Genomic DNA, 72,089 nt, shown 5'->3' on the forward strand with positions numbered 1-72,089 from the left:
CGGCCTGTTGGTTTAGGTTAGCTCTTTCTCTAGCTCAGACCTCTCCCTGGCTGGCCAAGCCTAGCCCTCATCTCGAGTCAGCCCCAGGTGTGCTCTTTGATTTATCCAGTTCAATTGTCACTGTTATTCTTTTGTTCATTATTATCCCTGGTTAAATCTTGCTGGTTTTGCGTTCTGTTCTGCCCTGCTTATTTACTAATAAACGCTCTTGCTTTGGTCCATCCCCTACGAGTGTTCACCCTCTTTGAGTCAGTCCCAGCGGATCATGGCAGGTACCAACAATTCTGTCCACGTGTGTAAGTGTCTTGAATTGCCACTTGTGGCTATGTTTGGGCACTATACCACTTTACAGCGCAACAAAATGTTCTCTTCGCATTTTCCAATTTAGAAGGCTGGGTCCAGAGCACAGGGTCGACCATGCTACAGCACCCCTTCGAGGAGAGGGATAAGGGCCCAAAAGCAGCCCTGGTTACTAAACCCATAACCACAGTCCCCAAGTAACTTACATACATTTGTCACTTTAATAAGGACGCAGATCACTATCCACACAAGGACTAACTTTTATGAATCACAAAAAGCTACAGGAGGATCCACTTTCTCACTTGGACCTCATGGACTTTGGTGCTAAATGTGGTCAACAATATGAGTGAGTGTGTGTGTGTGTGAATAGGTGATATGTGTTAGCCAGTGTTAGTGACTAATAATAATAATAACAGTAAATGCTAGTGACTAATGACAGTAGGAATTTACTAATAGCAGCCTTCTGTGGCTTGGTGGCTAAGACAGGTGACAGTAAGTTCAATCAGTTTTAGCATCTGTTGGCCAGGTGGACTGAGGTGTGTTTGGGGTCATTGTCCTGTTGAAACACCCAGTTGTGTCTAGTTGATGGTTTGAGGTTAGGCTGAAGAATTCTGAGGTAGTCCTCCTTCTACACTTGTGCAGTGTACCAGTTCCACTGACTGCAAAACAGCCCCAAAGCTTGATGCTACCACCACCATGCTTAATAGTTGGGGTTGAAGGCCTCACTTTTACTCCTCCAAACATCTTTCAGCTTCTTGGACTGTGCCCTGTGGGTACTGTACTGTGGGTCATTCAATCCTCAGTGCTGTCAGTCAAACTCTTTTTCTGTGGCACAAAGAAGGTAAGAGAAGATACCAGCTGTAGCCAATCATGATCACTAACAGAAAGTTAAGAAAGTTGGTACATAGTTGATGCAGCAGTCTTGGGCTTGAAGTCCTCACTTTGATTCCTCCAAACATCTTTGTCTCATCTGACCATAAGACTGTACTCCAGAAGGCCTTTATTGTTGTCCAGGTGGTTCAGCTGCACACTTAGTCAAGCTTGAAGCTTCAGTTTTGGAGCAGGGGCTTCTTTCTCGACTGTAGACAAACCAATGAGGCTAACGGCTTGCAACGCTGCACTACAAATGCTGCATAACAACAAGAGATGACATCAAATGCTAGTTTTAGACTGGGATGTCCCTCTGTGGTTCTGCAATTCAGAGTATTGTGTTCTTCTGTGTTTCAGTACTCTTAACAGTGTTTCAGTACACTTTCCATTGCAGCTGCTAGTTCTATTCTCTCTCAGCATGGTATTAAAATGTACTTAACATCTTTTAAACAAGCAGAAACTAAAGAATGACCACTATTCTTAACATGGTCAACATTTATATAACAAAAAGTACATTACAGTAATTTCAAAATACATATTTCCTTATTATTTTTATTTTTATCATATATGTATTTTTTATGTGAATGTTTTTTTTTATATATTGACATGGCAGAGAATGGAGTGCGATATGCAAAATATAGGCAAACATCATACAAAATGCTCTATTTTGCTATACAAAAATTTTTATTTATTTATTTTATTGATTCGTATCTTGTGTGCTACAAACGCCTTAATGAACAAAAAAAAAACAAGCATATTTTTCAAAATATGTGGACAGAGGTCAGGTCTATAGGGTGTTCTTCAGGGCAGGACCAGCTGTAAGCTTCAAATAAGCTTCAATGTGTTCTGACCACGATATTTCTCCAAAAATAACATCATTCTTCCCATTTATAAATGCGTGTATATATATACAGAATAGGACTCATATTCATAAGTGAATACATTCACTGTACATTTACAATCTAAGCTTCTCTTTATATTCACATCCTAATGCTTATTGTTCACTGAGCATGTGTTAATAATGCAATGCAATGTTTTGAAGAAGGGATGAGGAATCGAAATCTGGACCTGCCAGCAGGTCTGAGACTGGTACTGTCACGGTATGGTGGAGCTTGGAGGCGGAGGCGGACGTAAATTAAAAGGAGTTTATTGAAAGAAAACAAAACCCAACAAACAGGCAACAAAGGAACACAAACCAGGGAAATGATGTAAATACTGAAACTAACTAACTAAACAGAAACAGAACAAACAGGATACGCAAACATGACATACAGATATTAACAAAAGAAACAAACAGAAACCGAACAGGCCGTCCAAGGAAGGCTGAAACAAAGGGGTACTTATAACAAGGACGAATGAGGAACTCATTAGGGACTTACAAGGGGGCGTGGCTAAAGAGAAGGCACAGGTGGGATCATTGGCAAACAGGCGGGGCTAGGAATGACAAACACAAACAGAGCAAGGCAGAGACGCAACTCCCAGGGCGCATGAAGTCAACCCCTCTGGAGCTGGCAAAAGGGGAAGACCAATGAACATGGCTTACAGAAAGGGGGTCAGATAGGAAACAGAACTGGGACATGGACAGAAGACTGAGCTTGAGGCTGAGACTGAGACTGGGCACAAGACTGGACAAGGGAGATGATGGAAGACTGAACAAGAGACTGGAAAGATGGCTGCAACGGAGCAGCTGCAATCTTCAGCAGCAGGACAGATGCAGCTTTTGGAAGAGTCCTTGCATACAGTGTTTGAATGTTCCTCGGAGCGCCGAAGACGAGAAGTAGAAGATGAAGGGGTCCAGACAGGCGTTGAAGGTGCTGGTGAGCAGTGCGTACACTCTCCAGCTTGGACTGTACCATCTGATGTAACCCACCACATGGGACATGTTGAAGGGCATGAAGCAGATGATGAAGACAAGGAGGGTGCCAAGGGCGAGCCCGATTGCCCTGAACCGCCTTTTGGGATTGATGTTGGGGAGTCGAGAGAGGATGAGGATGAAGTTAATGTAGCAGAAGCAGCAGATGATGAAAGGGATGCAGAACAGTACGAAGAACAGCTCCAGGCGGACAGGCATGAGGACCTTCAGCTGTTCATGGCTGAAATCCTCATAGCAGGTGTTTCTCAAGGACGGATCGAGGACGGTGTTGTTACTGTGGTCGTAGTACTGCATGATGTAGACAATGCTGCAGTGGGCCATGGAAATCACCCAGAATATCACACTGGCTATCACAGCATTGCGGGGACGCCTCTTGAGCTTGTACTTGATGGGGAAGGCCACTCCGAGGTAGCGCTCTATGCTGATAGCTGTCAAGAGGAAGGTGCTGTTGTAGATGGTGGTGTAGAAGATGAATCCTGAAAGTGGGCAGAGGAAGTAGCTCATGGTCCATTTCATGTCAGACGCCTCTTTCATCCGGAAGGGGAGGAAGAAGAGGAAGACCAGGTCTGAGATGGTGAGGCTGAGCAAGAGCACATCGATTGGCGCAGGGTTCTGCTTCACCTTTCGGACAAAGGTGTAGAGGGCCAGGAGGTTGGCAGGAAGACCCGTGATTAGCGTGATGCTGTATACCGCCAGGACCAGGTCACTCAGTTGTCTTGTCCACTGCATGGTGCCGTTGTAGGTCAACAGAAATCTGTAGAAGAGAAGCAGATCAGAGTCAGATGTTTTGATAGGAAGTCTGATATTTGATCTCTTAGATCTGGGCTACCATAGTAGTCTCCAACCCTGCTTCTGAAGAGCTCAGAACTCAAGGTTCTCCAGCAAACTGCACCAAATCTTAGCTTGGGGTTGAAGACCAAAGTTGTCCCCAGTGGTTTGATCCTGTAGACCCAGCACACACCAACCCAAGGTTCACAGACTTCGAATCCAACCCTAATCGTCCCCTTTTGATTCAACTAATCACTTCCTTCAGATGTCCTTGATTGGCTTATTGGGGTATGTTAGATTTGGGTTGTAGTTGAAATCTGCTGGACGGTTTTCCCAACCCCTCCTCTATTGACAGCAAAATCCCAGGCTGCTTTAGTTACCGGTCCAGTGCCAAAGTAGATCCACCTTCAATATCAGGTCTCCTGCCAACTTAGCACATGTGAAAAATGTACAATAGGGGGTTGACAAAAAATATGTGAAAGAGGGTCTTAGTTGAAGTAAAAAGAGTAGAACAAGGCATTTGAACTGCTTCATGCATGGCGAAGGCAACCGTTAGGATCCATTCAGAAGGTCGCCATCTACCACTGCGTAATAGAATGAAGAATCCTCACTATTTCATCATCAACTGTGGCTACAGAGATGTGGAGTCTTCTAGGGGGCGCATTAGCCAGGTTTGGAATAACCTGGAATAACGCCGTCCGGTTCCGGTCGGCGGCGCGTTAACACGCAGCGGCCACTCTTGGTCCGAGAAATGGTGCTTTTTGTGTCATTGTTTGTGGATATTTACATCCATCTCTGCAAATATGTGCACCGGAACACCAGTGCACATATTCTACCACCGCCAGACCCTGCTTCAGTGGAGAAATCAGCCTAGAAACAATCTTCCGGACGACGTTCTGCAGACGCTACAAGAGCTCAGCCTGCTACAAGACCCAGGCCTGCAGTCCGCAGCGTTTCCTGATGGCGGAGCCCGGCGGAAGTGTCATCGCAAGCGGTGCGAGCGAAAGCGGAAGCGCGGTAAGAGAGCCGGGGTTCGCGCGAGGCTAAAGGCTAGCCCTAGCCGTCCGGCTATACCATCGCTATTCCTCGCAAACGTCTGCTCCCTCGACAATAAACTGGACTGCATTCGACTCCAGCGAGCGACCCAGCGAGAGTTCAGAGACTGCTGTGCTCTAGTCTTTGTGGAATCGTGGCTCAGCGACAGTATTCCAGAAAGCGCCATTCAGCTAGACGGGCTAGCCTCGTTCAGAGCGGATAGGAGCGCGGCTCTGTCCGGGAAGTCCAGTCAGTACTCCCTAAATTCCATCAACATGTGGACTTTGCCACGAGAGGAGCGAACGCACTGGAACTTGTTTACACAAACATCCCCAGCGCGTACCGGGCCGAGCCCCGCCCCCACCTCGCGTTCTCGGACCACATGTCTGTGTATCTGACTCCAGCTTACACACCCCTCATCAGACGCTCCAGACCAGTTCAGAAGCAGGTGAGAACCTGGCCGGCAGGAGCCATCTCTGCCCTTCAGGACTGTTTTGAGTGCACTGCATGGGACATGTTTAGGGCTGCGACAGAAGGCGACTCTGTTAACTTGGAGGAGTACACAGCATCAGTCACTGGCTACATCAGTAAGTGTATTGATGATGTCACTGTCTCCAAGACCATCACCACACGCCCAAATCAGAAGCCGTGGATGACTCCTGAGGTGCGTGCGCTACTGAGGACCCGCGACTCGGCCTTCAGAGTGGGTGACAAGGCGGCCCTAAGGAAAGCAAGAGCCAAATTGTCACGAGCCATCCGAGAGGCAAAGCGCGCACACGCCCAGAGAATCCACAACCACTTTAAGGACACCGGTGACACACGGCACATGTGGCAGGGCATCCAGGAAATCACAAACTACAGGACAATGCCACCGTCCTGTGACAGTAATGCCTTCCTCCCCGATGCCCTGAACGACTTTTATGCACGGTTTGAGGCACAGAACAACACGTTGGTGAGAAAGACCACACCCAAGCCGGATGAGCAGGTGTTGTGCCTGACTGCAGTGGACGTGAGGAAAACTCTGCGCAGAGTCAACCCACGAAAAGCTGCAGGACCAGACAACATCCCCGGCAGAGTGCTCAGAGAGTGTGCAGACCAGTTGACAGATATTCTCACGGACATCTTCAACGTCTCCCTGCGCAGCTCCACTGTCCCAACGTGCCTCAAGACCACCACCATCGTCCCCGTGCCGAAGAAGTCCACGGTGTCCTGCCTCAATGACTACCGTCCCGTAGCTCTCACGCCCATCATCATGAAGTGCTTTGAGAGGTTAGTCATGAGGAACATCAAGAACCAACTGCCCTCTTCATTGGACCCCCTGCAATTTGCATATCGTCCCAACCGCTCCACGGACGATGCCATCACCACCACCCTTCATCTCTCCCTTACCCACCTGGAGAAGAAGGACACCTACGTCAGAATGCTGTTCATAGACTTCAGTTCAGCATTCAACACCATCATCCCACAGAACCTCACGAGGAAGTTAAGCCTGCTGGGTCTCAACACCCCCCTCTGCAACTGGATCCTGGACTTCCTGACAGGAAGGCCCCAGTTAGTCCGGTTCGGGGACAGCAGCTCCAGCACCATCACCATGAACACTGGGGCACCTCAGGGCAGTGTACTGAGTCCTCTGCTGTTCACCCTGCTGACTCATGACTGTGTTGCGAAACACAGTTCTAACAGCATCATAAAGTTCGCCGATGATACAACTGTGCTTGGTCTCATCAGCAAAGGCGACGAGTCAGCATACAGAGAGGAGGTGCAGCAGCTGACAGACTGGTGTACAGTCAACAACCTTCACTGGAATGTAGAGAAGACCAAGGAAATGTTTGTTGACTTAAGGAAATCAAGACCGGACCACTCTCCGCTTAACATCAACGGCTCCTCTGTGGAGATCGTCAAGAGCACCAAGTTCCTTGGTGTCCACCTAGCGGAGAACCTCACCTGGTCCCTGAACACCAGCTCTACAGCCAAGAAAGCCCAACAGCGTCTCTACTTCCTCCGGAAGCTGAGAAAGGCCCGTCTCCCTCCACCCATCCTCACCCTCTTCTATAGGGGAACCATAGAGAGCATCCTAAGCAGCTGCATCACTGCCTGGTTTGGGACCTGCACAGCCTCTGACCGCAAGTCCCTCCAACGCATTGTGAGGACAGCTGAGAAGATCATCGGAGTCTCTCTCCCCTCCGTCATGGACATTTACACCACCCGCTGCATCCGCAAAGCAACCAGCATTGTGGATGACTCCACCCACCCTTCACACAGACTGTTCTCCCTCCTGCCATCAGGAAGAAGGTACCGCAGCATCCGGTCCAACACGACCAGACTCTGCAATAGCTTCTTCCCCCAAGCCATCAGACTCCTCAACACAACTCAACTTCTGAACTGATATCTTTCTGGTACATGTACACTCTCCCTCTCTCTCTCTTTCCAACCATTTATCCCAGATAACATGGGAAGCATTTTTTGCACAAGCATTTGCACTAATAACTTTACTACCTCACTGGACTCTATTTATCGCACATTGCACAACTTGCACACTACAGTCATTATTTATTATCCTCTGTCTGTACTGTGTTGTGTTGTCTGTCCGCACTTGTTTGTTTGTGTTGCACTTGTGTCTTGTATGCACTGTCTATGTTGCACCATGGTCCTGGAGGAACGTTGTTTCGTTTCACTGTGTACTCTGTATGTAGTTGAAATGACAATAAACCCACTTGACTTGACTTGACTTGACCTAGCACTTTAAAATCAGGTGCCTCATTCACCGCCATCACAGCAGATTCATACTGCAATTAACACACGATTCCCAATATAAACCACTGTAAGCTATCATGCTAGTTAATGCTCTACTGCAAAGTTTTAAGTAATTTTATTCAGGACAAAATTTTACCTAAATATGAAGTTTTTACCCTGAAGATCAGAATTGACGTACTACATCACTTACAAATTTTCAGTTCCTTAAGTTAACACCACATAGACATTAGATAAGTGAAGTCAGCCATACAGTTTACAGTGTAGTGACCTTGTTATGATGCTTATCACAGTTGCCTAAAAATGCTAACACTGTATTTTCAGTGTAACAGTTGGTTGTAGTGGTGGATGTTGCATAGTGGGTAGAAATACTGCATTCCCTTTGACAGACTAGTGTTTGGCAAGCCCATCATACTGCACAAATAAGAGTCCTTGGGCAAGACTTCAAACCCTACATTCTCCAGCCCCAAATGCTGTAAATGTTAATATAAAGCCTAAAACAGAAGATATGACTCACATTCGGACTGATTTGGCAATTTTGCAAAGCTAGGATATGTATCTGAAGTCAGGAAATGAAGCTGAACTAAAGAAACCTTATTTTGCAGACGCTGCTGACCCCAATTCAGTGCTAACTAAAGTTGTCATGGTGACTAAACCGATTTGAGTTAGGAGATTTCTGGAATACCGGCCCGGGAGTAAGAATCTGACCGGCAGCATTAGACTGTTGATGTCTGCTTGGTGAAAAGTCGGGGCAGTGTGCTCGGAGACCTTACACTTTCAATCCCTGTAAGCTCGTAAGTTATGCTAACTCAGACCGCACACAAAAAATGAGCAGTCTTTTAGCGAGATGCTAGCTGAGAACTAATTCTTTTGGGTTCACATTTTAAGGGCAATCCTCAGAGTAGAACATTGACTAGCATGATAGCTTCCAGTGGTTTATATTATGAATTGTGTGTTAATGGCAGTATAAACCTGCTGTGATTTTAAAGTGCCAGGTTGTTCCAAACCTGGATAATGCGCCCCCTAGAGGTTACAAATTCAGTACTACAGACTCCACAACTCTGTAGCCACAGTTGATGATGAAACAGTGAGGATCGGACTACAAAAACATTCATTCCATGCCCGTTATCTCCAGCCAAAACTGTGCAGGAATGAGCCTGTTTGCTCAAAACAGAGGGAACGGCTCACATAGCGAACGAGAGCCAATTAGCGCTAGCCCTCCAGCTCAGGAAATGCGTGTATTAAAAAGAAGAATCTCTTCTAACTCCAAAGAGGCTCGCTATTAACCACAGACAAGAGAGCGCCTATCAGCAGGAAAGGCAACTGGTTGTCGGCTCTTTCCAGAGTGAAGTTTGTAAAAAAGCCTTTGTTAATCCCTCTTCTAATACCCTGTGTCTATATAAGCCCTTTGACTCTCTTTATGCGCAGTGGAGAAATAACATTATTTCCACATCACAGCGATGGCTTTGTGGTGACTGAGCCTAATACGTAGTTGGATGATGCAGCGTTATCATGGTGGTTTGTGGTATAATAGACCACACCAGCACCTCTGAGGACTGAGCATACAAGCCGTACTGAATAGCCTGTCTGCAGCCGTGACCAGTCTGTCGTGATCGGTGCTTATCTAATTAACTATAAGATTTGCATTGGTAGGTTAAGACTGATTAAATGCATTAAACTGCCATGTTCTGCTTTTGGTTCCTCTGAGGATCATCTTTATGCATAATGCATTTAGTCATTTTAAAGCTGAATTTTTAAAAAGCTGGTGGAGTTTACCTTTAAGGTTCAAAAGCAAAGCATGTACTAAATATTTACTAGAGCACTACACTCTATACACATGTACTTTTAGTCTCAAAGAGCTGGAGTGTATTAAAAAATGCATTAGAATGATTATAGAGTAATGTACAAAAATTAGGACACCCCATGAAAACATTTCAGCAGTAATAAATGTGGGGGGTTCAAACGTTTTTCTCACTAGAAAAACATAAAAAATTTCTATGAATTACATTGTACAGGTTATTTTTAATGACATTTCTTTAGATTTATTTATTTATTTGATATACTGTGGGGGGGGCGTCCTTTGTTTTACAAGACTGTTGTATTGTCCACATCAAATGATGAAATCTACAGAAAATCATACATATGCAACACATACTATATATTCAGATGCTAATGTAGGCCTCCTCAGACACCAAACCAGCCATCTTCATCAGAATTCCCCTCATTCCACTGCGTCCACTTGGATCACACGTCCAAGTGGGCATTAAAGCCCACGTCCAGTTACTGATCTTAAGCAGGGAGCGGCATAATGCATGTTTTTGGGCTGAGGTGCTGAGTTATTTTCATGCTAAAGACCACCTACACAAGTCCAGAGACATGAAAGAGAGGGTTTCCCGTTCTCCCGCTTTACAGGACATGAGAATTAAAGAGTGCAGTGAAGCTTCAGGGCGTCTGTATTCTGTATTTGCTGTTCTGCTTCGAAAAGGAAAGAGTGAACAGCCCTTAACGCTGAGCACCAAGACAGCAAGTCTGAAATGTGAAAGCAAACACTTACCTGTGCTGGTCTGTGTGGAGAACCCAGGCTCAGATCTGACTAATGTGCTCAGGCTCTCGTGCAGCAGTTTATATAGTGATGTAGCAAATAAGTGTATTATAGTGGCTTACAGGAAAGAAGAAATGCTTACTTCCTTTTTGGCATTTATTTATTTATGTTTTCTTCACTTTCTCAAATCCAATCAACTGATACACTCCTAAAGTAAAGGTGCTTCAGATGGTTCTTTGAGGGATTCCATAGAAGAACCACTTTTGGTTCCATAAAGAAACATGTTTGTATTAGAGATGTGTGTGTAAAGAACCCCATCCCCATTTATGTGAATTCATTTATGTGAATTCACTTTCACTAGCAATAGCAATGCCCCCCAGCACTAGGACAGTGAAGAGTACAACACGTCTCCTCCAACACACTCCAACTTAAGCTAATGCATCATCGCTAGGCAGCCAACCCTCTCAGAGGAAAGCGGCAGATCTCCAGCTCCAATATAACAGCTGACAGAGGCCTGTGCTGACCAACATCACACCATGAGTGATGTGGAGCAAAAGTGCCATCAACCATGCCATCAAAAGGCCAGTTGTGCTCTCTCTGACTTCGGCTGCTGATAGCAAGCAGCATGACCCGGGATTCGAACCAGCGATCCTCCATCCCCTATTACAAACATGGTTCTTCATGGAACCAACAGTGGTTCTTTAATGGCATCTCTTATAGAACCATTTGGAAAGTGAAACGATTCCACAGCCTTTACTAAAACCCCCTGAAACCCTGTTTAATGATTGTCTTTTAAAGAATGAAAATTCTCTCACCTTTACTACATAACCCTTGAAGAACCATTTATTAGGCTGTATATTACCAGTGCAAAAGGAACAGAAGCAGACCAAACATCCAGACGGACTGTTCAACCCTAAATTCCATCAACATGTGGACTTTGCAACGAGAGGAGCGAACGTGCTGGACCTTGTTTACACAAACATCCCCAGCGCGTACCGGGCGGAGCCCCGCCCCCACCTCGCGTTCTCGGACCACATGTCTGTGTGGCTGACTCCAGCTTACACACCTCTCATCAGACGCTCCAGACCAGTTCAGAAGCAGGTGAAAAGGAAAGCGAGAGCCAAATTGTCACGAACCATCCGAGAGGCAAAGTGCACACACGCCCAGCGAATCCACAGCCACTTCCTCCCCGTTGCCCTGAACGACTTTTATGCACGGTTTGAGGCACAGAACAACACGTTGGTGAGCAAGACCACACCCAAGCCAGATAAACAGGTGTTGTGTCTGACTGCAGTGGATGTGAGGAAAACTGCACAGAGTCAACCCACGGAAAGCTGCAGGACCAGACAACATCCCGGCAGAGTGCTCAGAGAGTGTGCAGACCAGTTGACAGATGTTCTCACGGACATCTTCAACGTCTCCCTGTGCAGCTCCACTGTCCCAACATGCCTCAAGACCACCACCATCGTCCCCGTGCCGAAGGTGTCCTGCCTCAATGACTACCGTCCCGTAGCTCTCACGCCCACCATCATGAAGTGCTTTGAGAGGCTAGTCATGAGGAACATCCAAGACCCAACTGCCCTCTTCATTGGACCCCCTGCAATTTGCATATTGTCCCAACCGCTCCACGGACGATGCCATCACCACCATCCTTCATCTCTCCCTTACCCACCTGGAGAAGAAGGACACCTACGTCAGAATGCTGTTCATAGACTTCAGTTCAACACCATCATCCCACAGAATCTCACCAGGAAGTTAAGCCTGCTGGGCCTCAACACCCCCCTCTGCAACTGGATCCTGGACTTCCTGACAGGGAGGCCCCAGTTAGTCCGATTCGGGGACAGTAGCCCCAGCACCATCACAATGAACACTGGGGCACCCCAGGGCAGTGTACTGAGTCCTCTGCTGTTCACCCTGCTCATGACTGTGTTGCAAAACACAGTTCTGACAGCATCATAAAGTTCGCCGATGATACAACTGTGCAGGGTCTCATCAGCAAAGGCGATGAGTCAGCATACAGAGAGGAGGTGCAGCAGCTGACAGACTGGTGTAGAGTCAACAACCTTCACTGGAATGTAGAGAAGACCAAGGAAATGGTTGTTGACTTCAGGAAAACAAGACAAGACCACTCTCCACTCAACATCAACGGCTCCTCTGTGGAGATTGTTAAGAGCATCAAGTTCCTTGGTGTCCACCTAGCGGAGAACCTCACCTGGTCCCTGAACACCAGCTCTACAGCCAAGAAAGCCCAGCAGCGTCTCTACTTCCTCCGGAAGCTAAGAAAGGCCCGTCTCCCTCCACCCATCCTCATAGAGAGCATCCTAAACAGCTGCATCACTGCCTGGTTTGGGACCTGCACAGCCTCTGACCGCAAGACCCTCCAACGCATTGTGAGGACAGCTGAGAGGATCATCGGAGTCTCTCTCCCCTCCGTTATGGACATTTACACTGCCCGCTGCATCCGCACAGCAACCAGCATTGTGGATGACTCCACCCACCCTTCACACAGACTGTTCTCCCTCCTGCCATCAGGAAGAAGGTACCACAGCATCCGGTCCAACACGACCAGACTCTGCAATAGCTTCTTCCCCCAAGCCATCAGACTTCTCAACTCAACTCAACTTCTGACCTGATGTCTTTTCTGCTACATGCACACTCTCTCTCTCCAACCATTTACCCCAGATAAAATGGGAAGCATTTTTTGCACTAATAACTTTACTACCTCACTGGACTCAATATTTATTACACACTACAGAATTTGCACACTACCCCCAATTATTTATTATTCTCTGTCTGTACTGTGTTGTGTTGTCTGTCCGCACTTGTTTGTATTGCACTTGTGTTTTGTATGCACTGTCTATGTTGCACCATGAGCCTGGAGGAACGTTGTTTCGTTTCACTGTGTACTCTGTATGTAGTTGAAATGACAATAAAACCCACATGACTTGACTTGACTTGAGAAGCCCCGTCTCCCTCCCCATTCTCCAAGATCATTGGCAAAAAAGTGTTCACCAGATTATTATTATCTAAAGCTCCAAGTTTACCTTGTCTCATTTGTGAGCGAGTCTCAGCACAGGAAGTGAGGGGACACATCAGAGAAAACTTCCATGCACAACGTCTTCTTGGACTTTCCCATTGTACTGTGGGTTGGTCAGTCTAACTGAGTGCTGTCAGTCAAACTCTTTTTCTGTGGCACAAAGAAGGTAAGAGAAGGTACCAGCTGTAGCCAATCATGATAACTACCGGAAAGTTAAGATAGTTGGTACATAGTTGGTGCAGCGTTCTTGGGGTTGAAGTCCTCATTTTGACTCCTCCAGAAGGCTTTTTTCCTTGTCCAGGTGGTTCAGCTGCACATTTAGTCAAGCTTGAAGCTTCAGTTTTGGAGCAGGGGCTTCATTTTTCCATGGTCATATTTACTCACTTGACTGTAGACAGTGACACTGCTGTTCCAGCGGCTTCCAGTTCACGGCTGACAACTGATCTTGGACTCTGTAATCATCCTCCTCAGATCTGCTCAGAGACTTTCTAGTTATACAGTGTGTCACTCAGTCCAATGAGTGCTCTCAGTCAAACTCTTTTTATGTGGTACAGAGAAGGTTCCAGATGTAGCCAATCATGATCACTGACAGGACGTCAAGAGCTCTTGGTCTTGGCAGGTTAAATGAAGTTGCTTCCGGCCACAGCTCTGCATCAGATAACTATATCTGATGTGAACAGGCCTGCTACAGCAGTGCAGTGCGGTTTCAGTTTCCAGGTTAAGCACTATGAAGACCCACTTCTACTGATGTATCTTGAAGATGGGGGACACATCTGAAAAACTGAAGTGTTTGCAGGTGGACATGTGAGGCTGTTTGAAACGTATCACTGAATATCACACCTGTGTTTCTAAGCCTCTACATCAGAAGCTATGTTAGCAATCTATTTTTGCTTTTAGCAGTGTTCATTTATTGTTACTACTGAAATCAAGGGTATTAAAAAGAGTTGATCCTGCTTTTGTTGGAGTAAATGTCTCTGCTGGCCAGGGAAGAAGGTTTTCTACTAGATTTTGGAGAAGCATTAATGTGAGGATTTGATTGCATTCAGTGACAAAAGCACTTAAATAGTTCATGATGTTGCATGATCACTACCCACCCTCATCATCCCCAACTGATTCCCAACTCATCCAACCCAAAAGTACTTCAAGGGACATCAAGGGACATGGTCAGTGGTTGATTATTCACTTGAGTTTTGTACACTCGCTGCCAGTAGTGGATGAAATGAAGCAGCAGTGTTGGTTATTTTTCGTTTTAAAGTTTTAAACCCGAAGTATTGATAGAACTTGCGTGTAAAGAGGACGGTCTCAGTTTAAATCAATTGATCACATTGGCCATCCAGCTAGATAATGGTTGGTTGGTGTGGCGCAACAGATAACACCACTACCTGCCACTGAGCTACCACACTATGTGGGAGACTGGGGTTCAATTCCCTGTCTGGGTGACTATGCTGTGCTACACCAATAAGAGTCCTTGGGCAAGACTCCTAACACTACACTGTCTCTGTAATAGGAGTAACCTTGCAAGTCGCTCTGGATAAGAGCGTCAGCCAAATGCCGTAAATGTAAATGTAGATAATTTATTACATCAACGCAGCAAGCCCAAGACCAAGAGAAACGTTAAAAATCGGCTGGCTGGAAAAACAGGCTGAGAGGAACCTTCATGCCGAGTGACATGACGGAACCCATGCAGTGTGACTCCTCCTTGTCGTATGAGAGACTGTCTTTGCTTATATTGTGGTAATATCAGCCACTATCTGCGAGAATGCATAGCCCAACCACAAATACATAATGCCCCACCCCCTGGACAGCACATGAAGCCATAGTATTCCCACAAAGGGATCGGTTTCTAAATCTTTCATGTTGCTAGTTGTTGTATATGTTCAATCCCGCTCTGTTGTCCTTCAGCCTTAATTGATTCCAGAGCTGAAGGAAATCTTATACACACATGTCTGATGGAGCAACTACACATGAAAATCGAAGAACTCAGGACCCCGTTGAGAGTGGCAGCACTAGGTGGAGGACCAGTTGCACTAGGGACCATCTCAAAAGTGACTCAATCATCAGGTCTACAAGTCTACAAGTGCATTACATCGAGAGACACTCTCCTTTCTTATTCTAGAACAACCCAAATTTGAAATGATCTTGGGTCATCTTTACCCTGGTTAGAGAAACACAATCCATCAATTTCTTTGTCTGATCCTGCCATCAGAATTGTCCACTTCTCCATCTTTGTCGGTAGGTTTTACATCAGTTGAATACCCTGATACTATTGTAGAAGTGCAAATCCCAGCTAAATACATAACAAAATTCGAGGTTTTTAGTAAGCAGAATGTCACCAAACTACCTCCACATCGAGAAAGTGACTGTGCTATTGATTTAGTAGACAATCCCATAGTAGATAGGTCCTCCATATTGTCTAGCTTTTTCTTCATCAAGAAAAAAGACGATGGCCTCCACCCATTTATAGATTACCAAGCCCTTAATCAAATCACCAAAAACTACCCATATCCTCTTATCTATTAGTTCCTGTAGCATTAGAACAGTTCAAGGGAGCCAGTTTTCTCATGAAATTAGATTTATGGAGTGCGTATAATTATAATTTGATTAGAATTAAGGAAGAAGATGACTGAAAGACTGCGTTTGTGACCACTAGGGTGCACTATGAATATTTAGTCATGCCATTCATTCTCTCGAAATCCCCCTCTGTTTTTCAAGCTTTTATCAATGAGGTTCTCAGAGACATGTTGGGTACGTTTGTCATAGCATATTTGGATGATATTCTAGGTTATTCACCGGATAGAGAAACACATAATAGACACATGCGTGCAATCTTACTATGCCTACTCGACAACAACTTATTTCTGAAAGGAGAAAATGTGAATTATGGTAAAACAGAATGATGGCATAGGAGATTGTGAGCTGTTGACAGTGAAATTAGCCCTAATGCCAAAACTGGCTGGAAGAAGCTTATCACTCTCTTGTTGTCTTAACTAATCACTGCTCTACAGGCTCGATGGTCCCTCTTTTTCTCACACTTCCATTTTAATTTTACTTATAGACCTGGTCCCAGAAATACTAAGGCCAATGCAATATCACATATTTATCAGGATGATCAAATGGAAAGTGAACCCAAGTTACGCATACTACCCCCAGAAGTGCCAGTATCCTGCATTAGGTGGGAAATAGATGAGGTTAATACCAAAGAATTAGAAAAAGTCGTTATCCCAACTCCCAACTGGTTTATAGGACCTAGGTACCCCTGCAGTTCCATACACAGCTCATTACATGGACATTTATTTTGGACTATGTTTTTCCCTTTATTCTTTTGGTCTGTTTGCACCATGTGATGTTTGTGCGTTTGTCTTTCATGTGTCTTTTGGAACTGACCTTGGCTTGTTTATCAGCCATGGATTGTGCTTATTCCAGTAAAGCCCTCTTTATATTTTACATCTGCGAGTGTCTGGCCCTGTTTGGCTCTTTACAGTTTATTAGTCTCTACATAAATTTTTTTATTAAAAAGAATTCTAATATTTGTCATGGTGTGTACGGCCAGACACCAAGGGATGAACACTCACAGAGATGGAAATCAAAACAAGACACTTTATTAACAAAACCAAATACAAAACAAAGAGATACGAGAAGTGAAGATGAAATCAAATCAGATGGCGAACAAAACAAACCTGGGACTGGGAGAAGCAGGGAGCCGAGCAAGAGAATAACAAGAGGAAATACAAAACTGAGGACAGAGCCGCGCTCTGTAAACAAACGGGTAGCTGGGGAACCAGCCGCTAGACCAGAAAGCAAGGCCAACCTAACCTGAACATGCAGAGTACTGCCTAGAATGTAGGTCGCCTTGGAACCTGAGCAGGAAGCGAACATACCTCGCTTGCCTCTCAAGTCGGACAGAGAATCTCTCCTAAACATGGACCACAGAACTAGAGCTAGCCTGCACACGCCAGTAATGCTTAAAGAATCCCAGAGCATCACAGAGATTCAAGTAGAGTCAATTCACGGCAGTGAACAAAGGGGATAACGCTCCTTAAGTACTCCCAGTCCCAGGTGAAACATATGAACAATGAACGAGCAATGAATTAACACAAATGAACATGAATCAACTCAATTGAACAGAAACGAACAGTAAATCCTTATATGGGCCTGTGGGCGGTGGTTCGGGATCGCCCCGGAGGAGGGCCTGACAATATTCATATGTCATATTACATCATACTCTATTAAATTAAAGAACAGAGTATCATGAGATGAGTTATTTTTTACTGTGATAGATATTTATTAAATGTTACATTACAAACAGGCATTTCACAATACACATATGTTTATATATTTTGATCATATGTGTATTTTTTATGTTCATGTTTTATAAAAATCCATTGACACGGCAGAGAATGAAGTGCAAAATGCAAAACACAGGCAAACATAATACAAAATGCCCTACTTTGCTATACAAAAACACCACTTCATTGAATTGTATTTATTTTTTATTGATTCATATCTTGTATAGTACAACTGTCTTATTAAGCAACAAAAAAACAAGCATACATATAAAATATATGGATAGAGGTCGGGCCCAGAGGGCATTCTTCAGGGCAGGACCAGCTGTAAGCTTTAAATAGTCAGTATTCTGACCACGATATGTATACAAAAATAGCACCATTTTTCCATTTGAGAAATGTGTATATATACAGAATATCACTCACACTGAACATATTCATAACTAAATGAATACATTCCCTGTACATTTACCATCTAAGCTGCTTTGTATATTCACATCTTAATGCTTATGTTCACTGAGCATGTGTTTATTATGCAAAATTAATTTAGTAAAAAAAATAATTGTATAAAAAATTAAGGTTTAGAGATAGAAATCTGGACCTGCCAGCAGGTCTGCAATTGATACGGGGTTAACTAAGACCTTTTATTTACACCCAAACAAGAATATTTTCATAGAAATAAGTCATCAATAAAATCTGTAAAGAATATTATAAACAGCTTATGAATAAACTAAACCTGCAGTGCACGTAGGGCAGATTCCCTAGATAAAACCACACGCCAGAGTTAAGAGGTAAAATCATGGCTCAGCTGCAAATGGTTTAGCAGTCTAATGCACTACCACTATGGCCAGGGGGTTGCCAGCTCAAAGAGTTTGAATACCGAGCCGTGCCACTTTGCCATCAACAGCTAGAGTCTAGGAGAGCACAATTGGCTGTGCTCTCTCCAGGTGGGTAGATGGCGCTCTCTTGCCTAATCATTCTTCAAGTGATGTTGGCCGACTCAATGTTGGCCTGTTATCTTGTGTGGTGGAGCTGGGACCATGGCGCTTTCCCCCAGTTTGAAAAGATGTGGTGGCTGGCTTTGCACGTATCAGAGGAGACGTGTTAAGTCCTTACCCTCATAGTGAGGGGAGCATTGCTAGTGCTGGGGGAGCTATGAACGGGTGGGATAATTGGCAGTACCAAATCGGGAGTAAAAATAAAAAAAATAAAATTGCTCAAAAAAGAGAAAAATCTCTTCTTGCTTATATTTTTCTTTCATTTAAAGTCATGTAAAAAAGAATCAGACACCCCATTAAAACCTTTTTTGAGCAAAAACAAACAAACAGACAAACAAAAAATAAACAGCAGGACAAGACTCACAGTTTCATCTTTACAAAGCACAGCTTTTAACAGGGTGTCCTAATTTTTTTTACATAAATGTCTGTTATCTTCCAGTGTTTGAAACATATCATCTAGCATCTGTGTTTATTAGTCTCTACATGTTTTCTTTTTATCCTAAAAACTTTCACTTTCATATGTTTAAATATATATTTAATAAGCCAAGATTCTAATGGGGTGTGCTATTTTTTTCACATGTCTGTGTAAACCAGGATTATCAGTGGCTTTGCCATCTATGTGAGATCTGGAACCAGTGGTCTTCTTTGCAAGTACTGTTAGAGGTTCGGAAACCACACCATCGTGAAAAAAATATTAATGTGAATGAGCCTGAAAAAAAAGTTGACCCTGTATATCACTGGCAAGCCTTCATGTACAGACACACACTGATTTACACTGATCCACCTATACAGTTAAAAGCACATTTTGATCTGTTTGGATTAAGCATCATTACAAACATCACAGCTGAAGCCGAGATGAACTTGAGAAGGCTTTCGGATCCTGTTGCTTGTTTGGTGCTGAATTGACCAAATGTACACTCTGGTTCTCTGAGCAATGCCATAGAAAAAGCATATTTGGTTCCATAAAGAACATAATTTAACATAAAGAAAATAATTTTACAAATTTAAACGTTTTTTACACTTACACATCTCTATTACAGACATAGTTATTTAAGGAACCAAGAGTGGTTCTTCTATAGCAGCACTCAAAGCCAAAACCATTTCAAGCTACTTTTTTTATTGAGCATATCTCTGTTTCTTTTAATAGAATTTGTTGATCTGATTGAGGTTTTTAGCCCATTTGGAGACTCAAACAGGCGCTACACTCTGGTCATTAATATTAATGAGCTTGTTAATATGTCAATTTTGATTGGCCTTTACTAAGATCACTTGTACAATTACACCCCCGTAACTTCATGGATAAAACCACCCATGTTGCCTGACGTAGCGCTGTTGCCATTGCCGTTGCTGTTGCACTTGTACATGAGTTCTGGGTCTATGTGAAAGCTCTAAAATAACGCCCGCCAACACTGATAGCGAGCTTTTCATCCCGTTCTGTGGTACATGACCATGAAATACCATTTGAGCAGAATACAAGAGTCCACTTCTGAATCGCTACTCCGAGTTCATTGAATAGAGAGCACTTCCCCTCTATCAAGCTCTAAGGGCAGCCAGTAGCACAGCCAATGACATGCAAACAAGTGGCAGATCTTGACCTGTTCTTTATGGGCAGTGACACCATCAAGGGAATGCATCTGAAGAATATCAAAACTCTATTGGCCATGTCTGTGGACAGTGGACAAGGATTGGCTATACTGCTCTAATGGTCCTCCAGTCTCTGCAAGATTCCTTCAAGTGTTCCAAAATGCTGGTAAAGACATTCACGGTGATGGTCCACTGTCCAAACGTCTACACCTGCCTCATTCTCGTTTTGGATGTAGATTCTAGTGAGTACTCATTGGAGCTTTGCGTGGTCTCATCGGCCATGGAGCAGCTTAACTGGGCACAGCTGCAATCTTTGCAGCAGCAGGACAGATGCAGCTTTTGGAAGAGTCCTTGCATACAGTGTTTGAATGTTCCTCGGAGCGCCGAAGACGAGAAGTAGAAGATGAAGGGGTCCAGACAGGCGTTGAAGGTGCTGGTGAGCAGTGCGTACACTCTCCAGCTTGGACTGTACCATCCGATGTAACCCACCACATGGGACACATTGTAGGGCATGAAGCAGATGATGAAGACAAGGAGGGTGCCAAGGGCGAGCCCAATTGCCCTGAACCGCCTTTTGGGATTGATGTTGGGGAGTCGAGAGAGGATGAGGATGAAGTTAATGTAGCAGAAGCAGCAGATGATGAAAGGGATGCAGAACAGTACGAAGAACAGCTCCAGGCGGACAGGCATGAGGACCTTCAGCTGTTCATGGCTGAAATCCTCATAGCAGGTGTTTCTCAAGGACGGATCGAGGACGGTGTTGTTACTGTGGTCGTAGTACTGCATGATGTAGACAATGCTGCAGTGGGCCATGGAAATCACCCAGAATATCACACTGGCTATCACAGCATTGCGGGGACGCCTCTTGAGCTTGTACTTGATGGGGAAGGCCACTCCGAGGTAGCGCTCTACGCTGATAGCCGTCAAGAGGAAGGTGCTGTTGTAGATGGTGGTGTAGAAGATGAATCCTGAAAGTGGGCAGAGGAAGTAGCTCATGGTCCATTTCATGTCAGACGCCTCTTTCATCCGGAAGGGGAGGAAGAAGAGGAAGACCAGGTCTGAGATGGTGAGGCTAAGCAAGAGCACATCGATTGGCGCAGGGTTCTGCTTCACCTTTCGGACAAAGGTGTAGAGGGCCAGGAGGTTGGCAGGAAGACCCGTAATTAGCGTGATGCTGTATACCGCCAGGACCAGGTCACTCAGTTGTCTTGTCCACTGCATGGTGCCGTTGTAGGTCAACAGAAATCTGTAGAAGAGAAGCAGATCAGAGTCAGATGTCTTGATAGTAAGTCTGATATTTGATTGAGCTTCCCAAGCTACCATAGTAGTCTTCAACCCTGCTCCTGAAGAGCCTGCAGACTTTGAATCCAACCCCAGTGCAACCCTAATTCATGTAAAGGTAGGTCTCCAGAAGCAGGGTTGGAGACCACTGTGGTACACCAACCCCAAGCTAAGATTTTGTGTAGTTTGCTGGAGAACCTTGGGTTGACCAGTGGTTTGATCCTGTAAACCCAACACCTGCCAACCCAAGGTTCTCCAGCAATACCATAGTTTTATACCATATACCAATACCATACTACCATAGTGGTATTACCATATAACATATCCGATACCATAGTGGTAATATGGCATTACCATTAATTACCATTACCATTAATAGCATAGTTTTTAAACCATCCACTGGGGCACACCAACCCAACGTTTTTCAGCAAACTGCCACAAGTCCAAGCATTGGGTTGGTGGACCTTCTCCTGGAGATCTACATTTTTACAGACAGTTGTCCCCTTTTGATTTTTAATTGAAATCTGCATGATGGTTTTCCTAACCCCCCCCTTAATTGACAGCAAAATCCCAGGCTGCTTTAGTTGCCAGTCCAGTGCCAAAGTAGATCCACCTTCAATATCAGGTCTGCTGCCAACTCATGCCAGCACATGCGAAAAAAGTACAATAGAGGGTTGACAAACAATATGAGTAAAGTCAGCCGTACAGTTTACAGCGTAGTGACCTTGTTATGCTGCTTATCACAGTTGCCTAAAAATGCTAACACTATATTTTCAGTGTAACAGTTGGTTGTAGTGGTGGATGTTGCATAGTGGGTAGAAATACTGCATTCCCTTTGACAGACTAGTGTTTGGCAAGCCCATCATACTGCACCAATAAGAGTCCTTGGGCAAGACTTCAAACCCTACATTCTCAAGCCCCAAATGCTGTAAATGTTAATATAAAGCCTAAAACAGAAGATCTGACTCACATTCGGACTGATTTGGCAATTTTGCAAAGCTAGGATATGTATCTGAAGTCAGGAAATGAAGCTGAACTTAAGAAACCTTATTTTGCAGAAGCTGCTGACCCCAATTCAGTGCTAACTAAAGTCGTCATGGTGACTAAACCGATTTGAGTTAGAAGATTTCTGGAATACCGGCCCGGGAGTAAGAATCTGACCGGCAGCATTAGACTGTTGATGTCTGCTTGGTGAAAAGTCGGGGCAGTGTGCTCGGAGACCTTCCACTTTCAATCCCTGTAAGCTTGTAGTTTATGCTAACTCAGACCGCACACAAAAAATGAGCAGTCTTTTAGCGAGATGCTAGCTGAGAACTAATTCTTTTGGGTTCACATTTTAAGGGCAATCCTCAGAGTAGAGCATTGACTAGCATGATAGCTTCCAGTGGTTTATATTGTGAATCGTGTGTTAATGGCAGTATAAACCTGCTGTGATTTTAAAGAGCGAGGTTGTTCCAAACCTGGATAATGCGCCCCCTAGAGGTTATAAATTCAGTACTACAGACTCCACAACTCTGTAGCCACAGTTGATGATGAAACAGTGAGGATCGGACTACAAAAACATTCATTCCATGCCCGTTATCTCCAGCCAAAACTGTGCAGGAATGAGCCTGTTTGCTCAAAACAGAGGGAACGGCTCACATAGCGAACGAGAGCCAATTAGCGCTAGCCCTCCAGCTCAGGAAATGTGCGTATTAAAAAGAAGAATCTCTCCTAACTCCAAAGAGGCTCGCTATTAACCACAGACAAGAGAGCGCCTATCAGCAGGAAAGGCAACTGGTTGTCGGCTCTTTCCAGAGTGAAGTTTGTAAAAAGCCTCTGTTAATCCCTCTTCTAATACCCTGTGTCTATATAAGCCCTTTGACTCTCTTTATGTGCAGTGGAGAAATAACATTATTTCCACATCACAGTGATGGCTTTGTGATGACTGAGCCTAATACATAGTTGGATGATGCAGCGTTATCATGGTGGTTTGTGGTATAATAGACCACACCAGCACCTCTGAGGACTGAGCATACAAGCCGTACTGAATAGCCTGTCTGCAGCCGTGACCAGTCTGTCGTGATCGGTGCTTGTGTGGCCAGTGTTTGTCTAATTAACTGCTTAACACTGCAAGGCTTATCACACACTAAGGTGTATTACTCAGTAACTACAGGGACTTCTGTACAAACTGGTGGGGCCATTCTTTGGTAATAGAAGCTTGCAGTAACACTCTAGGCCCGCCGGCTTTGCAGTGTTAAGCAGTTAATTAGACAAACACTGACCTATGCCTTGCCGGCAGGCCTAAAGTGTTACTGCAAGCTAATTTATTAAACGATTCAATGATTCTGCCATCAAGAAAAGGTTGAATATCCAACCCGAATTCTGCCAGAAGCTTGATTACAGCTACCAAAAGTGTCTGGTCCAAATTTAAGGTGTGCTCTATATACATTTTTGATCCTGTGGCAATTTATAAAATGTTTTCTATTAAAAATGTGTGTTTTCACTTAAGACAAGCCGACCATATTCACCATTACATGGAATTTGGCCTCCACCTTCCCATTCCGCCACCCCGAATGTACTAATTATGAGGGTTATTTTATTTGACTGAGCACTACACCCAAAAAATACATCAGACTGATATAGAGTAACATTAAGATACCCCATAAAAGCAGTAAGGGCTTCCTCCTTGCACATCCTCTGTGTTAATCAGGCTTGTTTGGCTACTTTCTAATGCAATACTTAAACTGTGGCAAGAGCTACCTGCTACCGTGATGACATTTGACACTGCTGGACACTTCTTTACTCATCTTGTGGTCATCTGAACATGTTGGCAGTTCTTCGCGGACAGATGTAGGGCTGATTTCGAACTGTTCTGAGATATTTTTAGAACCCCTTCCCAGACTCACTCTCAGCTCTCTGGATCTGGCCATGAGGATGATCTTCTTCACCAATCATGTCAACCATCAAGAGCTGACCAGACTAAATGTCTGAGGTTTAAAGACAGACTCCTCCAGAACCCTCCATGTTCTGATCATCTGCAGCTGATTCTAATTTTTCACATTTCAATAGTAATAAATGTGGGGGGTTTAAACCTTTTCCTCAAACTGAATCTCTATGAATGACATTTAACAGGTTATTTTTAAAGATTTTTCTTCAGTTTTATGTTTTACAAGACTGTTGTATTGTCCACATCAAATGATGAAATCTACAGAAAATCATTCATATGCAACATACTAGATATTCAGATGCTAATGTAGGCCTCCTCAGACACCAAACCAGCCATCTTCATCAGAATTCCCCTCATTCCACTGCGTCCTCTCGGATCACACGTCCAAGTGGGCATTAAAGCCCACGTCCAGTTACTGATCTTAAGCAGGGAGCGGCATAATGCATGTTTTTGGGCCGAGGTGCTGAGTTATTTTCATGCTAAAGACCACCTACACAAGTCCAGAGACATGAAAGAGAGGGTTTCCCGTTCTCCCGCTTTACAGGACATGAGTTTTAAAGAGTGCAGTGAAGCTTCAGGGCGTCTGTATTCTGTATTTGCTGTTCTGCTTCGAAAGGGAAAGAGTGAACAGCCCTTAACGCCGAGCACAAAGACAGCAAGTCTGAAATGTGAAAGCAAACACTTACCTGCGCTGGTCTGTGTGGAGAACCCAGGCTCAGATCTGACTAATGTGCTCAGGCTCTCGTGCAGCAGTTTATATAGTGATGTAGCAATGAGTGTATTTCAGCAGTGACATGTCAGAAAGAAGAAACACTCACTTCCTCTTTAGCATTTATTTATTTATTTCCTTCACTTTCTCAACACTAACCATGTAGTGACCAAACAAGCAATTGATACACTCAGACACACACTGCTGATACTGATCTTTGTTTGCCAGCCCTCCTTGGATTAAGTACAGTTTATTAGGAGGTGTAACCTTGAAGAACTCGACCCAAACTCAACCAGTTTCCTCAGCTGAGAGGAAACTTGTTCAGAAGGTCAGGAACAACCCAAGAACCACCGAGCCTGCCATTAACTCCAAGCTGCTGGACCACCAGTATCACTGTGTACATTCATGCACTATGTACAGTGAAATGTGTCCTCTGCATTTGACCCATCTGTAGTGGCACACACACACACACACACACACACACACACACACACACTAGTGAACTAGGGGCAGTGAGCACACACACAGCCAACCCCAGAGCCTCAGCCCCAGCCAACTCCAGCATCCGGGGAGCAGAGAGGGTGAAGGGTCTTGCTTAAGGGGGCTTAACAGTGGCAGCTTGCCGAGCCTGGGTATCGAACCCACAACCCTGTCATCAATAGTCCAGAGCTCTAACCACTGAACCACCACTGCCAGATTGAAGAATTAGAAGAGACTTGATTACTGCAGCTCTCTTCAATGCTCCTAAATTCAGCCATGTTCATCTCCTCCTCTGCTGCGTTCTCTCTTCACCGGCTTCCTGTAGCTGCTGCCCAGGTCATCAGATTCAAACCCCTGACTCTGGTCTACAAAGCCAAGACTGGACCAGCCAGCCCCTCCGTACTTGATGGCGATGGTCAGAAGCCGAAGTACGGCTTGGCTCGACCCGCCATCCTTTAAGAACCACGGAAGACGAGCGTCCAGATTTTTTTTTTGTCCTGCACTGAAGTGGTGGAACGAACTTCCCCTGAGTGTCCAAACAGCAGAGTCCAACACTCACTGTCCTCAAACCCAGACTGAAGACCCTCCTCCTCTTCTGAGAGTACTTGGGCGAATAGTAGAGTATTATGGTCTCCATACTGACTTGTGTTTAGTAGAGTCTAAGATTAGAGGAGCTTTGAATTATTAGTCTATTCAGACTAGCTGAGGTTTCTCTTGAGTAAATAGTGAAGCATTTTTGTAAGTCGCTCTGGAGAACAGCGTCTGTTAAATGCCTTAAATGTAGATGTTGATGTAAATCCCAGTACTGCCATGGCATTCCCGCCCATCCACTGTTGGAAATGTAACTACTATATGAGGATATTTAGCCATTGCAATCTGCCAACTGCAAAAAACCCTTCGCTTGTTTATATCCCCTGGCAGATAAACACAGAGCAAGTCACTCCTGGATACATCATTTAATGATGAAAGATTAATTACCCACATTAAAACAACAAAGGCTCAGAATTATTACAGTTTGATCACAGTGACTTGAAGCATCTGGAGAACACACATAAACTAAAGTGTGCTGTTTAGTTGCTGAGTTAGAAAGAAACGTTAGAAATGTGACAGTTTTGCACTGCTAAGAAGGATGGCAGGTCAGTCATCCCCCAATTTCCCCTGTTTCTCTTTGTGAGAGCCTGTACACGGGTTTCCACAGCTGAAACACCCTCTGCATTCAAAGTCATGTCTTTACTGTATCCAGAAATCCCCCAAATAATGCCTAATGTCTGAGAGCATGGAGTCCTTATATTCCCAGATTCCCATGCTTTCACGCAGTGTGTTTAATTAACTTCTAGCACATTTTTAACTTCTAGCAACTTATTCAATTATATTTAATGGGTAGAATTAATTAGACTTCCCTTACCAACATATTTGATCAAATATTTAATAATAACAGATTTGATAATAATATATATTTTAGTATAAACCTATGCAGTGTAAAAGTATATTTTAGTAAGTAAAATATGGAGTCCTTATATTCCCAGACATGTTTTCGCACAGTGTGTTTAATTAACTTATAGCACATTCTAGCAATTTCTATTTTTTTTAACTTCATTTCAATACATTTTCATTTAATAAAGCATTTTAAATGTATTTAACCTAGTAAACACGTTTTAAAGTATGTACATTTTTAAAAGAAAAAACATGAACAAGTTAAATTATCTGCATTATTTATTGAAAGAAGTTTTGCTGCTGATCTGTCAAAAAAATTACATTTCACCTGTAAAAATTGTTAAGTGAAACTAAATTATCTGCATAATTTATTTAAACAAGTGAAATTATCTGCATTATTGGTTGAAACAAGTTTTGTCTAACTGCTGATCGGTTATTAACTTAATAAAAAAAATATTTTCTGCAAAATCAAGTAATCAATCAACCCCTGTTAATTGTTAAAAAGTGTTAATTGATTTTTTTTAGTTTATTATATATTATATTATTATAAACTACTTGTGTTATTTCCTAAAACAAACTAAATTTGATGTACTATTTCTTAAAAAAGGAAAAATTATATGTCAACAGATAAGACATTTGTTCTAGAGACTGAATTAAATTGATTAACTAATATTCTTACTACAGCGTCATAATTAGAATTATTAGATATTAAGCCTAGAATTAAGATGATTATCCTTTCAAGGATATTACTGTAGGGTGTGTGATGTATGCAAGATCCTCAGATACTCTCTAACTCAAAACTGTTGCATTTAGGGACTTTCCTTTTCAGAAGGAGCTTCTGTTTTCCAGTTTTGATCATTTCAACACTTCTAGAGCCAAAGCTGGTCTGTTTTAAACCTGTGGTTATAAAAACCAATAGCATGAAACAATGGTCAGCTTTTTGTGACCATTCTTTCGAAATGGTATATATCAGCAATTTGTCTTTGTAGTGAAACTCTTGGTTGTACTATGTGGTGCAATAAGCAAAATGGAAACACTTGTGCAATTCTGGATGCCATATAGTCCCTCTTATTTCAACAGGCACACTGCAAGAATGAGGTACCAATCAATATACTGTTCTTTTGGAGAGTCCAGTAAGTTGTCTTGTAACTTATTTTAGTTTTTTCTGACCTTTGAAGTCATCTCTAGGCTTTTTTATTCCATATATCTAGTGAAAGTGTTTTATTCAGGAAATAATGCTTTAAAACATTAGCCTGAAACCATGAAAAAACACATTTTCACTAAATAAAATTGTTTAAAAAACATTATATTATATTGTATATTACTATTACAAAAGCCAAAATAGTGTATTTAATGGGTAGAATTAATAAGACTTCCCTTACCAACATATTTGATAATATATTTGATATGAACAGATTTGATAATAATATATATTTTACAATTATCTGATTTTTCATTCAAGTTATTGTTTTTTTTTAAAGAAACGTATTTAAATAAGTAGTATCTTATTTGAAGTAAAAAAATAAGTACATTTCATACTGAATTTTAACATTTTTGTATTTTTTACCAGACACTTTTTTCATAGTTTTCCAGAAGTAAAATATTAAACTTTTATTTAAAAAATATTGTGTCTAATATATTTTTTAGCATCTAGTCTAAGGTTGCCCACATAATCAGTCATATCATTTAAACCACCTGTCTAATATTGTGTAATATCATGCCCCCAAAACAGCATTGATTCATTAAGGCATGGAACCCACAAGACCTCTATTGTGGTATCTGGCACCAAGACGTTAGCAGCAGATTCTGTAATCTGCAAGTCCTGTAAGTTGTGAGGTGGGGCCTCCATTAACATCAGTGAGCCCTAGGTACCCATGACCCCATCTCTTGACAGGTGCCCTTGGAATCAGATAATCAGTATTATTCACTTGACCTGGCAGTGGTTTTAATGTTATGGCTGATAGCTGAAGGTATACTCATTCACTGAAAGCAAATTAATGAACACTGTTGATCCATATTTGTCGTGGTTTCCAACGCTTCAAATTGAGGAACTTTCTGCGGATCTCTGGGCCTCAATATTCACTGACGAGTTGTAAAGCATGTTGCAAAACTTCTACAAGTGTTTCTGAGTCTAATTTTGAGAACATGCGAGTACTGACTCAGCATTCTGCTCAGCTTTCATTCTGTATTCAGGTTCAGGCCTGAATTTGGAAAACCAGTTTCAAGGACATCATCTGTGTCCTCAAATATACTTCTCTTCATTTAATACACAATGAGAACAAAAGCCATTAGAACTATCTATAAAACCCAGAGGCAAAATATAAGAATGTCTTCCAGAATAACCGATGAATGGAAGTGACAAATAGTGTCAGAATGAAGTTCTGATATCCAGCATGAAGTTCTAAAAACATTAATATCCAGAGTGAAGTTCTAATAACATTAATATCCAGTATGAAGCTATAATAACATTAATATCCAGTATGAAGCTCTAATAACATTAATATCCAGAATGAAGTTCTAATAACATTAATATCCAGTATGAAGTTCTAATAACATTAATATCTAGTATGAAGTTCTAATAACATTACTATCCAGAGTGAAGTTCTAATAACATTATATCTAGTATGAAGTTCTAATAACATTAATATCCAGAGTGAAGTTCTAATAACATTAATATCCAGAGTGAAGCTCTAATAACATTAATATCCAGTATGAAACTCTAATAGCATTAATTATCCAGTATAAAGCTCTAATAACATTAATATCCAGAGTGAAGTTCTAATAACATTAATATCCAGTATGAAGCTCTAATAACATTAATATCCTGTATGAAGTTCTAATAACATTAATATCCAGTATGAAACTCTAATAACATTAATATCCAGTATGAAGCTCTAATAACATTAATATTCAGTATGAAGCTCTAATAACATTAATATCCAGAATGAAGCTCTGATAGCATTAATATCCAGTATGAAGCTCTAATAGCATTAATATCCAGTATGAAACTCTAATAACATTAATATCCATTATGAAGCTCTAATAACATTAATATCTATAATGAAGTTCTAATAACATTAATGTCCAGTATGGAGCTCTAATAACATTAATATCCAGTATGAAGTTCTAATAACATTAATATCCAGTATGAAGCTCTTATAGCATTAATATCCAGTATGAAACTCTAATAGCATTAATATCTATAATGAAGTTCTAATAACATTAATGTCCAGTATGGAGCTCTAATAAAATTAATATCCAGTATGAAGCTTTATTAACATTAATATCCAGTATGAAGTTATATTATTATTATTAATATCCAGAGTGAAGTTCTAATAACATTTATCTCCAGTATAAAGTTCTAAGATTATTACTAATATCCAGAGAGAAGCTCTAATAACATTAATATCAAGTATGAAGTTCTAATAACATTAATATCCAGTATGAAGTTCTAATATCATTAATATCCAGAATGAAGCTCTAATATCATTAATATCCAGAATGAAGCTCTAATAACATTAATAGATAAATGCACTCTTAACCAATAAGTTCCAAAGACAGCAGAAGAAATCAGCAGCTGAACTGCAGGTACGTCAGGTTTTAGACGTGATGGCGATGAAAAATGCCAAATAAGAACAAACTGGACCAGGAAAGAGGAACAGCGGTGGCAAGTCAAGTCTCACCACAAGGCATGGGCCGACTTTTACCAGGACAGTTGCTAAACATTTCAAAACGCAAACGTTACCACAGAATGAACTCACACTTCTATGACGTGCCTCAATGAACGTCTGTGCCATCAGCTTAGCACAGTCTGGAGACAGTCGTTTGTAATGGACATGGTGAACTGAACTGATCACTGTCATTTTCGATAAGTCAGGCTCAGAGAAGCCAAGGGATGCTTTCAAAGCACAATGTATTTCGCAATCTACTGATCATGGAGAGGGATAGCATGGACAGCAATCTAGTGGTGCTCTGATGTATTGCATGGAGGAATATCAACCTGGGAGTGTGAGGACATTACAGAAGAAGATTTCTATTGGTCCATTCCTTATAAAATCCTCACACAATATTAAGAACAACTGCCTCACTGATTCACATTATGGGCCCTATCTTCCACCCCGCCAATAGTCTATTATCTCTCCTTTCTCCTGCGTGGTTTAAACAGCAGCGCTGCTTCTGAATATATCTACACTGATGGGCGCGGTGGCCCCGAAATAAGGGGTGTTCAGGTCAGTTTCGGGTGTATTGCTGTGTATCTTGCTGACGGAAAACACAGGAGGAGCTTCACTGACTGAAAAGTCTAGACAGACGTTCTTCAGCAGTCAGACGTTCGTTGCTATCTTGGCAGTGAATTGTCAACACAGGCACGTGCAGCCCGACGCTTTACACCCGCCCCCCTCCCCCCCACGTTTACACCACTGAAACAGCAACCCGCCAAGGTCAGTCTGACCGCACCTGGCTCTTAAAGGGATGGCGAGCGACACGCTGATTGGTTTATTACTGCACGATGCGCCCAAAAAAAATCACACCCATGATTCATTAGGAGACTCAGTAAATGACTTTTGAGAGTTTCGAGCCGAGCAAGGTGAACTTTTCCCGTCGTTATGACAGCTAAGACACACTGACACGCCCTAAATCAAGCTGTGCCATGCACGGTTCCCAGCTCGCCTAAAGTTTGCTAAAAGAGGGCCCTATATCTAAACACTGGCCTCTGCTGACCGATGCAACAGAGCCAGGTAAGAGGCGTGTGTCAGCCTTCACCCTGTTGGTAGCATTGCATGTGATGGGGGAGATTATGTATGGGTCGGGTAATGGCTGATCCAAATTTGGCAGGAAATGGTGAAACAATTAGGGAAACTGTCGTATCATTTGCATATAATTTGACAACACTGCCATCTAGTGGTCAGGATTTAATCACAACACTAAATGAACCACTGTCTGCCACCAATCTTTACATCTAAACTATTCATTAATAATCAATACTGTGTGTTTGAAAATCGATACATCCCGTCCTTTCTGTAGCTCCAGCATCCTCCCCCTCTATCGGTAACCCGTCCGACCCGTCATCTCTGCTGAGTAGCTGCAAGGCTGTGAAGGCCCCGCTGTGTCTGCCTCCCAGTGTACGCAGCTCAGGAGTAAAGAAACACACAAAGCCTGCACTGCAACCTCGCTCAGCAAGTGTCTGGAGGTGAGCGGAACTCGCGGTACCCTCGTCAAGTCGTGGCTAAACGTGCCTCGTGTTTAATCAGCAGCAGTGGCAATCTTCACTGCCTCCACCCTGACATTTTAGCTGATACAGTCAGTGGTCTGCGCTGATAGATGGATCTATGTGATAATTAGATCGCCCTGTTCTCGATCTCAAGCTGTAATTACCCAGAAATCCAGAGAGGCCGTGAGCGGCGTCAACAAGCAAAGGGGCTGTTTATCAACACAGATCTGACGGGTGCTCCCTCGCACATCACCAAGACCGCCTGTGTTTTACCTGCTGACTCTGGGTCTAACAACCTGTCGGCAACAGCGGGCTTGTTATATATGAGTGTGTGTGTATCCCATACACTGCTAAGAAAAAAATACTGTAAATGTACAGTAACTTGCCAAGTAGCAACCATTTATTTATTTATTAATAATTATGGCATTCCAGAAAGAAGCACTGTTGTAAGCTAATTTAGCTAATTTAGTTTAGCTAAGTTATGGCACCGCATTACGTAGTTCTCTAAGTGGGCATAGTCCTGCCCACTTCACCAGAGTTACACAGTTAGCATGCCGTGTGTGTATGGAGGAGTCCATCCATCTGGAGCTGAGAAGTCTGATGGCTTGGGGGAAAAAGCTGTTGCAGAGTCTTGTCGCGTTGGACCGGATGCTGCATTACCTTCTTCCTGATGGCAGGAGGAGAAACAGTTTGTGAGAAGGGTGGGTGGAGTCATCTACAATGCTGGTTGCTTTGCAGATGCAGTGGGCAGTGTAAATGTCCATGACGGATGGGAGAAAGACTCTGATGATCCTCTCAGCCGCCCTCACTATTCGCTGGAGGGTAGGGTGGTGCAGTTGCCAAACCAGACAGTGATGCAGCTGCTCAGGATGCTCTCTATGGTCCCTCTATAGAAGAGGGTGAGGATGGGTGGAGGGAGACGGGCCTTTCTCAGCTTCTGGAGGAAGTAGAGATGCTGCTGGACTTTCTTGGCTGTAGAGCTGGCGTTCAGGGACCAAGTGAGGTTCTCTGCTAAGTGGACACCAAGGAACTCGGTGCTCTTGACGATCTTCACAGAGGATGCGTCGATGTTGACAAGCAAGAATATGGAAAAATGGCATTTTTTGCTCCTGGGCTCCCTCTACTGTCTTTACTACACTTTGAGCCACCTGTAAAGGACACATCATTCTGGACAAGCTGAGAGAAGCATGTGGACTGAGGCGGCAGAGTGACATTACTGGAGTGCACACCAATATGACTCAGGTACGTTGCAGCATTATGCAGTTATGCAGTTACGGAGTTCGTACATAGTTCTTATGTAGTTCTTACGTAGTTCTTACGCAGTTCTTACGCAGTTCTTGCAAGCGTTGTCCTGAGTTACGCAGTGCAGTAAGTAGACTGCCAAGCCCAAAGTATTGACAGCAGCGACGCTACCTACCCAAACCCACCCACCAGGTAGTTGCCAGGTAGTTGCCATTGATTTATTAATATTTATGGCACTCAAACTTTACAAAGCTTACCCATAAAGGCATTATGGGAAATGTAGTGCCTGCAGTTGCCTGTAGTTCTGCTCAGCAATTCAGGATTTTAGCGGGGCACAGCAACATTTTACTGGGGACGTGCCCCGCCAAACTGGGTTCAATGACACTGCAGTACAGATGTTCTACATTTTTAACCAAAAACAAAACAAAAACTGTTAAACATTCACAAATATTTATTAGCTAAGATACCAGTTTCAGATACAGTAAAATCTACACACTAGTAACTACACAAGGTTCTTTTGAGCAGTGCCATAGAAAAAACACTTGAAGAGCCAAATCCATAAAGAACCAAATAATAAAGATATGTAATAAATATATGACCTGTTAGTTGATAAAGAACCAAAAAAACCACCAAGACCAAGTTTTTGGGGGGTCTTTTACAGGTTCTTCACACTTCTTCACACTTCTCTAGGATAAATAACAAGTTCTAATAATAGAACTTCTTATAATATATGAATAATAAGTTCTTCTTGGAACCAAAGCAGATCTTCAGAGTGTAGGCAAGGCAAAGTTATTTGTCTAGCACCTTTCATTAAAACATACAGACAAATAATTTAACATTTAACATTTACAGCATTTAGCAGACGCTCTTCTCCAGAGCGACTTACAAAAGTGCTTTGCTATTTACCCAATAAAAACCTCAGCTAGTTTGAAAAGGCTAAAAATTCAAAGATCCTCTAAGTTTAGACTCTATTAAACACAAGTCAGTAAGGAGACCATAATACTCTTCTCTTCGCCTGAGTACTCTCAGAAGAGGAGGGTCTTCAGTCTGGGTTTGAAGACAGCGAGCGTTGGACTGTTCGGACACCCCGGGGAAGTTTGTTCCACCACTTCGGTGCAGGACAGTAAAAATGTCTGGACGCTCGTCTTCCATGGATCTTAAAGGATGGCGGGTCAAGCCGAGCCGTACGAGCCAAACTAGGTGTGTAAAATACAAAAATAGTAAAAAGGAAAAGCAAGTACAATAATTTATAAATCATAATTTAATTCTAATATAATAAAATTCTAAAGAGAAAAAATAAAGAGAAAAAAATGAAAAAAACACTTGAGTTAATGTTAAGATGTTACTTAATATTTTGCATTAAAAGGACATTTTTGTTAAGATTCGTTAAGGTCCTTGTTTTTAGAGACTGTAGTTACTACTCACCGCTTCGATTAGGCTGACAGACCTCCGATCTCTGACCCCCCTCGTTACATTATACATTATAGGCCCTAGAATACATTTTGTGTGGGATTTCCTTTCATTTCTAATTTAGCAAATAACCTTTTAGATACAAACAACTTTTCCTTTTCTGACCTTCCGGTGGAACAAGTGGCTTGGTAATGTAAGGGAAGTGGTCTTTGTGGTGTAGCTGCCTGGGGAAGAGACATGAGGGGGCTCCTTTCGAATGCACAAATAGCTGCACTTTGAAAAGGAGCTGATTTGCATTCGTTTGGTATAAGCTGCTGAACGTGCTGATGGTCACATCTTCTAGATGACATTGCTGCGTGTCATTAAGGGGGAAATCCAGTGTTTTGTTCAATCAGGGCAATCAGTGTATTCAGTGTAGGAATGTATTTTATTGTGTGTGTGATGTCCAAATGTTTGTGGAGACCACCTGTAATGAATGCATTCAACTGCTTTACATTGCGTCCATTGAGCTGTGGAGCAGTGGAAGAACTGGGTTCTCTGGAATGATAGATGGTTGAAGCTCCATCCAGTACTGTAGGGATGAGTTGGGGAAGTTGTGGATGATGAGGTGGGGCGGTGATCATCATCCAACATTTTGACCTCACTATCAGTCTTGCTCCAAACTTTCCTAACTTTCAATGGAAGTCAATGTAAAAGATTTTATTCCTGGTCATTTTCGAGCGTTTCTATTGGTCTGTTCATTATGACATTTCCACACAATAAAAAGGTACAACTGCCAGATTGAAATGAGTAAAAAGTAAAAAAAAAATTGTTGTGTTGTGTAATCCCTGCAGCCAGGGATTTTGGGCCCCATCAATAGCTATTACATTGGGCGCCACAGCTCTAATAATTTTGGGATTCTATTGGTGGAGGCTGTGATCCTCATTGTGTGCATTGCTGGCTCCCTCTAATGGACAAATGCCTTTTTTTTTCTTCTGAGTTTCTTCTGCTTTTGAAATTACGGTTGACCTGGAGGCCTCAGAGTAAAGTACCGTCATCAGCTAAAAGAACTTTTCTGTACAGTAAAATAAGTAAGTAAATATTTATTTGTTTGTTCAAAAATAAAATTCCACTTAACTTTTTATAATAAAACATCACAGACAGTCAAGATCAGCTTTACTTTACATGATAAAATTACCATTCAGTTCCTAAAACCCTCTACACACACACACACACACGCACTCCTCAATGTGCAAGTACAAACTCAGTGCTACATGTTTACATGCTAACTAGCTTTAAAGGGTACAGCTAGAGGCTACATCTCATTGTATCATACGCTACCAATCGAAAGCCTGGAACCGCTGTTCAAACGTTGGGGTTCGACCTGTTTGAGAGTATAAAATAGATTGAGTAGCAGAACGTATGCTAATACGCTAGTCCTGTAGAACTAGAGGTTGGCGATATGACAGTGTTTCATTGTATCGTGCAAAATAGTCATGTTATATTGAATATTTACTAATCCTGACCACAATTTAAGTGACCACAAGTGGCCGGGATTTGTAAGACAGTCCACCTCGGATTTGTTCAGGAGTCAACTGATATTGATTCTTAGCAATATTTCAAATTCAGACATAGTCAGTCATCCATAAGAAGACTGAACAAATGTTTGTAAAATAATAATCTTTTAAATATCACAATATATTATTTATGCTAGTTATCTCCCAGCCCTAGATATAACTTTCGAATGATTGGTTTCCAGAATTCACCAAAATAATAAAATATAAATGTAAAAATGTAAATTTTAAAAAAAAAACCTGTAGAACATGGTTAACAATATTCAGAATATCCAAAATGCCTTAAATAAAAAAAAACAACAAAGGCACAAAAACTGCAAAATACAGTACAGTATACAGTATGTAATACATCAGCTACTACATTTTTTCTGTTCACAAAAGTCTATAAAACTAGCAAACATGTTTAGTTTATAATATTAAAACCTCTGTTATGCAAGTAATTACTATATTTAAATCTCCATGATACAAATAACACAACAAATAACAACAGTTTATACACTATATGTCCAAAGGTTTGTGGACTCTGCTACTTTACATTGCACCTATTGCTGTGGAGCACCGGAAGAACTGTGTTCTCTGGAATGATGGATGGTGGTGCACCATCCAGTACTTTTGAGATGAGTTGGGGAGTTGGAGATGATGAGGTTGGTTGGTGGTCATCATCCAACATCCTGACCTTACACTCAAAAAAATAAAGGTGCTACAAAAGGCTCTTTGAGTGATAACATAGAAGAACCACTTTTGGTTTCATAAAGAACCATCTTTGTCATAGAGATGTGACCATTAAGCTGATGGAGAACCTTTACATCAGGAGCAAGTTTTTAGGGGTCTTTATGGAACCAAAATGTATGGAACCAAAATTGGTTCTTCTATGGCATCGCTCACAAGAATTATTTGTAGCACCTTTGTTTCAAAAGAAACATTGAATGAGCAGGCATCCCAATACTTTTGTCCATATAATGTACAAATGGCAACATTTGTATGATTGCAACCATTTGAACTCTGAAGGATTGCAGGATCCTTTGAGGGATCTAACAACGCAACCAATCAAATTGTGTTGTTGAATCATGACTAGCATGCTAGCCTGTGGGTTAGTCTGCTGACTAGCTGAGATAGATTAGCTTGTAGCTGGAGCATCAGATCAGAAGCACAGCTCTTATTGTAAATATTGCACTTTGATAATGCCGAACGCTCAAATGAGCTGAAAATGCTTACGTTGACATTTTAGCACAAAACCCCTGTATCTCCCTTCAGCTTTACAGGAGAAGGAACACACCTTCCAAACCTTAAATGGAAGTCAATGTAAAAAAAAGATTCCCATAATGCCCCAGGGTAAACTCTGTGAAATTTGAGTGCCGTAAATATCAATAAATAAATAAATGGCTGTTGTTTTTTGTATTGTGTGAAAATGTCATGAGGAATTGAACAATAGAAATGCTGCAAACCCTGTATTTCCAACTTTACAGGAGAAGGAATTAACCTTCCTAACTTTCAATGGAAGTCAATGGAAAATGAATTCTTTCCATGTAATTTTTGAGCATTTCTAATGGTCCATGCCTCATGATGTTTTCACACAATACATAGTACAACTTCCAGATTGAAATTATGTCAAAAAGTGAAAAACAACAACATTGCAGATGCAAGGTTTTCGTGTAACAGTGACCAGAGGCACTGCCAGAGACTTTGGGCCCCATTATTAGATATTACACAGGGCCCCCACAGCTCTAATAATTCTGCCAAAATATAAATTTAATACATTGTTTAGGGCCCTTGTCAGTTTAAACGCCTCTGACAGAGACGATATATTAGGCACGCCTCATTTTTGTTGTTTTGAGAAATCCAGTGTATTAAAACACTATTATATCATATGGAATTATGAATGCTGTGTATCGTTACACCCCTATTTTTGAATGGTTGTGCAAGCAGTAACATAAAGTACAGTAAACTGAATGCTAAGCTAAGGCTTCAGACCATGGTCGCTGTTCAAGGCCTTAAAATATGGGGTTTGGCCATGGTGCCATGGTCAGTCATCATTAACGAAAGCTGATGGTGGAGCTTGGAGGATTCTCCTCGACAGTGGAGCAGTTCAGCTGGGAGCAGCATGTACCATTGGGACAGATGGACAACCTTTTGATGAGTCCTCGGGCGCAGACTTTGAACATCTGCCGGAGCGCCGAAGAGGAGAAGTAGAAGATGAAGGGGTCCAGACAGGCATTGAAGGTGCTGGTGAGCAGTGCATACACTCTCCAGTCAGGATTGTACCAAGCAATGTAGCCGACCAGATGGGTCATGCTGAAGGGCATGAAGCAGACCATGAAGACGAGGAGGGTGCCCAGGGCGAGGCCAATCGCCCTAAAGCGCTTCTTGGGGTTGATGTTGGGCAGTCGGGAGAGGATGAGGATGAATTTGATGTAGCAGAAGCAGCAGATGAATAAAGGGGCGCAGAAGAACACCACGAACAGCTCCAGGCGGACGGGCAACAGGACTTTCAGCTGTTCTTCGCTGAAGTCCACGTAGCAGGAGTTCCGTGCAGACAGCTCGAGGGCGGTGCTGTTGGCGTGATCGTAATACTGTGTGATGAAGATAATGCTGCAGTGGCCCAAGGAAATCACAGCAAACATGACACTGGCTATCACGGCGTTGCGGGGGTGCTGCCTGAGCTTGTACTTGACGGGGAAGGCCACGCCGAGGTAGCGCTCCACGCTGATAGCCGTCAAGAGGAAGGTGCTGTTGTAGACGGCAGCAAAGAAGACAAAAATGGACAGCGTACAGAAGAAGTAGCTCCTCGACCACTTCATTTGTGCCGCCTCTTCCATGCGGAAGGGAAGGAAGAAGAGGAAAATCAGGTCAGAGATGGTGAGGCTGAGTAGGAGCACATCAATGGGCTTGGGGTTCTGCCTTACTTTTCGGACAAAGGTGTAGAAGGCCAGCAGGTTGGCGGGAAGGCCCGTGACCAGCGTGATGCCATACACTGCCAGGATCAGGTTACTCATGAGCCTGGTCCACTGCATGGTGCCAAGTAAGCAAGGGAGCGATCTGTAAAAACATTGAAAGGGTTAACTTAGTCAGTGTCAGGTATTTTCGTGCAAGCATCTGATTAAATGCGGCTCTCAGGGACCCCGAATTGTCTATGCCCCTTTAAGGTAAGTTGGCCTGGAGCTACATCTAGGCCATCTTGAGGTCCCTGAGGACCTGTTTTGAGAACTTCCTGAAAGGACTGTCCTAAAGGACGTTTCCTCTGGTTTGCAACATTTGGGAGTGGTCAACGCTAACACTGTGGACATACTGGTAGACCATACTCATTTTACAAAGGTGGGCCAATGTAGTGTTAGGAGTCTTATTTGATTAGCCCAGACCAGGAATCGTATCCCAGTCTCCCACATGATTTGATAGCTAAGTGGCTCAGCTGTTATTCATTGTGCCACACCAACTATAGCAGTACAGTATATTTACATTTGAATGCTAGAAAAAGTAAGTGAACCCTTTGGAATCACCTGGATTTCTGTATTGATTACTGATAGAAATGTGCTGTGCTCATTATCGAAATTATAATTAAAGGCAAACATAATCTAATTTAACTAATCATACAAACAGTTAACCGGAAAGGGTTTATACAGCTGTTTCAGCACCATATAGAGCTATTTTATTGCTTTGAGGGTACTAGCTCCCATGGTGAGTTACTAAATTGTGCCAATCTGTGCTAAATTATACATTCATACAATCATACATTTTTTTATATACAAATAATTATAAAATTATACTATATTATAAGTCTCAGAGAAAGATTTTTAAATAATGTAAATGTATAAACATGAATTTTGGAAATGTATACACAGTTATCAAAACATTTCTGATGGAAAAAAGGCTAATCTTGAGAAACATCTGTATGATGGCCTTAAAAGTCTGCAGATGACAGTTCAAACCCAGGTTTAAAGGCTGTTAACCTTAACAGGAACCATCATGAGTTCTTCTTTGGGTCATGTAATATTCTTCTTCCACAAACTCAAGCAGAAGTCCAGTTTCAGTTTCTTAATTTATTGAACATTTGGTATATCAATGACACTTTGCTAATGGTTTAAAGAGCTAAATTCAACTACATAAGCTTTTCATAACAAGTAGCACAGTATAAATCTGCATGGATGTTTATAAAGGTTTGATTAGGAATAAGTCAGTTGTCATTTCACTATGCCGTTTCACCTCAGAAAGTGTTATGACAACTTACAAAGCCTAAGGATGTCAGTTAGCATGTTATGAAATCACTGAATGGTAGGTGTTATGTAGTGTTATGAACCCTGCTCAATTTTAATAGTGTCATAATAAATAAAATGGTTATAAAATAGTTGCTAAATTTTTTTGGTTTGGGTAAAAATGCCAGTTCTAGTCATATTCTGTACTTTTAGGGCTTCTTTTGATGTAGAATTTTATTAATTAATCCCATTTTTCCTGCAGAAACAACTGAATTATTTGCTAACAGTTTAGCATGCTTTGGGAGTCCCACAGGGTTCAGTTTTGGGGTCTTTTAAACTGGGGTTAACAATGCATATGAGGGTGAAGAACTGAAGTGTATGCCTACATACAGGGTTTAAGAAGTTAAATAAGTATTGTAACTGATCCATCATTTCAAGTGACATGCAAAAGTTTGGGTACCCTGGTCAAAACTAATTTTATTATAATTATTTTTTTTATTTGTTCGTTTTGTACAATTTTACAGTGGAAAAGAAAAGGAAAGGAGCACCTTTTAAACATTTGGGTGCATTTTATTAATTAGCTTGTTACAGTATATAGAGTTACAGCCTGGTCACAGTCATTGTTTTCAAAGTGTCAGGTGATGCAAATTTAATTTCAGAGAGTTATAAATACTCTGACTCCTCAAACCTCTTCCCAACAATCAGCAGCCAATCTGAGCAGCTGCAAAGCACTCTGAACATCAACATAATAACATAAGAATAGACAAGAATTAGAAAGGTGTATTCCTAGACAGGCAACTCAAAACTAAAGAGCTTTAGCAGGCTCTGGTGCACTGTTCTACTGTGCAGCGACACCTGCAGATATATGAAGATAAAAGACCTACGTCCTCACCTCAAAATTCAGCATCAGAAGGAGAAAACAAACTAAAGAAAGATACTTGCTGTGGACTAATGAGGTTAAAAATAGCAGGCAAAAGCTGTATTAGGAGACTTAGCCTGGTTGTACAGTAAAGCCCTGTATTAGTATAATGACAATACATTTGATTTGTACTGAATTGAATTTATGCCTCTTCTTACTCAAATATAAAGTTTAAGTACCTCTAAACTTTGCTGGAGACCGGCACTTCAAGACCGAATTGTGTACCCCATGATTTAGATATGCACTGTAACAGATATTTTGAATAGGGATACTTTTGCATGCCAGTTTTTGCATGTACTTTCCCCCACATTTTAAGTCCTTGCTGCGACACTGACCCGATTACTTAAAATTGCCCTGTTTATTTATTTATTTTTATTAAACAACATGATTTCACTGAAAACGTGCATCAGAAATGGGTTAACTTATGGGAAACCTAATTTAGGTGTCCCTGGATTCACAGAAAAGTTATATATATATATATTTGATGATCTTATAAATGATGTGTTTTTTTTTATTAGATTTTATAATTATACAGTGTTTCTGTTAAATTCTCGTAATTTCTTTTAATGTTCTCTAAAATCTAATGCACCAAAGCTAATATATTAGACCAGGTTTTTATTTTGCAATTCATAAAAACATTCAAAAACCAGTAAAAATGTCTGTAAATAAATGTCTTTATTGCGATACGTCCTCACTGTGACATGTCCTCATTGCGACACTCTGGTGATATAAACATTTACATTTACATTTAAGGTATTTCTTCTCCAGAGCGACTTACAAAAGTGCTTTGCTATTTACCCAAGAAAAACCTCAGCTAGGTTAAATAGGCTAAAATTTCAAAGATACGTCTAAGGTTGTGGTGGCAAATGAAAAAAAAAGGTGAAAATGTCTTTAAATATAAAGTATTTAAGTAAAACATCAGTGGGAATGTCTTTATTGTGACACGTCCTCACTGCGACGCTCCGTTTCTCTGATTTATGTTCATCATTTTTGTAGTTCAGAGGTGTTTCATCTCAGTTCCCTACATTTGTAACTTTTTAAGATCTGTCGCCCTCAGAACATGTTGCATATGAATATTTAAATGAGCTAAATCCTTTAGAATCGAATGATTTCCCTGCTCATAAACAAACAAACAAACAGGTCTTACTCAAGTAAACAATCCCTGTATATTACTGTTGCTGTTTGTGCTGCAAACCTCTGAGGCATAAGTGAAGTTGTGAAGTGCAGAGCTCTTACCTATTGGCAGTCGTTGATGCTAATGACAGACGCGTCCTCGCCAGCACTTTAAATAACTGCACTGGCTCCCATACAAGAGACAGTAAGAGTGACTAGGGTTCAGAGAAAAAACGCTCCCCTGACAGTTCCCCTTTCACTCACCAGATAAAGCGAATATAGTGAATGACTTTTTATATATATATAGTGAACTCAGTTTTCCATGTCATTTGTGTTGACCAAGGCAGTGTCATATAAGTGCCAGCCCAAGATTTCATCTCTAGGCTTTGTTAGAAATGCCTTTCAGATTCCGATGGCAGAGTATGCTAATTTCACGTAACTTGACTTTGTAAGGGCCTGCTAGAAATCGTGTATGCTACAGCATGCCCTAATAAGGCCAACAATGCTGTCAGTGGTTAGCAGCCTGGTGTAGAGGTGTTAGAGAACCGGATTTGACTGAAAATATAATTAGAACAGCAGTGTCTCTAGAAGTGCCGATGACTTTTTGAGGTCTGTGAGCAGATAATTCACATACAATACATATGTCCAAAACTAAACGGCCACTGCAAATGCCAAGCCTCAGCAATCAACCGGAACAAGACTTGCTGGGTGTTATTCTTAAACCTCCACATTGACGCCTTATTGCTAAAGATCTGGCTGTTTATTACTGCATTGATTACACAACAAGCAATTGTTTTGCCTATACTTCTCCTTACAGATGAGCACAGTGGAACGCAAATATTTGGTCACCCTGGTCAAAATAGCTGTTTTTGTGAAGAGCTGCGTGACTTAAAATTGACTCGATTTTCTAAAGTAACACCCCCTCTGGGAGTATCGCACCTGTAGCACTTTCTGTAGAAACGAATAGTATATCAGTTCTTGTTTGGGGGGATTTTTACCCATTCTTTCTGAAGAAGGCTTCAGGTTTTGTGAGATGCTTGGGTCGTCTTGCTGCATTTACGGCATTTAGCAGACGCTCTTCTCCAGAGCAACTTACAAAAGTGTTTTGCTATTTACCCAAGAAAACCTCAGCTAGTCTGAATAGACTAATAATTCAAAGATCCTCTAAGTTTAGACTCTATTAAACACAAGTCAGTAAGGAGACCATAATACTCTTCTCTTCGCCTGAGTACTCTCAGAAGAGGAGGGTCTTCAGTCTGGGTTTGAGGACAGTGAGCGTTGGACTCTGCTGTTCGGACACCCAGGGAAAGTTTGTTCCACCACTTCGGTGCAGGACAGAAAACAGTCTGGACACTCGTCTTCCGTGGATCTTAAAGGATGGAGGGTCGAGCCGAGCCGTACTTGAAGCTGGAAGGGCTCTTGGTGTAGATCGGCTTTTGACCATCACCATCAAGTACGGAGGGGCTGGCTGGTCCAGTCTTGGCTTTGTAGACCAGCGTCAGGGGTTTGAATCTGATGACCTGGGCAGCAGCTACAGGAAGCCAGTGAAGAGAGAATGCAGCAGAGGAGGAGCTGAACATGGTTGGACTTGGAAATGTTGAAGATAACCAGATCTTGAGGTAGTCCACTGTGGATTTTGAGGGGTGGGTTTAGGATAATTAACTATTTTTTCTCCAAACACATCTTTCCTAATTTCCTTATTGTGACCTAATTTCATAAAAAATGCATCGGCCTTGTTTCAAGTCTTCTTTGAAAATGTCTGCTTCTGAATTTTTTGGGGATTCAAGAAAGTTTTTTCCATGAAGGTCACAGTTAAAGACTGCACCACCGTCCTAAAGATCTTCAGCAATCAAACAGGGGGTCTGATATGCCTTTCTAGGAATTCTACCTAAGCTCTTCATAGATCTCCACTGACTTCAACTTGACCTCCAAAAGACAGCACAGCATTGTCAGGTTGTCAGTTCCTTGAAAGATATTACCTGAAAATGCTGTGCTGTTTTCTTATAGCTGTATTTTGCCTTCTGGCAGCATCCAGCATTATTTTAATGCTCAGAGTGCTAGACAGCTGCCTAGAGGAGTCCGTGACTGCAGGTTGTTGGGACAAGTGTTGATAGCGTCACTTGCCTTTTTCTAATGAGGATCGTCAACAAATTACATCTGAGATTTTGGTGAAGGTTATCTGAGAGACCAAATCTCCTGTGGTGTTGTAGTGAGAGTGTGTTTTCCATCTTCTCCGGATAAACAAAACTGAAGCCCTCACCAAGATGCAGTTGTGGTCCCTCAGTCGGCGGCGGTGGTTGCACATACGAAACCTTATGTGGCTGCTTCAGCTAGGCCAGTTTTAGCTCAAATTTTCATCTCTTAACACTGGGTTGTACCTGAGAGATAAGTGGTGATTATGGGCCAAATACAGACGAGTTAAGGCGTTTATGGGTCAGTTACGGCAATGGTATGTGGATTCTGAGCCCAACTGTTTTGGCTTTGGCCAGCTTTGTGTTCTGGCACCAAGATCTGAAAAAAACAAACATTGCTGTCAATTCATGGTGGTACACAAGATGGGTGAAAGTATACAGTTGCAATAAAAAGCAAATAAATTGCCTGGATTTCTGCATTAATAATATGAAATATGGTCAAATATGGTCTGAACAATTAGACAAACACAATCTAACTAAACTAAAAGCACACATCTCTACTGTTCATGTCCTTACTTGAGCACACTAAGTAAACATCCACACAGTGCAGGCTAGAAAAAGTAAGTGAGCCCTGTGGAATTCCCTGGATTTCTACATTGATATCTGATAAAATATGGTCAGATTACTATTTAGGTCACAATTAGACAAAAAAACCCATTGCTGTCAATTCATGGTACAATAAAGTTGCAATAAAAAATCTGATAAAAACTGATCAAATATGGTCTGATCATATTTTTATCATCTAGGTTAGTCTAGTTAGACACACAGAGTCTATCTAAACTAACAGCACACACAACTGTACTGTTCATGTCTTTTGTAGAGCACACCAAGGAAACATCCTCATGGTGCAGGCTAGAAAAAGTAAGTGATTCTCTGTGTTAATGATTTCTCCAAGAGATCTGCCAAAACCTTCAGCTTGCACCCTTTGAGGTAGTCCAATGTGGATTTTTGGAGGTGGGTTTAGGATAATTCTCTTATTTTTATTGAATTCTGGAACCTTTTCTTTCTCTGAACATATTTACATTTACGGCATTTAGCTGGCACTCTTTTCCGGAGCGACTTACAAGGTTACTCATATTACTGAGGTGGGCCAATGTAGTGTTAGGAGTCTTGCCCAAGGACTCTTATGGGTGCAGCGCAGCATAGCCACCCAGACTGGAAATCGAACCCCAGTCTCCCACATGGTGCTTCCTAAATGCATCAGCTTTGTTTAGACGTCTGAATTTTCTTTAAAAAAATTCTAACCAATCTGCTCTTAAAGTAAATTTTCAAAATTCAAAATTCGTCATACTTTTTTTTTTCAATTCAATTCAATTTAGATAAAATGTATTTATATAGTGTTTTTCACAACAAATGTTGTCACAAAGCAGCAGATCCGGGTCTGAGCCTTCTTTGAGCAAGCCAGGGGCATCAGTGGCAAGAAAAAAACTAATTTACATTGAAGGCATTTAGCAGACGCTCTTCCCCAGAGAGACTTACAGAAGTGCTTCACTGTTCACTCAGAAAATCCCCTTATCTAGTTTATAAAGACTAGAATCCAGAAGATCCTCTAATCTTAGACTCTACTGAATACAGAAGTCAGTCTGAAGACACAATCCTCCACACACTCTACACTCTGCACACTGAGTCCTATCAGAAGAGGAGGGTCTTCAGTCTGGGTTTGAAGACAGCGAGCGTTGGACTTCTGCTGTTCGGACACCCAGGAGAAGTTTATTCCACCACTTCTGCTCTGGAACAGAAAAAAGTCTGGATGCTTGTCTTTCATGGATCTTAAAGGATGGCGGGTCGAGCCGAGCCGTACTTGAAGCTCGAAGGCAAGGCCATCAAGTACGGAGGGGCTGGCTGGTCCAGTCCTGGCTTTGTAGGCCAGCATCAGGGTTTTTGAATCTGATGTGGGTGGGCAGCAGCTACAAGAAACCAATGAAATCTCTCTCAGATTGAGATTAAGAAACCTTGAGAGGAACCTATCCCTAACCCATCCGCCCAATAAAATGTCCTGCAAATCTGTTCCAGGTTGGTCAAATCAGTTGCTGGACATTCTCCCAAAAGTGGACTCGGCCACTGTAGAACATTCATGGTTTGGTTGTTTGCCGTGCTCATGCTTGGGATCACTGACCTTCTCCCAGCCTTTAGCTGACCGAGGCAGGTTGTCTTGCAGTATCTTCCCGTATTTTGCACCGTCCATTTGTTCTTTAATTCTGAGGAAAGACAGAATTATAGGTCTTATAAATATATAAATAGACTGTTGTTCCAAAAGTTTGTGGACACCCCTTCTAACGAATGCATTCAGCTACTTTAAGTTGCACCCATTGCTGTGGAGAAGCATTGCCAATAGAATAGGACTCTCTGGAGCAGATAAGCGCATCAGCCTATTGGCACCATGCTGCCGAATGCCAGGCGTGGGTTTAAGGTAGGGCTGAAAGATTCATCGCAATTTTCCAATCGCAGGAGCTGTAATTTGAATTAGCTGCTAGCCTGCATTCTTTACAAGAAGAAAAAAATACCCAGTACAAATGAATGCGTGAACTTCCTGCTGATGACCAATCAGAAGAGCGTGGCGAAGAAGCACAACTAGCAAGCGAGGGAGGCACGAGGGCCAGTGGACAGGCTGCTACCAAAGATAAACAGCACATCATGTGTGTGGGAGTATTCTGGTTTCAACTAAAGTAACGAGCATCAAAAACAGGTACTGTGAAAAACACAGCGAGCATTGGTGCTAACCACATGGGGCAACACCACAAACCTTTATCAACATTGGCAGAAGCATCACAGATAAACGATAAGGGCATGCTGCAATTTCCTAATGTGATGGCCAGGCAGACCTCCGTGACACAGGCATTTGAAAGCATCATGCCAGATGAGAAAAGCTCATAAGAGCCCATTATTGTTGATGTTACTAGCTATTTGTCTTGTTATTCATTGCAGGCTTTTACTGGTTCGAATAAGTAATAAATACAACTTAAGAATCTAAATCTAAAGCTTCAACTGGGAACCCTGAGGATCTAGGGAAAATACATTTGATAAATATATAAGTCATAAAAAAACAATCACAATGTAAATCGCAATGGCAATACTGTGCAGAAAAAAGTCAGTCAGGCCAGTTATTGAATTAAACATTCACTGAATTCTGTTTTTATGAATCAGGACATAATGGAAAACATCTAGGTCTTAAAATTAGGGACATACAACCTCAGATGAAAAACAACACACAATAGATTCCACAGTGCCATTGTTTATTTAACCAAAAATGAAGCCAATATGGAAGGCTATGTGTCAAAAATTAAGTATACCCTTACTGCTTCCATAGGGATTAAGAGGGTAAGTAGCAGCAAGGTGTCGCTAATCAAACGTCCTTGATTAGTTGATCATCAGCAAGTGTGACCACCTCTTTAAAAGCAGACGTTTGGGCAGTTTGCAGGTCTGGAGCATTCAGGTGTATGTTAACACAATGCCAAGAAGGCATTAGCAATGATCTTAGAGGAGCAAATCTCGCTGCCAATCAATCTGGGAAGGGTTATAAGGCCATCTCCAAAAAAACATCAAACAAAGTCCATCATTCTACAGTGAAAAAAGATTTTTCACAAGTGGAAAACAAGATAGAAGCAAGGAATTTAAGTCAATCACAATGTAAATCGCAATGGCAATACTGTGCAGAAAAAAATCGGTCAGGCCTAGCTCAAGGGGTATACAGCGCCCCTGCATTGAGCCGTGGAGCAGTGGAATGATGGATGGTGGTGCTCCATCCAATATTTCTGGGATGAATTGGGGAGTTGGGGATAATGACAACATCCAGACATTCCTCTTGTTGCTTAATGCAATCAAATCCTCACAGCAATGTTTAGTACTACAAAATTTAGTAGAAAGCCTTATTCCCTGGGCAGTAGTCCAAACACTTTTGGGATAATGAAGTGGGGTGGTGATCATCATTCAGCATCAATGCTCCTCTAAAATTCCAGAGACAGTTACTCCAACAAAAGCATGAAAAACACTTTTTAAATGCCCTCGATTTTAGAAGAAACAGTGAATGAGTAGGTGTCCCAATACTTTTGTCAATACAGTGCGGCCATTTAGCGTGTCAATTGTGGTTGAGATGAATCTGTTGCCTTTAAATGTTGCCTATTATTATCGGTTATCATTAGCGGTCACAGCAGCAGAAAAAGGAACTGTGTGCTAAGTTGCCCTCGAACTACGGTAGGTCTCAGAGCTCGCTGCTGACAGCCACATAAACCTGGCCTCAGATCTGAGCCTGTCACCCTGGTGCAGTCTTGCTTGGTCTTGGCTGGTTTTCTCAATGCGGCACTTTCACGAGGTGAGAACGGAAAGGGCTGTCGTGGCGTTGTGAATAATTTAGTGAAAGCTGTGGCAGCGTAGAGCTCTGGGACAGCAGAGCAGCTGCAGCCTGTTGATGAGTCCTAGTGTGCAAAATGATGAAGGGGGTCCAGACATGCACTGAAAATGCTGGTAGGAAGTGTGTAAACCACCAGTCAGGGTTTCACCATTCGATGAAACATGAAGGCGGATGATGAAGGTGAGGAGGAGGCCTAGGGCAAATCCAATCGCCCTCAAAGGTAGTCTGAGGATTGAGGATTGAGATGATGTTGATGTCACAAATTCATCAGATGATGGAAGTGGTGCAGAAACACAGCAGGAGCTTCTCCAGACGACTTTTCTCCTGCTGTCTGGAGAAGCTTCATGGCTAAAGCGTCCACATAGCGGCTTTAGTGATATAGGCAGTGCTGCTGTGGGCCATGGAAATGACCTAGAAGATGTTGGCCGGCTATTGCAGCATTATGGAGACGGTATGTGTGATATAGGCAATGCTGCTGTGGGCCATGGAAATGACCTAGAAGATGACACTGGCTGTTGCAGCATTGTGGGGACGGTGTGTGTGTGTGTAGGCAATGGATTGAGATGATGTTGATGTCGCAGATTCATCAAATGATGGAAGTGGCGCAGAAACATGGCAGGAACATCTCCAGACGGCAGGAGAAAAGCTGTCTGGAGAAGCTTCATGGCTAAAGCGTCCACATAGCAGCTTTAGTGATATATGGCAATGCTGCTGTGGACCATGGAAATGACCTAGGAGATTATACTGGCTATTGCAGCACTGTGGGGACGGTATGTGTGATATAGGTAATGCTGGGGACACTGCTTAAGTTCGTACCGATGGGTAAGGCCACTCAAAGGTAATGCTTCACACGGACAGCTGTCAAGAGGAAGGTGATGTGTAGAGGTGTAGGTGCGTAATTCTGGTTACTTCTGGTGTGAGAAGTGTCATTTAGAGGTCGAGGTGACCTCTTTAGGGGAACTGCTTATGGCAGGCATGCTGATTTTGTAGAATCAAAATAGCCGTAAACTAAGTAAAGTGGTCTTACCTATTGCCGTTTTGGTTGGCACTGTCATCCCTGTGGCAGATGGGGTTTGATTCCCCAACCAGGCAAGCATACCACTCTACACCATGTAGGCCACTCTGTATAATAAGTCCATATGGCTTAGAAGTGACCTCACTAGTGGTGTTTAATCGTTTAACCGTCACAATATATATTTTATTGGTAAAATTGTGTTTCTGGATCCTTATTTTGCCATTTATTTCTTAACCAGATGACCCATTAGGAAGCTAATAAGCGTGTCAACTAGCTGGTTGACTTGCCCAGTTAGGGTAATTCTAGGCATTAACTAACAAGCATTAGCAGAGCAGTCACTATATTCCAGTTCTATTATATTACAATCAAGTTATTGAGTTAAACATGGACAAATTCAGCCATTCACTGAATTCTGTTTTTATGTATCAGGACATAATGGAAAACATCTAGGTCTTAAAATTAGGGACATACAACCTGAGATGAACAACAACACACAACAGATTCCGCAGTGCCATTGTTTATTTAACCAAAAATGAAGCCAATATGGAAGGCTATGTGTTAAAAATTAAGTATACCCTTACTGCTTCCATAATCAAACGTCCTTGATAAATTGATCATCAGCAAGTGTGACCACCTCTTTAAAAGCAGACGTTTTGGCACTTTGCTGGTCTGGAGCATTTAGGTGAATGTTAACACAATGCCAAGAAGGCATTAGCAATGATCTTAGAGGAGCAAATCTTGCTGCCAATCAATCTGGGAAGGGATTTCCCAAGATTTTTCACAAGTGGAAAACAAGATGTCCCAGGAGTGGACGTCTCAGTAAATTCACCCCCAGGTCGGAGCATGCCATGCTCAGAGAAATTGCAAAACTAAAAAAACAACAGCTACAGCTCTGACTCGACAGGCCTCAGTTAGCATGTTAAATGTCTGAAGTTCATGACAGTGCAATTAGAAAAAGGCTGAACAAGTATGGCTTGTTTGGAAGGACCACAAAGAGAAGGCCTCTTCTTTCTAAAAAGAATATAGATGCTCGGCTCACGTTTGCGGAGTTGCATCAGGTTCAACCACAAGTCTTCTGGAACAATGTCCTTTGTACAGAAGATGTTTGGTCATAATCACAATGCCAACAACCCAGCATATCAGCACAAACACCTAATTCTAACTGTCAGTCACAGTGGTGGAGGGGTGATGATTTGTCAAATGTGAGGCCATCTATCCAAAAGCTTGTGCCACATTTGGGTCATGTAACATGACAATGATCCCAAGCACACCAGCAAATCAACTGCAGAATGGCTGAATAAATAATAAAATATAATAATAAATATAAATAATAATAAAAGAACCAAGGTGTTGCACTGGACCAATAAAAGTCCAGACTGCAACCCAACTGAACTGCTGGGGCTGGACCTTAAGAGAGTGCTGCATAAACAAATGTAAGAGTAGGCCACAATTCTTCCAGAATGATGTTAAAGCTTAAAAAGGTCAGAAAACCATTACTTCACGTTGTTGCTGCTAAAGGTGGTTCTACACGCTGTTGATTCATAGGCTGTACTTCATTTTTTCATGTTTTTTGCATTTTGGCCTTGTTTTTGTTAAATAAATAATGTGGTGGAGTCTGTTGTGTGGTGTTGTTCATCTGAGGATGTATTTACCTAATTTACCAAATACCAACCTAATAGGACCTTATACGTAAAACTACAGGGTTTTCAATGAGGGTGTCCTTTCTTTTTTACATGACTGTATGTCTATCCCTTCAACTACAGTGTCATATGCATGTTAGTGTACAATATAATGTTTATAGCTACCTACCTGTCTAGATAGCTGTAGCTGTAGCTATTCAATGTACATTGTTCTTTAATGAGACTCAGGTATGGTGAGCTATAAGGTGCACGTATTTGTCATTGTACAGTGTGCACTGTACAGCGAAATGGGTCCTCCGCACTTAACCCATCTGTGGTAGTGAACACACACTCACACACTAGTGAGCTAGGGGCAGTGAGTACACACACACACACCCAGAGCGGTGGGCAGCCAACTCCAGCGCCCGGGGAGCAGAGAGGGTAAAGGGCCTTGCTCAAGGGCCCAACAGTGGCAGCTTGCCAAGCCCGGGAATCGAACCCACAACCCTGTTATCGATATCCTGGCGCTCTAACCGCTGAACCACCACTGCCTGCAGCTATGATGGCTATGGCAGAAGTAAGAAGCCCTACTGGCTCGTATCTTATTATGTAGAGAGTAGATCTGCCCATCAGAAGGTAATGCAGGATTCAGGATAATATTGGGACAGTGGCATACACACAAACAGGGGAGCTGCCAGGGATTTTGGGCCCTTATTAAAATAAATTACAGGGTGTGGGCCCCACGACTCTGACAGTTCTGCCAAAATGCTCAATTAATAAATAATTTAAGGACCATGTCAGTCACCAGCCGGTAGAATCAGATTATAGGAATGTCCTGGATGTCTTTTAGTTCTTCATTGTTTTTTTGTGTCACTGCTACACTGCTATTAACAATATTGCATAAATATGCCTGAGCTGTGCAGGTGTGGCCAACAAGGCATTCAAGGCTCCCATTCTTCCTTTTCAATCTTTACACCAATGGCTGCATCTCCAAGGACCCATCTGTGAAGATCATGAAGTTAGCAGACAACACCACCATGGTGACAGGTCTACCTACAGAGAGGAAGTTGAGCAGCTGGTGTTCTGTTGCTGCAGCAACTATCTGCTGCTAACAAAACCAACAAAAAAATGACAAAAGTATTGGGACACATACTCATTCACTGCTTCTGCTGAAATCAAAGATATTAAAAATAGTTGGAGTTCAGCTACAAGTGCGTCAGTGAGATCAGGATGTTGGATGATGATGATCACCACCCCACTTCATCATCCCCCATCTCCTCAACCCAAACTCAGAGTATTGTATGGAGCAGCAACCATCACTCCAGAGGACACAGCAGTTCTTCCACTGCACCACAGCTCAATGCTGGGGGGCTTTACACCCCTCTAGCCCACCCCTGGTATTAGGCTATTAACACTGCTATTAACACTATTAAATGAAGCCTGTCCTTCGCCATACTGACCATAGTCTTAGTCTTCACCTCATCCAGACATGCAGGCAGATACTGCAAGCGAACAAGTCTGCTGTCACAACAGTGAAGGCCTTGAGAACCTACGAGGCTGCAGAAGATTGGACTTTCTGAGTTTCTGAAGAGGATAAATAAATACGCCAATAGCTTCTGCAAGGACATTTGCACGGGTGAAATACTGCAAAGCCATGGTTTTGTAGGGATTTGTGGGAAAAAGGAGACAGCATTTAGGAGGGAGGACACATTTCTCCACAAATAGGCCAAACACTGGCTGGGGAAAAGGGAATAAAGCCAAGAGAAAATACTCAGACAAGCTAACAACCCAGCTTCAGTTTAAAAAGGCCTCCAGGAGATTACCAACTACAGTATCAGGGAAAACTCTCTTCAGAGCGCCTGCCAGCTCACCAACAACCTGAACATGTTCTACTGCAGGTCTAAAAGTGCAAAATCTGACAAAATCTTAAGACCCCCTCCCCCCACTCTGTTTTTCTCACCTCTACCCCCTGCTCAACTTGCCACCAATGAACAGGATGTTACATGGCTCTTCAGGAAACTCTGAAGCTCTGTGGCCTAGGTTTGGTCACACCATCCACACTAGAGCATTGCTGTGATCAACTACAACCAATTTTCACAGACATTTTCAACAAAACACCACCATGGTGACAAGTCTACCTACAGAGATGAAGTTGAGCAGCTGGTGTTCTGGTGCAGCAACAACCATCTGCTGCTAAACCAACAAAAAAATGACAAAAGTATTGGGACACATACTCATTCACTGCTTCTGCTGAAATCAAAGGGTATTTGTGAAGTAATTATATGAAGTAAATGTCTCTACTGTCTGGGGCAAAGGGCATTCTAGATTTTGGAGGAGCACTGCTGTGAGGATTTGATTGCATTCAGCAACAAGGGCATCAGTGACATCAGGATGTTGGATGATGATCATCACCACCCCACCTCAACATCCCCATCTCCCCAACTCAACTCAGAGTATTGTATGGAGCAGCAACCATCACTCCAGAGATCCATTCCACCAGCGGATCATGGACTTCTTGACCAACAGGAGCCAGCAGGTGTGGCTAGCAAGGCATGTGTCAGACACCTGAACCCCCAGTACTCAGTAATCCTGAGTCCCACAGGGCTGTGTGCTCCCACCCTTTCTTTTCAGTCTCTACACCAGTGGCTGCATCTCCAAGGACCCATCTGTGAAGATCTTGAAGTTTGCAGACAACACCACCGCACAGACTGGTCTACCTACAGAGAGGAAGCTGAGCAGCTGGTGTTCTAGTGTGGTAGCAACCATCTGCTGCTGAACCCACAAAAAACTGACAGAAGTATTGAGACACTTCTGAAATCAAAGGCTCTGGGGAGGAAGGCTTTTTCCTAGATTCTGCTGTGAGAATTTGATTGCATTGCACAGCCACGAGAGCATAAGCAGCAAGGTCGGGATGTTGGGTGATGGATGATCACCACCCAACTCATCATCCCCAACTCATCCGAAAAGTACTGGATGGAGCACCAACCATCCATCAATCCAGAGAACTCAGCACTTCCACTGCTCCACAGCTCAATGCTGCTGCTGGGGGGCTTTATACCCCTCTACTAGCCCACGCCTGGCATTAGACCTGTCATAGTGCCCATTGGTTCATGATGCTTATCTGCTTCAGAGAGTCCTACTCTCTTCCCAGTACTCCTTCACTACAGGGCCTAGACAAGCTGTGTATGTGCATGTCAGCAATGGCTGCAACTAAATGTGTCTGAATGCATTCAGAAGAAGGGGTGTCCACAAACATTTGGATATATAGTGTAGATTATTCGGTTGAATTTGTCATTAGTCTGTATACTTGTCTAGTCTGTTTATTATGTTACATGTCAGACATGCGTGCACTCACCAAGACAAATTGCTGGTATGTGTACAAGACTGTATTTGGAAGTAATCAAGGAAGACTTACTCACTTTTGTCAGTAAATACCATTAACAGTAAATGTTAAGGCTACTACATGCCCCAATAAGGCCATACTTGTCTGTGGCCGGCTGATGAAGACAATCGGCCTCATTCTCAGATACCTTTCAAAGAATTTATTGAAATTAGTGGCTGAGAAAAGTCCTAACACAAAGTCTAGGTCAGATTCATGATGTTGCCCTTATAGTGATGGATCCCACTGTCCTCCTGAACTGAACAAATCCCACATAAGACAACACTGGAAGGTCAGAATCTTTGTGAAAACTGCGGAAGTAAAGGGTATCACTTTACTTGGATGCTCCATTAGATGCTCACCTGACATTCAACTAACATTCAACTGAGTATGTATTAAATGCAACTGAACCCTAAGTTAAATGTAAATAGCTATTTATTATATATAACCCTGCCCCTAGACCTAACCTTAACCCTAACCTTGACCTCAACCCAAAACCCAATCCTAACTTCAACACTGTTCCAAATCCTAACCTTAACCTCAACCTAAAACCCAATTCTAACTAACCTTGGTCCTAATCCAATTCCTCAACCTCAATCTAAAACCCAATTGTAAGTCTAACCCTGGTCCTAATCCTAACCGTAACCTCAATCCAAAACATAATCCTAACCTTAACCTTAACCTTAACCTCAACCTCAATCTCAACCCAAAACACAATGCTAACCATAACCCTGGTTCAAATCCTAACCTCAGCCACAATCCAAAACCCAATCCTAACTCTAACCCTGGTCCTAATTCTAACCTATGCATAAATGCACAATACATTTTTTAAAAAACTGCAATCCAAATGCTCTTTCATACCGAGTATCATGATTTTTACTCAAAATTTGTTGCACTCTATTGAATTAAATGAGACTGATTACACTCTTTAAGCACTGTCGATATCTACGATACACTCATAAACGCATATTGTATACCACGATTAAAAAAAGTATCACGATACAATAAAATATTGTCATATTGCCCAGCTCTAAATACTACATATACTACATATACAGTAATACATAGTGCTTGGACCCCAACGGTTGCCCCTTGCAATGTCATTGTATTTGTAAATGTTGGTGTATATTGTGTTGTGCTTGCCCAGTCAGGCAATCAATCAATGTGTTAGACAAATCACTCCAAAATGACCACTGGTCTTAGCCTGCCCAACCTGCCTAATCTGCATATGTCCAGATGTAGAGCTTCACTGGAAGACAGGAAGATCTTCACTGATCTTGATAGCTAGTGATGAGGAAATAGCACCATCTGGATATCAGAAGTATGGAGACAGATTGGTGTGAGTGTTCTTGAAAACGAGGATGTGAGTTGATCATTTTTGTCAGAATTAATGTAAACTTTTGGTATGCCCCTCCCCCTGCCCCATAGTTTCAAACCAAACCATCAGCCATGATTAAGGTACACATTCCAAATCTTAATTTGGGGCCATTTTCATACGTCTCAGTTCCACCTTGTTGAAATTCCAACCCTTTTTTACAAGGGCGTAGGTCAAAGGGGTCCACGGGGTGCCTAGAGCCTTTACCTATAGATATAAGTATGGCCTATTGAAAGCTTTTATTTCAACACACACTGATAAGTCACAGTACATCATCAGTACACATACGCTACATTGCCAAAAGATTTCACTCGCCTGCCTTCGCACTCATATGAACCTGAGTGAGATCCCATTCTTAACCCATGTTTAATAAAAACCCATGGGTTTAATATGATGTCCTGCCACCCTTTGCAGCTGTAACAGCTTTAACTCTTCTCGGATGGCTTTCCACAAGGTTTAGGAGTTTAGTGTTTATGGTCATTTCTGACCATTTTTCTAGAAGTGCATTTGTGAGGTCAGACACTGATGTTGAACGAGAAGGCCTGGCTTGCAGTCTCTGCTCTAATTCATCCCAACAGGTTGAGGTCAGGACTCTGTGGAGGCCAGTCAAGTTCTTCTACACCAAACCCGCTCATCCATGTCTTTATGGACCTTGCTTTGTGCACTGGAGCACAGCACAGTTACGTTGGAACAGGAAGGGGCCGTCCCCAAACTGTTCCCGCAAAGATGGGAGCATGAAATTGACCTTTTGGTCTGCTCCTTTCACTGGAACATAAGGGGCCTGGAAAACAACCCCACACCATAATCCCCCCTCAACCAAACTTTACATTTGGTACAATGCAGTCAGACAAGTACCACCGTTCTCCTGGGAAACGCCAAACCCAGATCATCTATCAGACTGCCAGACAGTGAAGTGTGATTGGTCACTCTAGAGAACATGTCTTCGCTACTCTAGAGTCCAGCGGCGGTGTGCTTTACACCACTGCATACAAGCTCTTTGCTTTGTGCTTGGTGACGTAAGGCTTGGATGCAGCCGCTCGGCCATGGGAAGCTATTACGTGAAGCTCTCTACGCTCTCTGTTCTGAAGTGGGTGTAATAGTAAGTGGGTGGGAGAATGCGTTTAGCTATTAAATAAATAAATAAGTAAGTAAATAAATAAATAAAAACTAGTAAATATTAGATATCGGTGACCTTCAGGATATGGAGTAACTGTCTATTTCCACTGTACTTATTTATGCATTAGATGACACATGTCTTCTCGATCTTGATCTTGAGATAAGACTTCTGGCTAATGGAAAAAAAGCTTCCATTTAAACACACACCCACACACACATACACACACACACACACACACTCACTCACACCACTTACTGTAAATGTTGGCCCGCTGAGTTAATAAATGCTTTCTGTCCACTAAGGAGAAGTCCACAGTCTTTAGTCTACACTAAACAAAAGAGTCTAAATGGTACAGTCCATGTGCCATTAACACAAACCTTCTCTCACTCATACATACAGTGTTCAGTTGAGGATGGCCTGAGCTCAACACGGAAGGATTGAGCAAAAATGTGTGGACATACAGGAAGTGCTGCTGATTACTAAGAAAAGCCTTTAGAGCAGCGGCGTTGCTCCGTGGCTGTGAAGATGACTCAAGCTCTCTGAGCATGTGAGCTTTTTATATATAGCTGTCATATATATATATATATATATATACATATATATATGTGTGTGTGTGTGTGTGTGTGTAAATATACATATGTATAATAATATACAGCCCTGGAAAAAATGAAGATACCACTGCATCTCTATGTCTATGGCAGCCGTTTATTCCAGCCATTTCATCAAACAGAGCTGAGTTTGCTGAATCTGCAGACTATGAATGGCATAAAGTCCCAACAGCAACGTGAAAGACTAGTGGAGAGCCGGCCGAGACATGAGACCTGTGATTGGTCAGTCGAGGTTATTATTATTTCACCATAGTGATTTCTGAATGCTCTCGGAGTTCAGATATTATCACTGTGTTTAACTCTGAATAATAACTTCTTTTATTATTATTATTTATTATCATAATTTCTCTGCATTATTTGAGCAGCTGTTATTGAGCAGTTGTCATTTCTGAAAATAAAAAAAATGCTCTAAATAGTAAATATTTATATTTGGAATTTAGGGGAAATGTTGTCCATGGTTTATAAAATACAACGCAAATATTAATTTCTCTTAAACACACTGCCTATAAATAGTAAAACCATGTAGGGAGGTTTCTTAATTTTTTTCCCAGAGCTGTATATAAAATGTATCTGTTATGAGATAAAAACTAAAAAAGGTTATAATTTTTTCTCGGTTTGTTTGTTTTGTAAGTTTTTAATCTAGAAAAACTGTTGATAAAGTGTCTTATTCTTGCTTGTTTCACAACATAAAGAGCATTTACTCCTTTTTACATACCAACATACCAACATCCTGCACTGCATCGCTTTGTTTTCTCATTCTCTAAAACCATGAATCCTAGGGATACATAGCCAGGGGCAGGAATCCAGCCCTCCAGAACCGGAGTTCTCTATTTAGCCCAACCCATACAATTATACATGATACATGGCCATTAATGCACTTAAATCATGAAGGACATCTGTTTTGAGCAGTTGTCATTTCTGCAAATAAATAAATGCTCTAAATAGTAAATATTTATGTTTGCAATTTAGGGGAAAAGTTGTCCATGGTTTATGAAATACAACGTAAATATTAATTTCTCTAAACACACTGCCTATAAATAGTAAAACCAGAGAAACTGAATGTAGGGTGGTCTCTTCATTTTTTGCCAGAGCTGTATATACCCAAGGGAATCCCTTTTGAAAGTTTCATATGTAGGGTGGAGCTTTTTCTTGGTAAACGCTCAAAGGGCATCCTAATAAAAGCTATATGCTTGGGCTAGGCCAATTAGCAATTTTGAAAGTTTATAGACGGTATCTTTTTTTCATGCATTTTTCATGTTTTATTATTATCAATAAAAAAGCATACCGGCCACTGCTACGCACACTAACCCTGACATCGCTGGCCTCAAGCTCAAGCTGCGGGCCTCGCTGAGGTCGGATATTGCTGAGATTTCCAGAAAGGAATTAGAGAATGCTCTTGGCGATGCTTTGTCTACTATAAAGCTCGGCCTGCAAGCGGTGAAAACACAACTGACGACCGATAAGGTTGCTACCGATGCTACCATGTCCACGCTAAAAGGTACGGTGCCAATGACAACGCTGTGGTGAAAACTACTATCAAGTGCCTTACAGCTAATGAGTACTCATTTGGAGATCTGCAGAATATATACTGCGGTATACGGTATTACCGGGTTACCACCCAGCCCTACATTGGACTTCACCTGAAATGTTTCAGTGCATTCATGTCCACGGGAGACCCACAGGGCCGAGAATTCTTAGGCTACGTTCACGCAGCAGATGAAGTGGCCCAAATCTGATTTTTTCACCAAATCCGATGAGACTGTCTTCTTGATGTAAGCTATATCAGACATGCATCGGAACAGTCTGCGCTCCTGATCTGATGCGGATGGCCAAAAGAGTGTCAGCATCAGCATCACAGGAGCTACAAAGTGTGAGAATGTGCTCGAGCTCGCTATAAATATACATATATATATATACAGCTCTGGAAAAAAATGACTATGCATCTCTACGTCTATGGCAGCCGTTTTATTCCAGGTATTTCATCAACAGTTTGCCGACTATGAACAGCATAAAGTCCCTCTCTCAAAGTTAAGATATTAGTACTGAATAATAACTTCTTTTATTATTTATATATAAACTTTTATTATTATTATTTATTATCATCATTTCTCTTTTTATCTCTCTTCTATCTTTCTCATTATTCGAGCAGCTGTTTTTGAGCAGTTGGCATTTCTGCAAACAAACAAATAAATAAATGCTCTAAATAGTAAATATTTCTATTTGGAATTTAGGGAAAATGTTGTCTATGGTTTATGAAATACAACAAAAATATTAATTTCTCTTAAACACACTGCTTATAAATAGTAAAACCATGTAGGGAGGTTTCTTATTTTTTTTCCAGAGCTGTATATAAAATGTATCTGTTATGAGAAAAAACAAAAAAAAAGGTTATAATTTTTTCTAGGTTTGTTTGTTTTGTAAGTTCTTAATCTAGAAAAACTGTTGATAAAGTGTCTTATTCTTGCTTGTTTCACAGCATTTACTCCTTTTTACATACCAACATACCAACATCCTGCACTGCATAGCTTTGTTTTCTCATTCTCTAAAACCATGAATCTTAACGTGGGGTCCGGGAAATATAGCCAGGGGCTCCTCTGGCACCTTTCACCTTTTCATAATTCCTGTTACGAAACAGGTGAGTTGAATCAGGAGTGCTTGAGCAGGAAAGTGTATATAGCTGTGCAGGAATCCAGCCCTTCAGAACCGGAGTTCCCTATTCAGCCCAACCCATACAGTTCTACAGTTATATTATAAAGGATAAGGTGTATATATATACATACATATGAAACTAGAAGTTTACATTACAATACATAAAAAGACACATATGCATTTTTTCTCACTATGATTACTATGATTATACACTAAGATTACTATGCCTTTAAACAATTTGGGACAGCCCATATGATGATGTCATGTCTTTGGAAGCTTCTGATGGTTTATTGGCAACAGTTATTAGACACACCTGTGGATGTATTTTAAGGCACACCTGAAATACACTGCTTCTTATATATATATTTACAGTTGAAACCAGACGTTTACATAAAAATATACAGTCATGCCCGAAAGTATTCATACCCCTGGCAAAGTTTGACTTAAATTTACTTTTATTTAACCAGAAGTTATATTTTTTATATTTAGGCATCTCCCAGGAGATAACACGATGATGTACAAGAGGCATCATTGTGGGAAAAAGTATTTCTCAGCTTTTATACACATTTGAACAAAAAGTGGCATGTCCAAAATTATTCATACCCTTTGAAAACTGTCACAGTATATGGGAAAATCCAAAGTTCTATACCATTCCAAATAGTCCAAGCTGTTTTAAAGCATCCTAATTGCCCTGATTCATTGGGAACAGCTGTTTTAATCAACTCAACAGGAGAAAAACAGCAGCTCTCTGCAGTTGGTTTGTGGACAGTCATGGCTAAGACAAAGGAGCTCACTAAGGACCTGCGGCTGTGCATTGTGGCCGCTCACAAGTCAGGAAAGGGCTATAAAGCCATATCAAAATGTTTTCAAGTTCCAGTGGCTACAGTGCAAAGTATTATTAAAAAATACAAGAAGTTCCGCACTGTGGAAAATCTCAGAAGATGTGGTCGGAAGCCAAAAGTGACACCTGTGCTGGCCAGGAGAATAGTGAGAGAGGTGAAGAAAAATCCAAGGATCACCACCAAGGCCATCCTGGTGAATCTGGACTCTGCTGGTGGCGACATCTCAAGGCAGACAGTTCAACGGACACTGCACACTGCTGGGTTCCACGGACGCAGGCCAAGGAGGACACCACTTCTCCAGAAAAGGCACACAAAAGCCCGCTTGACCTTTGCAAATGCTCATCTGGACAAAGAAGAAGACTTCTGGTGTTCTGTTTTATGGTCAGATGAAACAAAAATTGAATTGTTTGGCCACAATGATGTGTGCACCATTTGGCGTAAAAAAGGAGAAGCCTTCAACCCTAAGAACACCATCCCCACTGTCAAACATGGTGGTGGGAACCTAATGTTTTGGGGGTGTTTTTCAGCCAATGGACCAGGGAACTTGATCGCAGTAAATGGCACCATGAAAAAAGAGCAATACATCAAGATTCTCAACAACAACATCAGGCAGTCTGCAGAGAAACTTGGCCTTGGGAACCGGTGGACATTTCAGCACGACAACGACCCAAAACACACAGCCAAAGTGGTGAAGAAATGGTTAGCAGACAAAAACATTAATGTTTTGCAGTGGCCCAGCCAGAGTCCTGACTTGAATCCAATTGAGAATCTGTGGAGGGAGCTAAAGATCAGGGTGATGGCAAGGAGACCCTCGAACCTCAAAGAGTTGGAGCTCATCACTAAAGATGAATGGGCAAAAATACCAGTGGAGACAATGCAAAAAGCTGGTCAGCAATTACAGGAAGCGTTTGATTGCTGTAATAGCCAATAAAGGCTTTTCTATTAATTATTGAGAAGGGTATGAATAATTTTGGACATGCCACTTTTTGTTCAAATGTGTATAAAAGCTGAGAAATATTTTTTCCCACAATGATGCCTCTTGTACATCATCGTGTTATCTCCTGGGAGATGCCTGTGTCATTTCCAGGCAAAAATATAATTTCTGGTTAAATAAAAGTAAATTTAAGTCAAACTTTGACAGGGGTATGAATACTTTCAGGCATGACTGTATATATATATATATTCTATATATATACATATGCATCATATATTAGAAGCATATGGATAATATATGAAACATATATATTATACATATATTTTTGAATGTGTGTATTACTGTCACTATTTAATATATATACACACATTAATGCTATGCTAAATAGTGACTGTAATATCAATTACTGTACAATATGGTGAAAACATTCCTTTTACTAAAGGGTCTTCATAAAGCCCTTCATGGCTTTGCTTATGAACATCCTCAAAGAGAAATGCACTGCTTTCAACAACAACAAACAGTCTCCTCAAAAGAAAGGAAAAAATAAAAATGACCCAGCAAACGAACAAAAACACAACGTCTTCTCAGGATTCAGAAAATAAGTGGATTCCTATGAAGGGTGGGGTCCAGCACAGTGTGTTGATGTCCCCTGCTCTAACACATCTGGTAGTTAACTCTCTAAACCCTGTATATATTTTTGCCTGAACTGATCATTGCCTGTTTGCTGACTTCGACTTTGGATTACGAGCTTTTTTTATTAAACCCTCTCTTTCAACTCAAGTCTGCAAGTGTCCGCCCCTGTGTGGCACAGAAAGTATCAAATTTTAGTATATATATGATATATATTGGTGCTGTTACGCAAAAAGTCCAAAACAGCAGATCTATGGGAGAAAGAAAAATCCTTCTGAGCTTTCAATGGAAGTCAGTGGAAGCAGATTTGTATTCCATGTCACTGTAGAGCATTTCTATTGGTCCGTTCATCATGAAATTGTGACACAGTGTAAGGAACAGTGGGATTGAATGAGTGGTGTTGAATGTGGAGAAAGCTCTTGTTCTATTAGTTGTGTTGAGATATTTAAATTGCTCTTGTTTGATTGGTTTATTGGAAACCAATTTTGCCAATAAAGCTAATTTGAAATGGGGGCCTACTGTATATATATATTTATGGCATTTAGCTGACGCTCTTATCCAGAGTGACTTACATGGTTGCTCATATTACAGAGGAGGGCCAATGCAGTGTTAGAAGTCTTGCCCAAGGACTCTTATTGGTGCAGCACACCCAGACTGGGAATCAAACGCTGGTCGTCACATGGTGTAATAGCTCACTGGCAGCTAGTGGTTTTATCTGTTGCGCAACACCAACCACTGTATGTAGAGTCAGCCCAGATCCACTGCATTTTCAATCGGCTGTGTTTTAATTGGGTGTACAGCGTGTTATGTTACCTTAGCATTGCCAATTCGCAAAGGACAATTCGCAAAGTTGGCCACCATGCAAGATTTCCCCTATATAATAACTAGAGTACCTACGTAGCTTTAACAGGTCACACATGATGCATTAGGAAATATACATGATGTAGCAATTGTCCAAGGCCATTAACATAACCAGGGCTTAGTTTTGGGCCTGGCCAATCCTAAAACCATACAGACCCTAGCGGAAGCTGTTGTTGGACCTTTGTGTGTTCTCCTCAACATTGGAGACGTTCAGCTGGGGGCAGCATGTAGCACCGGAACAGCATGACATCCTTTTAATGAGTCCTCTTGCGCAGACTTTAAATGTCTGCCGGAGCGCCGAAGATGAGAAGTAGAAGATGAAGGGGTCCAGACAGGCGTTGAAGGTGCTGGTGAGCAGTGCGTACACTCTCCAGCTGGGGCTGTACCAACCGATGTAACCCACCAAGTGGGTCGTGCTGAAGGGCACGAAGCAGACAACGAAGACAAGGAGGGTGCCGACGGCGAGCCCGATCGCTCTGGACCGCCTTTTGGGATTGATGTTGGGGAGTCGAGAGAGGATGAGGATTAAGTTGATGTAGCAGAAGCAGCAGATGATGAAAGGGATGCAGCAAAACACCAGGAACAGCTCCAGACGGAGATGCATGACGACTGGCATCTGCTCCTTGCTGAAATCCGCATAGCAGGCGTCCTTCTTGGGTTGGTCATGGCTAGTGTTGTTGGTGGGGTTATAATACTGCACAATAAAAACAGTAGCACCATGTATGACGGAAAAGACCCAGAAGATGGCGCTGGCTATCACAGCATTGCATGGACGCCTCTTGAGCTTGTACTTCACGGGGAAGGCCACGCCGAGGTAGCGCTCTACGCTGATAGCCGTCAAGAGAAGGATGCTGTTACAGATGCCAGTGAAGAAGACAAAAACTGACATGGAGCAGAGGAAGTAGCTCATGGTCCATTTCATTTCTGCTGCCTCTTTCAGGCGGAAGGGGAGGAAGAAGAGGAAGACCAGGTCTGAGATGTTGAGGTTAAGCAAGAGCACATCAATGGGTTTGGCGTTTTGCTTTACTTTTCGGACGAAGACGTAGAAGGCCAGCAGGTTGGCGGGAAGACCCATGATCAACGTGAGGCCGTACACTGCCAGGACCAGGTCCCTCATTTGTTTGGTCCACTGCATAGTGGCAATGTAGGTCAGTGACCTGTAAAAATAAAGATAGATCTTGCATGTTGTCAAATACATTGCAATACAGACAAAAGTATTGGTACACCTCTTCATACATTGTTATTTCAGAAATCAAGGGTATTTACAAAGAGCATAACTGTCTCTACTGTCCCGGGAAGAAGGCTTTCTACTAGATGTATGAGGAGCACTGCTGTGAGTATTTGATTGCATTCAGCAACACAAACAGTTCCCCAACTCATCCCAAAAGTATTGGATTGAGCACCATCCATTAATCACTCCCAATGCTGTGGGCTTTACCCTCATCCTGGCCCTAACCCTCACTTTGGTCCCTTATATATATACAATCTTAGCCTAATCAAGGTAAGATCCAGCTCCAGCCTCCACAGCTGGTTGAAGGTGGTGAGATGGTCTGTATTAGAGCTGTTAGATGATCTCTGATCTCTCAGCTGGTCCGGTGGTCTCAAAATGAGGGTGTTCAGGTCAGTTTCTGGTGGGTTGCTGTGTATCTCGCAAGCGGAAAACACAGGAGGAGCTCCACTGACTAAAAACAGCCTAGACAGACGTTCTTCAACAGTCAGACGTTTGTTGCTATCTTGGCAGTGAATTGTCAACAACCCCCCAACGCTTTACACCACTGAAATAGCAACCCACCAAAGTCAGTCTGACCGCACCTGGCTCTTAAAGGGATGGCGAGCGACACACTGATTGGTTTATTACTGCACGTTACTCCCAAAAAAAAACACAGTACATGACTTTTGAGCGGTTCGATTCAAGCAAGGTATACTTTTCTCGTTGTTACCATAGCAAAGACACACCGACACGCCCCCTAAATCAAGCTGCACGGTTGACGGCTCGCCTAAACAGATCGCTAAAATAGGGCCCCATGTCAGAATTTCTTTAATAATGTAAAGTGGCTCAGAACGTGTGGGGATTGCGGCAAAATGCGTAGGGGTAAGGAAGCATGGCTGATTACCCAGAAATGTCCCCGTGCAGATCGACCTGCTTTATATTTTTAGAACCAACATGCGTGAACCTTGGCCTGGTTTACGTTCTCATAAGAAACCACAGCTGAGGCTTCCTCCCCGGCTCTGTCTGTTCTCTGTGTTCGACAACACCTTTCCTTCTGCCCTTTTTCCATTGATTCACTTTCCACCAAGCTTTCTCCTTCAATTGGCTTTCCTTTCTGTGTGATCTGCCTTTAACTGACCGCAGTGGTCTAGAGCCTTTAGATTGCTAAAATGTTCGCGTTTAGCTCGTTTACAGGAGCATCCACAGATAGATAGACTACCAAGGTCTCAGACCTTCATTCAGTTTGTTGGAGCAATGACTACAATCCCACAATCATAGTTCAGAAAGGAAAGGTGATGCAAATTCCAAAGCTTAGTAGCTTAGCATCATTGATGCCCTCAATGGTGGAGAAGACTAGCAGTGTGTTTCCTTTAGTTCACAATAGAATTAAGAAAGGTCAGTTAACAGAAATGATGAGGTCAAGCTGAGGTCTGGAAGATCAAGATGACGGATTCTTAGAAAGGTAGGATTGTTAGAAAGACTAATCAAAGCCACAGCTTGATTGCAAACAACCTTCTGGAGGATTACGCAGACTCTGGAGTGGTGGTGCCCTGTTCTACTGTGCAGCGGCACCTGCATGATTAAGACTCACTGGAGAAAAGCCCTTATTACAAAATTTTTGAAAGCTGGTTGAAGGTGGTGAGATGGTCTGTATTAGAGCTGTTAGATGATCTCTGATCTCTCAGCTGGTCCGGTGGTCTCAAAATGAGGGGTGTTCAGGTCCGTTTCTGGCAGGTTGCTGTGTATAACAAACAGCACTGTGGATTTTTTGACTATACTGCTGCCCATATCTCTCCCTTTCGGACTCCCCCCAGCATCTCATTTGGTATAATGGGAGGGAAAGATTTAGCCATCCATAGGCCTGCTCCAAAGTTCACACATGTGGTTCTGTAGACTGGAGTGGGCAATGGTATAAAGCATGACCCCCGACCCTCACACTTTATAGGTAGTGTAAGGTGAATAGTCCGATGGCCTGGATAATGAAGCATCCACTAGAGGTTTCCTTTCCCCGGGTCATTTTTTATTTCACAAATTAACAAGGAAAAAAACAAGGAAATGTGAAAAGTAAATGTCCACTTACTTATTAGCCCACTTGTTTTTCTTCTCTCTGTGTCTACAGGTATAGCTCGCAAGTCGCCACTTCTACAACCGTAGAGTAGAAGATTCCCCCTTGAACAGTCGCTGGGCTGACTATATATAGAGGTAGCTCCTCCACCTAGAACATACCACATACCTTCAGGCCGGATAAAAAAACAGAGAGACAGGGTCCTTTTACAGAGAGTAAACAGACAACAGTGCATACTAAATCACATAATCCTCATGGGTGATAATGCATGGACAATCATGAGGTCATCAACAGTTATTGACAGGTCAGTATTTACAGGTCATTACCTCCCTCCCCCTTCAACAGAAGGTGGACTCATCCAGGTAAGTTAAACTCAGTGTCTCAGTAGATGAGACTGGTTTGCGTTCAAGCAAAACCACAAACCGCGAGTGAGAACTTTGGGAAAAGGTGGAAATGGCAATTACATGACCTGTAATGTAACCACACACACACAAAGGAACCATAAAGGGCAGTGGTGGCTCAGCGGTTAGAGCTCCGGGCTACTGCTGACAGGGATATGGGTTCGATTCCCTAGTTGCAACTCACCCTCTCTGCTCCCTGGAAGCTAGAGTTGGCTGCCCACAACTCTGGGTGTGTATGTGCTCACTGCCCCTATTGACGAATACATGCTCTGCTCTGATTGGCTGGTTTCGGGGACCGGCAATGGCTCACAGAACCAACATATTATAGCATAGTTATAACACTGACAAAAAAACCCCACTGTGATCATTCCAGAGTCTCAGCAGCCTGTACTGCTAACCTCTCGAAGGCTCAAGCTTCCCACTTGCTTCCCATGGTCGGTCTTTCATAAGTTTTACTATTAAACGAATTAGCCAGTGCTTTCCCATCTGATGTGAGTTCAGCCCCAGTTTAGTTCTGCTGAGGTGGTCCAGTTTGTAGAGCCTGGCGTGGATCCCCGTTTGCTCCCCCTGGCTTTTGCTTTGCCGCATGCCAAGTTTGAGCTCCCCTTCTATGGACACTGGCACAAGGACAAGATGCAGTCACAAGGCCTGTAGCAGCCCATATTCCCATAACTAGCAGAGTCTGGACCAGGGTCACATCATATTCTCCTCAAGTCGGCATCACGTGTTACTGTAGTGCCAGCTTTGACAATGTGGATTTAGAGCTTTTCAGAGCTTTTCAGTGTGCTAGTGCATATGCATTTTGGGGGGGATAACAGTTTGGTAACAGCCCTGATTTTCTTGCAGCCACTGCCATTCCTCTTCTAATGGAAAAGGCAACACTTGTTCACGCCTGTAGATTAGCGTTCATCTGATGTTCCTCTGAAGGTTTTTGCGGTCTGAGAACGTTACACTCCATTAGAGTGATGTTAAAGTGTTCAGTGCTACAGCTTAGCTTTCGCTAAACTTAGCTTTCAGATGTTGGAGACAGCTCTAATTTAATTGAGCTCATTTCATACCAAGTTTGGCCCCAACTTTGGCCCCAAATTCCTCCCGTAGGTCCCCCTTTCCCTCTTTACAGGGCCTAGTGACACATTAGCGCTTTTAGCTAGCGCTGTAAACACAGCGTCGCTACTGTTGAGCTCAGAGGGTAGATTAGACTTTATTTATACTGAAATACGGATTAAATCTCATAACTAACTGTCATTATCTTACATTTGATGAAGCTTTTTCTCTATTTAAGCTTCTGAGTCCAAGCTTCATTGTGTTCGAGGCTAAAGTTCTCAAAACACAGAGATATTATAAGACAAATACATAAAGTGGGGCAGTGGTGGCTCAGCGGTTAGAGCGCCGGGATATCGATAACAGGGTTGTGGGTTCGATTCCCGGGCTCGGCAAGCTGCCACTGTTGGGTCCTTGAGCAAGGCCCTTTACCCTCTCTGCTCCCCGGGCGCTGGAGTTGGCTGCCCACCGCTCTGGGTGTGTGTGTGTACTCACTGCTCCTAACACATGTGTGTGTGTGAGTGTGTGTTCACTACCAGATGGGTTAAATGCGGAGGACACATTTCGCTGTACAGTGTACACTGTACAGTGACAAATACGTGCACCTTTACCTTTAAAGCCAGACTGCTCTAGACAGTTTATTAGGCACACCACACTTTTAGCTGTTTAAGCTACCCGCCAAAAATTCGAGGACATGCTAGCTAGCATTTTAACCAGTGATTAATGATCATAATCAGTCACAGAATTTTGCTGTGATTAGCGCCTTTAAACCTTTTAATCGATGGACATCACTACTTATTTCACACTAGGGTGTATTACTCAGCAACTACAGGGACTTCTGGCGGGGCAATTCTCGGGTAGTAGAGGTTTGAAATAACACCTTCGGCCTGCTGGCGGCCCACAGGCTGTTTAAGCGGTTAATAACAGTGAACAGTGGATCAATTAGTGAAAGAAAAAAGAGAAAGGATAAAAGGAAAACAATCGCATTTGCAATTAATCAGCGCAGCCGTCTCCTCTTGAGCGAGAAACAAAGTCCGCTGAAGCGAGCGACTACTTTGCGGAGCTTATTTTCAAAAAACCAATTTGCCGGAGCTCTTCTTGACAACCTCCACCACTTCTACTCATTAGTATTTTCCGAGTCATTAACAGTAAATAAATGTGCATAATTAATAAGACCGCGTCCGTCTGACGGCTCTCCTTCATAGTTAGCCGAGCATTCCGTCCACGTGGGCACGGGCCGCATCGCGCTAATTGAGCAGTGTCGCAAGAAGCATCTGCGAAGCGAAAGAGCGAAAGCTGAATAAACAGCTGTGTGAGACATGCGAAACTGGAAGACCATTATTTATCGTTTAGCGCTTTCTAGCGGCTTGGCCTCATTTTCCATTCTGGATCCGGTCCAAGTTCTCCGCTCCACATTGTGGATTGTGTTTGGACCCTAATGAGTGAGGGATGATCCCCGAGCAGCCCTGTTTGGGTTGCAGACAGTCATCAGACAGATGGGCTTGGCGTTACAGGGTGGCCTATTGAAGATCCTTAACAGCACATTTTATTTGCCTACGTGATGAAAGTCATTTCTCAAACAATTGGTTCATTCTGCATATTAGTTATCATGCAGGAGAACACTACAGGAAAGCAGCTCGAAGTGTGAGACAATGGGCCGGATTCGGACGACAGCCGTGCTAATACAGCTCCTAATGCCGCAGCGCTTTTCTTAGACGCTGTTGTTTGCTGATAAGAACAACAACAACCATTGTGCTCCTCTGTTTAATGGGCTTGTCAAAGGCTTTTTATACAGTCGATCATGATTTACGCTCATGCTGAGTCTACTTTCTGTTGGTTTTGACTAGAAGACATAGAACTCATATCAGAATGATCTTACTACAGGCCTCAATGTGCTTAGATTCGTGGGTAAAATCATCACAATACCAAAAAAATGTTCGCGGGCATTCCACAAGGCATTCCACAGGGCTCAATGCTTGGGCCAATGCTTTTATATATATATATATAAATTCTGCATATGAGTTATCATGCTGGAGACCACTGCAAAAATAACCCACGAGTTAATTAGTTGGGTAAGTGTAGGCTAGCTACCTCCGCACCCATGGAGAAATTGGGTGTTATGTGGCTTGCTGCAGCTATGGACATTGAGGGAGGAGAGGATGCTGCTGACCCTACCTTTTTGCCAGTGAAAGAGATCAAAACCAGCAACCTTTGAGTACCAAAGCATTTTACAGCATTCCTGATGCTGAGAGGACCTGTGTGAAGGGCCTAACAGTTAGTGGGGTTCCACAAGGCTCTATGCGTGGGCTGATGTTTTTTTTATTATGTCTTAATAAGATTGAAAAAACACACTTTACGGTACACACAAGTGAATTGGGGGTTAGCGCTGGGCATCTACGTCTGCACCTGAGGAAAAATTACGGGTTATGTGGCTTGCTGCAGCCGTGGATGTTAAGGGAGGAGAGGGCGCTGCTGCCTTACTCCCCACTTTCTGCCAGTCAGAGGGATCAAAACCAGCGACCTTTCGGTACCAAGCCTGCTGCTCAACTCTTTGGGTTCTTTACAGCATTCCTGACGCTGAGGGGACCTGTGTGAAGGGCCCAACAGTTAGTGGGGTTCCACAAGGCTCTATGCGTGGGCCAATGCTTTTCACATTAGAAATGAAAACAGCTGGAAAAAAACATTTTTAAAATGATATTTTATGTATTTCATATATTGTTGTGCTTCCTGTACTAACCATGAACAATTGGTCACGTAAATCGTTACATATTCTCAAACAGTAGTGGATGTGGGCATTGAACCCACAACCCTGTGATCAAAAACCAACTGAGCCACCAATGCCCCTAGAAAGAAATTCAGTACTTTCAATGGCTGTAATCTTTCGAGACTCTGCGTCCTCATATGGGGACATTACAGTTCAGCTTCTCTGCACCATGATACTTCATTTTTTAAAACTTTGACCCTTTGGCCTCATATGAGGACTCAGCAAAACCCCTTCCTGCACACAGACTAAGTTTAGTTTTCATACTTTCATACTAGGTTAGATCCTACTAATCCCATAAAGGAGAAATTAAAATGCACACCAAGCAAAAGTCCGGGTCTCAGGAGGTTATACCTTAAATATTTTTGGAATTAGGATCTATCACAAGCTGAATTTTAGAAATTATTATAAATTATTCTTAATCATTAAACATTCAATACCTTTAAACTTGAAATATTTTGGAATTTAGACACATTTATGAATTAATAAATAAAAGCTGTTCATTAAATTGTGATTTTTTAAATACAGGAATTGA

General features: G+C 42.3%; 4 protein-coding genes across 4 annotated transcripts; all 4 read right to left on the reverse strand.

The window, feature by feature from the left end:
* Positions 1-2,820: 2,820 nt before the first annotated feature.
* Positions 2,821-3,794, reverse strand: LOC140537270 (free fatty acid receptor 2). Its single transcript, XM_072659602.1, has one exon. It carries the CDS (start codon positions 3,770-3,772, stop codon positions 2,867-2,869), a length of 906 nt encoding a protein of 301 aa, XP_072515703.1. The 5' UTR covers positions 3,773-3,794; the 3' UTR covers positions 2,821-2,866.
* A 13,521-nt stretch (positions 3,795-17,315) lies between these two features.
* On the reverse strand, positions 17,316-25,018 carry LOC140537273 (free fatty acid receptor 2-like). Its single transcript, XM_072659616.1, has 2 exons — positions 24,938-25,018; positions 17,316-21,287 (listed from the first exon to the last, which is right to left on the reverse strand). The coding sequence occupies exon 2, from the start codon at positions 21,260-21,262 to the stop codon at positions 20,246-20,248; it is 1,017 nt and encodes a 338-aa protein (XP_072515717.1). The 5' UTR covers positions 21,263-21,287; positions 24,938-25,018; the 3' UTR covers positions 17,316-20,245.
* An 11,516-nt stretch (positions 25,019-36,534) lies between these two features.
* Positions 36,535-39,320, reverse strand: LOC140537278 (free fatty acid receptor 2-like). Its single transcript, XM_072659628.1, has one exon. The coding sequence runs from the start codon at positions 39,297-39,299 to the stop codon at positions 38,322-38,324; it is 978 nt and encodes a 325-aa protein (XP_072515729.1). The 5' UTR covers positions 39,300-39,320; the 3' UTR covers positions 36,535-38,321.
* Positions 39,321-64,233: 24,913 nt separating this feature from the next.
* Positions 64,234-65,211, reverse strand: LOC140537285 (free fatty acid receptor 3-like). Its single transcript, XM_072659642.1, has one exon. It carries the CDS (start codon positions 65,209-65,211, stop codon positions 64,234-64,236), a length of 978 nt encoding a protein of 325 aa, XP_072515743.1.
* Between the last annotated feature and the right edge of the window lie 6,878 nt (positions 65,212-72,089).

This window comes from Salminus brasiliensis, chromosome 1 (genome assembly GCF_030463535.1).
Source record: "Salminus brasiliensis chromosome 1, fSalBra1.hap2, whole genome shotgun sequence".
Lineage (NCBI taxonomy): Eukaryota > Metazoa > Chordata > Actinopteri > Characiformes > Bryconidae > Salminus > Salminus brasiliensis.

Coding starts and splice junctions, on each gene's coding strand:
- LOC140537278 (XM_072659628.1), bottom strand. CDS start 39,299: ATGCAGTGGACCAGGCTCATGAGTAACCTGATCCTGGCAGTGTATGGC.
- LOC140537285 (XM_072659642.1), bottom strand. CDS start 65,211: ATGCAGTGGACCAAACAAATGAGGGACCTGGTCCTGGCAGTGTACGGC.
- LOC140537273 (XM_072659616.1), bottom strand. CDS start 21,262: ATGCAGTGGACAAGACAACTGAGTGACCTGGTCCTGGCGGTATACAGC.
- LOC140537270 (XM_072659602.1), bottom strand. CDS start 3,772: ATGCAGTGGACAAGACAACTGAGTGACCTGGTCCTGGCGGTATACAGC.